The sequence below is a fragment of the Haliotis rubra genome, unplaced genomic scaffold, assembly GCF_003918875.1.
Source record: "Haliotis rubra isolate DU_JTF1 unplaced genomic scaffold, ASM391887v1 Scf2238, whole genome shotgun sequence".
NCBI lineage: Eukaryota > Metazoa > Mollusca > Gastropoda > Lepetellida > Haliotidae > Haliotis > Haliotis rubra.
Genome location: NW_025766268.1, coordinates 1 through 52744, shown reverse-complemented (window position 1 = coordinate 52744; position 52744 = coordinate 1). Strand labels below are relative to the sequence as shown.

The following is a 52744-nucleotide window of genomic DNA, read 5'->3' as shown; positions in this document are numbered from 1 at the left end:
CGCTTTCAGTTGTTATAAATCAATTTAGTTTTGTTATACGTTTTATGAAATACCTGATTCTAATGATCGTTGCCTTATCTTGAGCATTATGGTAACAAGGTTCATATTATACATACATAACAGCCATGGTTATTTCAGCCATCAGTGGATGGCGTTTATTTGAGCAGCGTCGTTTACCGAATTAAAGGTTCGATGGTGCAGCCTGGTCGGTTAAAGCAACTTCGTCACATCGAAGATCAATTCCGTGTAGCTTCTTTATCGTGATGTGATTGAAATATTATAAAAAACGACGCAAAGTTATCATCACTAACACTTTAAATCACTGTTATTGTAACGGGCGCGTGTCCGGCGCGTGTTGAAATTGACCATCATGTTTTCTCGGACAATCGCAAGCAATTATATGGGTAGTCTGGCCCACGGGAGCCTGGTTTGATTTTATCATTGTTCCTTGTAACAAAGGTTTGCTCTTGGGTCCACGCTTGTGTCTGTACTCTAAAGGTAATCACTACATACAACGGTTACACGTAAACAGCCAAACATGAACATATGTGTGTGTTTGTATGATTGCGTTGTTATATATTGTTTGCTACATATGACACAACAGCCTGAAGGTTTGGCTGTGGGAGTAATGTCCTAATATTTTAAGATTTAGTGAGTGATTGGGTGAGTGAGTATGGCTTTACGTCGTTTTTACCAATATTTCAATCACATCACGATAAGGGACACCAGAAATGGGCTTCACACATTGTACCAATGTTGGGAATTGAACCCAGATCTTCGGTGTGACGAGAGAACGCTTTAACCGTTAGGCTATACCATCGAACCTTTAGATTCAGTAAACGACAACATAAAATAAACGCCATCCACCTGATGAGGGAGCAACGAATAGCCATGAAACGATGTGTATGTATAATATAGACCTTGTTACCATAATGCTCCAAGATATAAGGCAACAGTCATTGTTAGAATTTTATCAGGTATTTCATAAAACGTATAACAAAACTAAATTGATTTATAACGCTGAAATGTATCGAAAAGGCTAACTCAGTAGTAACTGTAAAGGTTTTCGGAAGCTATTGTGAAATATGTGAACAAGACGTGTAATGTATAGTTATAATTCATAAAGCTATATCTCCCTTTCCTTCATGTTGAAGTAAACCACACTGTCTTAGTTGTGAAGTATATACAAGATTCTCTCTCACTCATCATTCCGTGAAGGTCCGGGGAGAGAATGTACCTTCAGTAACCCATGCTTGTCGTAAGAGGCGACTAACGGGATCGGGCGGTCAGGCTTGCTGACTTGGTTGACACATGTCATCGGTTCCCAATTGCGCAGATCGATGCTCATGCTGTTGATCACTGGATTGTCTGGTCCAGACTCGATAATTTACATACCGCCGCCATATAGCTGGAATATTGCTGAGTGCGGCGTAAAACTAAACTCAATCACTCACTCATCATCCAGACAAGCTACATTCTCTCAGGGCCATCAGAGGTTTCCCTTTCAACATCATCAGTCGTCGTCAATAGTGCTTATATTCATTCTGTACTGAGGTCTACAATCACCATTACATAAAATGTAAACACATGCATATACTTCTCTTTGATGAAATATATGTCAGCGCTACCCATGACAATGAAATAACATCCCAACGAAGTACAGAATAGTACCTGTTGTAAACTACAGAGAGCGAAGACGTTTCCTAATTTGCTGGCAGTTTTTACTGGTCAACAGATCATTCTTTGGAACGTTGTACATTCAACAGACCACGTCGGTATCACTGGGTCCTCCGTAATAATAAAAATCCTAATTTGCCGAAGATCTTACTTCGCAAAAATACTCCGTTTTAACAAATAGTGACCTGTCACTTGTATTTTTTTGTTAATATCGTACATTCTAGACGTGAACATAAGCGTATCACCTCGACTAAGGAATGTCTACGCGATGTGCTCAACAAACGATTTTGTAAACAGAAACGACAAAACCGTTAACATCCCAAAGAAACTTTTGCTGAAAGAAGAGTCTATTTACAACCCTGACGATATCTTGAGTGTATGTGTTTGTTTGACGCCGCGTTCACCAGCATCACACCAGTACCACTGTAAGCAATCGAGTCTGGACTGGACAATCGTTTTAAACATCTTACATCTTACAAATATACTAACTAAACTGATGTGTTTTAGACATGATTCTTCGTTGCACTGTAGGCATGGGATCGGGTCTGCTGAAATATATGTGACTAACTTAGTTTTCTGAACACCCACATCTAAACCAAACATAAATGATCATAATTTTGCAACTTACACTACGAGGTTTGTTCAAGGTCCCAAGACCTCCTACTGCCCACGTGATCTGAGTGACAATTAAGCTAATAAACCCGGTGAAGGTGTGATGTGTTTCACAACGTCACACCCCTCCCGTGGGACGCTCATGTAGATGGGGTAATCACCTCGCTTGTGTTGACAGCCACTTGTGTACAATAATATCCCAGCGCGACAAACTACAAACATATATTGTTAGTTGTCGGCAGATGTAATCATGCTGATATTAACAGATGTACATGTGTCCGTGCAACTGGTTTAAATGTTAAAGGTGACAAAGTGAGACTGACTGCGAAATGGTAGCGGTACACCCTGGGGGAATTTAACACCCGGCATTTAGAAATGTAATGGAATGTTTTTTAGCTCTCGAGTGTTTAGACAAAAACATTTGAATAACTGTGAACATAATACTTCGACCGCTGTGGCGCAATACACAACAGTTTTGTTCAACCATATGGTGTCGACAACTTTTTATCCATCCTGATTCAATCATACGTTCCTTAAACATAAATAATGACCAGCCATTTACCATTTCTATATTGCTGCTCGCTTACAATATTTATTTGATTTCTGTGAAAGAAGAAACAGGTTTTTTTCAAATCTTGTTCCAGCGATCAATGTTCTTGTAAATCAAAGTCAAAATGATTTTGGTGACAAATGAAGAAGAAACGGTGTGGATATGGCGTTTCAGATACCCGTAACTTAAGCAAATAACACCTCGAGTATTAAACAATGACAAGAAGTAAAACATGTGTGTAGTCAGTTTCATAATCGGATTGACGCACCTGGCGTCTGTTTAGAACTAAGGGAGATAATCAGCGATCTTGTGAGGTGATCGTCTAAACGCAGCCAGTTGGCCTGAAGGGGTTTCTGTCAATCGGTTTTCCCTTCGCTTGACTGCCTGCAACATATGGCTGTTACCTAACAGTCTCATCGGGTACGATGTAAGTCAGTACAGTCTATGACCGCTCATGACAATGCAATAGAATAATGAACTGAAAAAAAGCAATGCTTCTGTGGCCAAAAAAATAAAATAATGGAGAACAATATATGGACTAACAACTTCTTTATTACAGTGAGAGTGATTTGCTTGATAACGGTTTCAGAACTCTCAAACATGTCAAAAGAAAACAAGCCATGTCTTTTACGTTTGAATTACTAAAAACAACTTAATGAACGTAGGAACAGTTGAAAGCAATGTGGCCCATTCTTCTATAATTCATTTAAACAGAGACGGAGTCACAAGTGTCTGGCATTTGCAAGTTGCAAGAATCAACGTTTAAGCGTGTTCACTCTTCAACTCAACAACTCTAATCATCATCTGACAATGATGAGCATGAGACATCCTCACCACACTAGACTCCGCATGATGCAGGCTGGCACAATACAGCACTACATCGGACTGTACGAGATTCTGTCTGGCACAACACCATACGACGCTAGACTGGACTGTCATGATTCTGTCTGGAACAACACCATACGGTACTAGACTGGACTGTCATGATTCTGTCTGGAACAACTCTATACGACACTAGACTGGACTGTCATGATTCTGTCTGGACAACTCCATACGACACTAGACTGGACTGTCGTGATTCTGTCTGGAACAACACCATACGACGCTAGACTGGACTGTCGTGATTCTGTCTGGCACAACACCATACGACGCTAGACTGGACTGTCATGATTCTGTCTGGCACAACACCATACGACGCTAGACTGGACTGTCATGATTCTGTCTGGAACAACACCATACGACGCTAGACTGGACTGTCATGATTCTGTCTGGAACAACACCATACGACGCTAGACTGGACTGTCATGATTCTGTCTGGAACAACACCATACGACGCTAGACTGGACTGTCATGATTCTGTCTGGCACAACACCATACGACACTAGACTGGACTGTCATGATTCTGTCTGGAACAACACCATACGACGCTAGACTGGACTGTCATGATTCTGTCTGGCACAACACCATACGACGCTAGACTGGACTGTCATGATTCCGTCTGGCACAACACCATACGACGCTAGACTGGACTGTCGTGATTCTGTCTGGAACAACACCATACGACGCTAGACTGGACTGTCGTGATTCTGTCTGGCACAACACCATACGACACTAGACTGGACTGTCATGATTCTGTCTGGCACAACACCATACGACGCTAGACTGGACTGTCATGATTCTGTCTGGCACAACACCATACGACACTAGACTGGACTGTCATGATTCTGTCTGGCACAACACGACACCAGACTGGACTGTCACGATTCTGTCTGGAACAACACCATACGACACTAGACTGGACTGTCATGATTCTGTCTGGCACAACACCATACGACACTAGACTGGACTGTCATGATTCTGTCTGGCACAACACCATACGACGCTAGACTGGACTGTCATGATTCTGTCTGGAACAACACCATACGACGCTAGACTGGACTGTCATGATTCTGTCTGGAACAACACCATACGACGCTAGACTGGACTGTCATGATTCTGTCTGGCACAACACCATACGACGCTAGACTGGACTGTCATGATTCCGTCTGGAACAACACCATACGACGCTAGACTGGACTGTCGTGATTCTGTCTGGCACAACACCATACGACGCTAGACTGGACTGTCATGATTCTGTCTGGAACAACACCATACGACGCTAGACTGGACTGTCATGATTCTGTCTGGCACAACACCATACGACGCTAGACTGGACTGTCGTGATTCTGTCTGGAACAACACCATACGACGCTAGACTGGACTGTCATGATTCTGTCTGGCACAACACCATACGACGCTAGACTGGACTGTCGTGATTCTGTCTGGAACAACACCATACGACGCTAGACTGGACTGTCATGATTCTGTCTGGCACAACACCATACGACACTAGACTGGACTGTTGTGATTCTGTCTGGAACAACACCATACGACGCTTGACTGGACTGTCGTGATTCTGTCTGGCACAACACCATACGACGCTAGACTGGACTGTCATGATTCTGTCTGGCACAACACCATACGACGCTAGACTGGACTGTCGTGATTCTGTCTGGCACAACACCATACGGCACTAGACTGGACTGTCATGATTCTGTCTGGCACAACACCATACGACGCTAGACTGGACTGTCGTGATTCTGTCTGGCACAACACCATACGACACCAGACTGGACTGTCATGATTCTGTCAGGAACAACACCATACGACACCAGACTGGACTGTCGTGATTCTGTCTGGCACAACACCACACCACACTGGACTGTCATGATTCTGGCTGTCACGTTGCTACACTGTGTCCATACATCACATGATGCTGAGTGCTGACAGAACAGACCTTTGTTACACTCATCAGCAACATATTGGCTCATAGATGATATAAATACACACACAGACGGTTTTTAACATGAATCAGATGCAAGAAATCGAACGCATTGATATAAACAAGTTGGGTGTGGTTAAAAAAATATTCCGTGTTTGGCTCAGAATTATTGAAACTATATGTGCGTTGAACAGGTTGCAGATTTTAAGCAGACTTGTTTTTTCAAAGAGCTGGATGAAGGATACTGGCGTGTTTCTGTTCAAATACTGAACGCATAAAAAGATATTGAAATCCATCTCCAATGTCTCTCTTTGTTATAAAGGTTATACATTCTATTGAGGTGCATTTACCTCCTCCCTGTTATCATGGATAGGAAGATGGTGGTTAAGGCATGAATTTTAATAAAAGCACACATTTCTTTACAGAGAAAATTCTAGAACTAAACTGTCTTTAATAAAGTATGTGGTGATCCTTTGGAGTCAGTTGGTTTAGGTAGCCCCGTTTGTTGATTACTGCGAGGTATTGGTAAGGTGCTGCTTTTGAAAGACTGGCTTTCCTGATATAACAGAGAACCACAGCGACACTTGACTAGACTGTAAAGGTAATCTAGCCTCGCAAGCCGCTGTTCCACGTAAGCTTACACCAACTTAGGTTAAACAACCGTGTTCGGCGGAGCTAATCTCGTGAACATTCGGATTTCGGGAAACAACTGGATCTGTCAGGATTAGGGATTATCGCTTATAAAAATCTCACCTAGAAGGCGTATGGCGCTAATCTTTGATCATTTAGGATCATCTGTGATTGGTTACACTAACGTGGTAATACTTAAGGAATGATGCACATAGTTCACCAGTATCAGGTGGCTGTAAGTCGCTGTAGTATGGGTAGGGAGGAACACTTATATTAGGCCCCTGTATTGCCGAAGGGCCCACTGATACTTCAGAACTGTATTGTTGTCCTGGCGGACTATAATGATAATCACAATATCGAACACCCGATTCTGTATAAACTGCCGGGCAGGAAAAAACACGCCTGAATGTTTGATTGGTCTCAAACATTACTAATGTTATCAAAACGTTACCAGGATGAAACAGACGCCAAAACGCTGCAAAACATACGGCCTGAAACGACGTAAACTTAAGGCCCGAAACGCTGTAAACTGAAGGTCCGAAACGCTGTAAACTTAAGGTCCGAAACACCGTAAACTTAAGGTCCAAAACACTGTAAACTTAAGGTCCGAAACACTGTAAACTTAAGGTCCGAAACACTGTAAACTTAAGGTCCGAAACACTGTAAACTTAAGGTCCGAAACGCTGTAAACTTAAGGTCCGAAACGTTGTAAACTTAAGGTCCGAAACGCTGTAAACTTAAGGTCCGAAACACTGTAAACTTAAGGTCCGAAACACTGTAAACTTAAGGTCCGAAACGCTGCAAATATAAGGTCCGAAACGCTGTAAACTTAAGGTCCGAAACACTGTTAACCTAAGGTCCGAAACGCTGTAAACTTAAGGTCCATATCCAAAACATGAAGATCGAATGACCATTCTGGTTTTGTTTCACCTTTAGCCAGCAGAACACCTGGGTCCATACTTTCTTTTACCAGGCATGTTAGCCAAATTAGCCATATGAAATTATATGGATATCCCTAACATTATGTTGGAACATAGGTTTACTCTGTACATTATTCGGGAGCCTGTCATTCCGCACAGTTTCGGTGAGTGAGTGAGTGACTATTGATGTTTCGGACACACCTGGCGAACAGTGATCGATGTCAGTGTAAACTGGCAACCGACCGCGATACCTGCTACATGGCTGGTCATAGCTTGTTACGATGCATGTAAGATGCAAACAGTGTCATATGCTATACTTTCCCCAACAAATGAGTTTGGGACATAGTTAAAACCAATACTGTAAGTGTCAATGAAAGCTATCATTAGCATTACATGAGGTGACACGCTTAGCCTAATCATCTTAGAAATTCGCCCTGCAGAGTTCCGTCCCTTAGGCATGCGGGAGTTGTGGTGGCGGGTTCGAATCCCGTCTTTTTTGGTTGATATTGTTTTCAGGTTTGTCAGCATTATACCCTGGCTCCAAGTCTACAGTTATACGTGTAACACCTGCATCATTTGGACCTTTTATCGCTCATATTATCACAGAAATATTGGTCAAAGTTAAAACAACGAATCCATCTGGAGAAGTTTACTGAACCATCACCAACATACGTCAGTTGTCAGTTATATGATCTGTATACATACACTGAATATTATTTGGTATTAAGATCATCTTAATCCAGCGCCAACCCTTTGTTAATCAATGTGTTTAATCCCATCCTTTCCTAATAGGAATTAATCCACGCTATTGTTGAATCTGTCGAGTTTTGTTACTTACACAGAACATATGGTTTTACGGAAAGTATGTTTGCTTCAGTGCCCTGATATACTTACAAACAACGACAGTATTCGCTATGATAATCTGGCTTTAAAACATAGGGTATTTTGCCTCGAGGTCTGTGCGCGTTCAGCTACCGTCTGACACAGTATGCTGATGTATTTGTTACCAATAGTGTCTCCGCTAATAAGATTTGCCAGTTTTAAATTAATCTGCATCAACTTGTGACACGAATTTGGGTCCCTGATTTCAATAAAGCACGGTTTGGGTGTTATCTTATGCAAAATGCCAGTTAAAGTTAGCATTACCAGTTGAGCGCGTAATCCAGCGCTCACTTAAGATGGAGTTATCAGTCGAGTTGTTGTGCCGATAGCGATTGAAGTATAGTATCTTTTAATTCGTATCGATGTATACACTTACGAAACTATTTTTATAAACATGCAAATGCAGAAAAGTAAATGTAATCACTGAATTATTAAAAATACAGCTAAAATGGTATCTTTTATTCAAACACAGCCAAATTTTGTTCTTAAAGTAAATATCAATTTCAGTTATAACAAAGAAACTTAAAAGACAATATTTTTCATAATCGTTAACATGTTATTATTATTCCAAATATTTTACTTCTTATAACTCTAAGGAGTGCCTGAATTTCTTTTAATTTGAGCGATATGCGTGGTTGTTTTTGTACACCTTGGCGGCACGAAACAGCTTTGTGATGAACTAATTATTGTAGTCTTTCCCAATGGTATAAGGGAGTAGGATGTAGGTGTCAGTGACTACTACTACTACTACTACGACTACTACTACTACTACTGTTGCTGCTGCTGCTGCTTCTACTACTACTAAGCATAGAAACTACTAATAATTAGAAGAAGAATAAGCTTAGGAAGGAGTTCATGTCCGTGCTTTTAAAAAATCATTTACACCTAATTTATACATCGTATTTAATACATAATTTACAAGTACAATTCATCTTGCCATGTGAGGCCTCAAAGACACCATTCTTCATTTCATACCTTCAAATATTGAATTGTTTCATGCGCAGATATCTACTAACAGGTCTTTTTTCAAAGTCGGTTAGTGGGGAAGCACCAGAAAGATAATATAAATTACAAGAATAAAATACAGCTGAAACAAATATTAATGTTATTTTCCCTACCAAGCATAACTTTATTCAAACAAAGACGGGCTAAAATATACGGAGGCATCAGTAGATCCGTGCTCATCAACCAATCAAATCATTCGGTTTCCTGATGGGCAGCGGTTCACGGGTGTCCATCGCCGTTAAAAGGAGCAACGCTGAATTTGATTGGTCACGGTCTCGCCTCTCATTGGCCGAGCCTCAACACCCGCCGTTCTGTAGTGAGAATAAGGTAGATACTTTGGATTAGGGGTTGCAGATTTAGGTGAGCGGTTTAACTGTACACAACACATCACAGCTAATCCGATATGCCCAAATCATTCCTAATGAGCGGCAAGAGAAAGAAACTACTGGAGGTTTTGTACAAGGAACAAGAAGGTAAGAATATGCCCCTTTTACATATTTGTATTTTGAAAATACACAATTCTACACTTCAATAATGGTAAAAGTTCCCTTTCGACAGTTAGGAGAGAGTCCGATGTTCTGATTGGATCGACATCAAATGGTCGCACTTTCCGTGAGATCTGAACGTCAGTCTGCTCAAAACCGGTATTGGAGTTGTGCGGCATCCTGTCCATATCGACATCAGTATATTCAGACGCTTGGATACAAACGGAAACAACTGTCCCGCATATACCTGTACCCCCGGACACCCGACTTTTGTTTCATATATCTCCCATGTATCTTTCGGAAATGGCGCCAATATATGACATTGATCTAACTTTGCTTGCCCCCTATGGTGGCTAAAACTGAATGATATCCCACGATACAAAGAAGAAGACCGAAAAATTGAAAGGGTAGTAAGAAGCTACGGAGACGGAGGAGCTACAAAATACATAACTCGATAATCCATTTGTGTAATTCCGGTTTGTGTAATTTCAATATTGGCCTGTCCCATTGAGAAGAATTATTTTTATATAGATTTGAAAGGTATACAATTTTCATGAATAACTACTTTGTATGTAAATGTTATTGCTTATCATTGTTCCAGGCGTGTGTACGCATTGTGGTTAAAATAAAGCTCTGAGTGGGGCGAAGTCTGTTAAACGGATATGATTGATGCGATGTAACCACTTCTCTGAACACTAACGTTACACGATTATGATGATTTCCGATCTCTCGGCTGTGTATCACACAGAGGGCTTTGGTATTGTTTCAGTCATAGAGTGAGAGCTTCATTTAGGAGAAAACATTGTCCTAAACACCAATTACAATCGGTACTTCACAAATAAAGCCCCTGTTCTTTCTTCTAGTACCAGAGGACGAATCAGAGACGTCTTCCGTCGACTCCTGTGGCGACAGCGGCGTCGCCGACAGCATGGCATGTTCTGACACATCTACGTCACCTGAACATCAACGCGACGACAAGGTGTCATCACCTCTGAACCTGTCCGAGAGGTCAGCATTCGAGAGCCGATTCTAAGATATAACACGACCTCCACGCACAGTAAGCTAACACCGGAAGTAGCTTACGGCCAGATGTACCCCCATCCAATGTTCAGAACCCTTCAGAAGACAGACGCTCATTCGACTCCACCTCTTCAGATGTACCCATCACCAGCATTCGCAATCTCTTCTTCTCCCTTACCCACTGTCTGTGTTAAAGGAGTCCCTAGTGATCCGACATGTCCTTGGACAACTGTTGACACCAGCATTCCATTTACAACATACCTCATGAACCTTTCAAAGCTTCTTCAGAAATCGCCCAGAAATGAAGACAACTCTGAATCTGATGACTGCAAATCTGAAATAGACTGTACACCTCAAAGAAATGACAATAAAAGTAAACATGACTATGACGTTCAGAAACTCAGACAACCGGACACCGAAGTAATGAGTGCCCACATGCCCGGGGTAGCTTCAGTGATGAAGCGTGATCTGACTCCAGAGCAGCACACCCCTTACGGAAGGCTGTACCCAAAGTCTCATCGACATTTCCCTTTGGGCGGGTGACACATGGGGTGGGTGGACTGCACCCGGCGTTCTTACAGTTGGAGGGACTGCACCATCGGCGGACCCACACAGACAAGCCCCCACCGGTCAAGAAGTACAAATGTGACACGTGCGGCAAGTCGTTCTCAAGGAGCAACACACTCGTCACTCACAAGGTACGTACATGTAGTTACTTTTGCAGAAACATTACACGCATTTAGACGCCGCACTTAGCAATATTCCAGCTATATGGCAGCGGTTTGTAAATAATCGAGTCTGGATCACACACTCCAGTGATCAACAACATGAGCATCGATCTACGCAACTGAGATACGGTAACATGTGTCAACCAAGTCTGCGAGCCTGACCACCCGATCCCGTTTGTAGCCTCTTTACGACAAGCATGGGTTACTGAAGATCAATTCTAACCCGGATCTTGACTGGTCTGTCAGTTAGTGGTTTGTAACACCATGTATATACAGATCATTCCATGAAACTAGGTCCCAGTATGTCAACTGTGCATTTTCAAAGTAAGCAGTTTAACGAAGAAAGAAAACCAGAATCGGTGAATGAGTGATACATTAAATTTGATGATAACAAATTCAAACATGTCAACGTCATGGTTATACGATGTGCTTATCATAGGTTGATTCAGATGTTGTCGAATTCATTGAACACGGGACTATTTGTTTTCAGCGCATTCACACAGGTGACAAACCCTTCAAATGTGAGCAGTGTGGTCGAGCGTTCCGCCAGCCAGGCAATCTGACACGCCATCGTTTGACCCATACGACCTTCAAGCCGTACGTGTGCGCCACGTGCAACAAGGCCTTCAACAGAGCCTCCAACCTTCACACGCACATGCGCACTCACACTAACTACAAGCCCTTCCTGTGCCCGTACTGCGGGAAGGGATTCCACCAGAAGATCGACATGAAGATACACTGTTACACACATACAGGTAAAACAGGCCACAGGCCATAGTGAAAACCTATTGTAAAGTGAGTGAGGAGTGAGTTTAGGTTTACGCCGCTCTCAGCAATATTCCAGCTATATGGCGGCGGTCTGTAAATTATGGAGTCTGGACCAGACAATTCCAGTGATCAACAGCATGAGCATCGATCTGCGCAATTGGGAACCAATGACATGTGTCAATCAAGTCAGCGAGCCTGGCCACCCGATCCCGTTAGTCGCCTCTTACGACAAGCATGGGTTACTGAAGATCAAATATTCTAACCCGGACCTTCTCGGGTTATGTATTGTAAAGGAATGATTGCATTGCTCCCCGTATTTATCGTTAATGTATTTAGTCACAGCACATTCTCTATATTTCCTGGGCTTGCCTTTGGTAAACTCTACACTTACCCTGGTTCGACTTCCTTGGTTCTTGCAATCGAGAATTACCCGCGCTTCAGTTTCATTAACACCTTGCTGACCAATCAAACGTCGACATGAGGGAAGGGCACGGCAGGTAACTCTTACTGCATAGACGCCACCTCCGCCAGTTTTAACGAACCTAAAGACATCCATTTCAGGATAAAACGATTTATGAGGGTTTCTTCTGCGTGTTTGTCAGATTTTCATCGGTGAATTTCTCTCAATTTCGATCATAATCATAAAGGACCGTGAGCCGTGTGGTTGACATTGAAAGTGAGTTGTAATTCGCATTCTCATTGCCACCTTAGACCTAGTTGCGTAGCCAGATTTATGCTGGCAAAATGGTAATCAAGGGCAAGTAATTTGAGAATGCCAGAACCAATTCGAATGGACCCAGGACCTGTATTTTCGAAGCTCTCCTAGTGCCATACATAAACATTAACATACGACTATCTTAGCTCTAAGGGTGCTTCGAAAATCTAGGCCCAAGAGTTTAGTCTGCTGTACCGAAATGCGAGGCCCAGACAAACCAGTGTTCTTTTGTTACCTTCCTTTTCCGTGGCTCAGTGTTTTTTTCGTTCAAACATTACAGAATTTTCTTCCTTATTGTTGATTTATCCTAAGTTTGTATATTCGATTCATCTCGTGATTTTCGATTTCCCAAAACCGTTTTGTACTTCATGTGACGCTGTATTGTTGGTTTGTTTAGGTGAACGGCCTCACAAGTGTGACATCTGCGGTAAAGGGTTCACTCTGGCCAGTACCCCGACTGCTCATCGACGCTCGCACGTGCTGGAGAACACACGTGGAAATACGCATGCGCGGGAACAAACAGTCATGTGTCAGTTGTGTGGAGCAGGTTTTCTGCACCAATCGGAGTTGACAACTCACATTATGACGTCACACCAGAATCACATCCCAGTTCCAGTGTGAGATGTGGGTTACCAAGACCAACGAAGAGTAACCACTAATGCTATATGTTCTCAGATTCATGCTTTTGGCGGAATGGTGTTTCTACTAGAAAAACGAATATTTAAGAAAATCATTGCAGAAAATCATGTTTGAATGTCTGTGCATGTGAAGTATTTATTGCCTGTGCTATTAACCTGCAACTGTTCATATGTACGGGGTTTGTGTTATATACGGATACTAATTCCCTTGTAGAACTGTTAGTAATTTATTTTCATCTATCCATCAATAAACATTCTTTCTTCCTGTTCCTGGTCGCCATTATTGTGTTTCAAAGTCTGTTAGGCCATGCCCGCGCTCCTTGTTTTCATCAAACTGGTATACGTTGGAGGTGAGCATCCCTTCCCCATTGCGATCACACGAAACGCAGTTCAAAGCATCCTATATAGCTCCAAGCATTTCGGTAAACCTACACAAACTCCTTGATCCATTCCCGTGGCTCTCAATGTCCAGTTACGCATCCTTGATTTCCATTTGCCAACTTCACTGGCTACGCTACTTGGTCTAATGTGCCAATGACAATGCACGTTTCAAACCTGGCTCAAAGTTGGGTTGGTAATATGTAGCTGACAGTCCCACTGACTATGATCGACTTTGCGAGAAATTTAATATTGAAAAACCGCCAATTTGATGATAAGGATGTCTTCTTGATGCCATTAAAACTTCGTTTCTTCGTAATACGAGTTACCTCCCCTACCATTTCAAAGAGTCGACGTTTGATTGGTCGCAAAAGTGTTAATAAGGCAGAAAGGCGGGTAATTTGCGAAGACGGATAGGCCAATGGTTCAGTGTACGTTTACGAAAAATGCGAGCTGTGGAGACTCAGGATTTGTTCACAAGGTTAAAGCTCAGACACAGTCCTCCAGGTGTTTGCATGGCCCAAAGCCTTTTGGTCGTTTAGAAAACAGCCCATTCCTTCCATAACCTCTTGTCATGTTTCCCATTCCGAAGACCCGGGTCGATTCCTCACATGGGTGAAATGTGTAGCCCATTTCTGGTGTCCCCCGCCGTGATATTGCTGTAATATTGCTAAAAGCGGCGTATTATCAAACTCACTCACGCTTGATCATGATCTTCGGTGGTAAGAATATTACCAAGGCGTAAATATGCATGGAAAATATTATAGTTTATAGTTTAATGTAATCTGATGTTAGCAATATCTTATGTTAGTAATATGGAAACACGTGGCTAAAATGTCTATAACTGAAGCAAAGAACAACTATATATTTTAAACAAAAAGTTTTACATATTCTGGGGTTTTCAGTTCTCAACTGCAGCTGTTTTTTCCGAATTCGCCGCGTTATTTTAAAGAAACAAAACTAACAGTAGTGTGAATGTCTCTCGCTTATGTTCCAGTGGCACAAGCCTGGCGTTCAAATCCTAGCCTTTATCTTATCGTGATACGCAGATATTAAATCTTGTATGGAATGACGAATGTGTTTCGAGGGGCGTATTGTGACAGTTCGCCTATCGTGAGAGTAACGCCCTTTGAAACCTCGCCTGTACATAAGTAATCCATTCCACATCGATCTTGCAGAATGACATTGTCAATCAACTGTTAGGTCAAATGACCACAGGAGAAGATGGATGGCTCTTTTCTTGTGTTTGCACGTGGTAGATTTGCACGGACGACACAGACAACCGTTAGGGACTCACAGACACCGCACGACATTTTGTCGAAGGATGATAGGACTTTGCTATTGGTAATTCAACCTCGATGGTGATTGAAATTTGTTCATGATCACCGGCTTCGAATCCGGTTTTTAAAAATATGTTGACGTTGGAAACCAAATGGAAATATTTACTCACAGTGATATGTTCGTTTGCTGTTAGACGCCGCACGCTTCAGTGTTCAAGCTATATGATGGCGGTCTGTATATGATCGAGTCTGGACCAAATGATCCAATGATTGACATCACATATTTCAGGGGCGTTGACGAGCGCGGTTATCTAGACTCTTCCGAAGACGTATTTCGAAACCATTGTTACAAAGATTTTGTATGCTGGTTCTGTGATAAAAAGCCGCTCTGTTATGAGTGAGAGTTATGCTTATATTGTTTATTGTGTGAGAGTTCAGGAGAATAACATTCAGCTTATTGTTTCCAGGCATAGGTGATTAGTGCAGTTGTATGATTGCATGCGACTGCAATTGCATAGACTAATGAGTGATATTGATATAGACAAAGGCTGATTTTATAGAAAGGATATTGCATATTTCATTAAAATATATTGAAGTACAATATTATCTAATATATCCTGTCTGAATATTTTCCTGCTTTATGACATACTGTCACATATACATTGTTAGGATTTCCCTGCTTTAAGGCGAATCGTGCAATATGAAACCTGCTTTCTGGCCCCCATGTAGCTCACCATATATTGCTGAGTGTGGCGTTAAACAACAAACAAACAAGTAGAAATGTTGAACCAGTAGAAGGAAGGATGACCCAACCGAATCCCTTTAGGCCAGGCTTGAATTAGCACATGGTCTAAAAAGACCTCCTTGGCTCAGTTAACAGCGAGGTTTGGATATTTGTTCTCTACTGCAGATTACGGGTTCAGTCCCCCAGGTCTGTGTACACTGACTTGGTTGCCAAGGTTTCTGTCAAACGCACAAAGGTCTTAAGTGCACAGAAATCATAAATAAACATGAGTGGGCGGAGCTTATGTGACCACGTCATACGTGTTTCGTACGCACTTCTTCTCTCTTGAACACGGAAGTATCTTTACTTCTGTTGAGTCGTGTAAAGTTGAATAGCGTGTAATGAGGGTGCATTTTCCCCTACAACATAACAAAAACAGCATTTCCTTCCATACTACCATTTATAAATATGAAAGAAAATATAGCAATACTCAAATGTTTGTTAAAAGTTCGATCGAAAATTTGCAAGGGACCGTTCATAATGTATAGCTGGGCTGGGATCGAGTGATGATAATTTTTATGGAGAAGCACATACAATGTGAATAACAGTCCCACCCCACCCCTCTTCCTTCATGAAAACACACCAAGTGCATGTATACAAAATTGATGACACCCCTCCCCCTCTCTCTCTCTCTCTCTGTTATGTATCATTGTCTCAAAGAGTTTGACAGAGGAAGGGATTGTTATGTGTCACCCACATTCTAGATGATTGTTGATCAATCTGTTAAGTCATAATTGCACTTTACTTTAATCAATCAGTACATTGATAAACTGTAGAATAAATATATAATACATCTTCCTCATGACAGAGCCTGTTTTGTTACCACTATGCACACAGGATGAGTGTGTAACTTTAGAAAATTTGAGAGAGTGTGAATTCTACTCTTTTAGGTGGGGTCGGGGTAGCCTAGTGGTTAAAGTGTTCTCTCATCATGCCAAAGGCCCAGGTTCGATTCCCCACATCGGTACAATGTTTCAAGTCCATTTCTGGTGTCTTCTTCCATAATATTGGAATATTGCTAAAAGTGGTGTAAACCCATACTCAGTCTTTTAGCAGGGTGGAGGGTTGTCTGCAGGTCTTCCCTGTTGGAACTGAATTTGGTGTTTGGTAATCAATTCTTGGGTTATGTGCCATGTTCTTTATCAATAAGGCCAGACCAATGTATTTCTTGTTTTACATATTTTTGTCCATTTTTGACCAATAAAAACATTAGGATTTTATTTTTTGAGTGGGAAAAATTCACTTTTATTTCTTTTCGTATTCTTGAAAAAATACAACTGGAGGATACATAAAACAAGAAATAGAATTGGTCTGGTCTAAACTTGAAATATAGGTGTGCTTATACAGTATGCATGAGAAGCAATGTACAAGGACACCTTTAGCACAGTTTACTAAAGGTAAAAGATGCAAATGTGTTATGTGATTTTTAAGTTTAAACATTTGGGACATCTTTGAAATAGTGTGAAATGAGAGATAGTTGGTTATGATGCCTCTATCAGTATCATACCAGTCACATCCCAATCAAGGGCATCAACTTTATATATTTGCATTGGGGTAGGGAGTCAAACCAATGCCTGTGGCGTCACATAAGTTTATGCAGCTGAACATAGACAAGCATGTGCAAGGTGAACATGTCACAGTGGACTTTTTCTGTCCAAGTATAGACATCCATCAAAACATGCATGGTGTTAGTTGTTTGTGTATTCAGAAATGTTGTAGAGCATCAGCTGACCAGATAAAAACTGACCATTGTCAGATTTCCCCATAAAATGACAAAAAGAAATGAGTTTTGTTAAAGATGTTTTATTACTAAAATACAGAGCAGCCTGTCTTGAAATGGGACAGGCTAGAAGAATACTATGAAATGTAATTATATGTAGTACCGAACTCATTAAGTTGGTTCACACACATATCTTTATGTCTATTGAAAAGACTCTTACAAACAATTGAAGTAATGCCATTGGCTCACCAACATGAAATGTGTAAATACGTGGAGGTTACATGTATATGGCATTGAACATTACACCCATCATATTTGTTAAAATATAAACTAGTAAACAAACCAAGGTAGCTATTTGAAAATACTTTCATAAAGAGAAGCATCCCCCTACATCCCATTCCTTAAAGTATTTTCAAGTGTTACAAGAATAATTTAAAACCATACAACTGATTAAAATCCAACAATAACCAAGTCTATGATATAAATACAAGTATTACAGTCACATTTCACAATCATCTCGGGGGAGGGTGGGGTGTGGGGTGTGTGGTTTTTTAGCCTATAGCTAGTGGTTAAAATGTTCGCTCATCACCCAGAAGACCCTGTTTTGATTCCCCACATGGGTACAGCCCATTTCTGGTGTCCCCCGTTGTGATATTGCTGGAATATTGCTAAAAGTGGTGTAAAACCATACTCACTCACAATCACCTCAAATGTCACCTTGAATGTTGACATAGCACTAACATTAAACATGGCAGTAATTATAACCAGACATGAAAATAAGGAATACCTTGCATCATATATGAGTAAAAATAAGTGAAACATGTTTTACAGCTACATGAACACTGACATCAACTTTAATGATCATGACCAAAACCTTCAAAGAACAGGGTATCCATTCGAAAGGAGAAGGCACATGTCATGTTTAATTATGCATGTGTGAATTCCTTCTTAGAACCTGTGTTGTCTTTTACCAAAACAATTCCCCAGGACTAATGAAGAATAATCTCATTAATCTTTGTGTTGTAGTCATTACGGAAACAACACTGTTTCAGTGGGCTGCACATCTTGTTTATAAATTATTACCTTTATCAAATGATTTGGTATGAACTCATGATAGGTAACTACATTTAACATAATGTCCTCCAGAAACAAAATCTGGCAAAATCTGGAGCAACAAAAACTGACAAAGCTGAATATTTCAAGATGGGGGAATTTTCTTTTTTCTAAGACTAACAGCATACACATTAAATATTTAGATGTAACATCACATGTCATACATTATTCACATATCATGAATTACACATATAAAACTTCCTTCGTTCTGGCAAAGGGCAACAGTTTTACATGCCTTCCATGGCAGACATGCAGAGACTTAGTTGCCAGTATGTCCAGCCTTAATTAAGTACTAACTATCACAAAAGTAATATAACAGCCAGTATCATGAAATACAAGAAATATGGCATAACTTTACTATTCCATTGTTTACTACATGCCACATATACTAATATCAAACCATCAAACTATATCAAATCATACTTATAAATCACATTGTCATGCAGTGTAAAAAAAAATGTCACTGAAAAGGTGGTCCAATTGTTCAGCAGGACAATAAGCACAAATGGGGAACAGAAAAGCACAAAATGTTTGTGTGGGAAAATTAATGGAAACTTCTGTTCTGCTGGCAAAATAAATAAAAATTCTTGTTGAGACTATTTTACTGCTTCAAAACAGAAGTTCCTTAATTTGTCTCCATTATGGAGGTGTTACTCAGCTGACATCAGAATGCCAGAACAATTATCAAAATACATCAAACAAATCAGTAAACTGCATAATGAATGCACTTGAATCATTCCTGTAGTCCATCAAGATAACTGTCATCACTTGTCATCTACAGTGATGGGGACACCTCTTCCTGGTACTTGGTCAGCATCATATTCTGTTGATTTGCATTCCGGTTAACCTCTTGAGGTAATATGTGGCTGCTCTGAAGTACAAAAAGATAGAAGTGTTTATATTTATATTGAACAATTTTTATGGATAACAACTTCTTTTATTTTATAAGTATGACGTTTTGATAAGATTCTTGTACCATTGTGAACGAATGCTTGGACAAGGTGAACTACCATACATGTATATCATGTACCTGCATCACAATATTTGGTCATATTTGGGAAACTGTGTTATACATCAACCGAGATACATTAACTCAGTTAATGTTTTATGCTTGTTAAAAAATAGCAACAGTCAGTTTCAATGAGATAATAATAGCATTAGCAAGCTAATTTTCTTTTGGCAGTACAACCTTAAGTCCAACAAAAATCACAAGGGGGAGGAGGGAGAGGAGTTTGATGATTTTTATGGAGAAGCATGTACAATCTGAGTAACTTAAAATTTATGTACAATGGAAGTGACCCCCCTCCCATGTACAAATACAATTATGCCCCCTCCCCTCCCTCGCCTTCACATTAATTTGTATATTTATAATTTAAATATAATTATGTACAAAATTGCTGCCCTGCCTGAGTACATGTGTACAAAATGCACGACTACCCCTACCTCCCAGAAGAAAATGGGTGACCCCTCCCCTTAAAATCATCACCACCCCCACCCCTCAAAATCAATCAATCAATCAATCAATCAATCAATCAATCAATCAATCAATCAATCAATCAATCAATCAATCAATCAATCAATCAATCAATCAATCAATCAATCAATAAATAAATAAAATAAATAAATAAATAAATAAATAAATAAATAAACATCTGTGCATAAAACAAGCATCACCCTCTATTTCTACCAATTAATTTCGTCTGAAATAAAATTCTCAACTCTTTCGAAAAAATAACCTTTATGATTTGATAGAGCAAGCATTTAACATTTCAAAGCGAAAACATCATTGAATTTTGATTAGGATAATTGCCCATATTAAAAACAGGTGTTTTGAAAAGTGAAAGTAATAATTGATTGTTGTGTGGCCTATACATTCGTTATTTATTGTGAATGGATGAAAGTTTGTAAACTAAGATTTAGAAAAAGTTACAGTCAAACTAAAAAAAAGGCAAATTTTAAAATGCAGTAAAAGTTGCTTTACAAACAAAACAAACAGATTTTAGCTGTAATTATCAGTATCCGGCAAGGGGAAGTGTTTATTCATTACAATAAACTCAAAATCATAAAACATTTATTCCAAAATCTTATTAATGTGGCCTTTTTCAGTTTTGTCAATTAGCAATCTGAATTGTTGGAAAGATGTCTGAATCTTTGACATTCGGATTCTTCCTGATTATGCGTAATTAAAGCTTACTTGATGTGTAAATGTCATCTTGGTATATAACTGAATTGTTATTCTTAGTCAAAACGTAATTCAATTGTGTAGTTTGAGCAGGAGAGGAATAATTATTTTGGATAAAATTTCAGTCCAATCACATTTTAATCAACATATTCTTTCATAATTGATGGCTATACCCTAACTTAAATAAGCATCAATCTTATTTTCAAAATAAATAAATAAATAAATAAATAAATAAATAAATAAATAAATAAATAAATAAATAAATAAATAAATAAATGAAATAAATAAATAAATAAATAAATAAATAAATAAATAAATAAATAAATAAATAAATAAATAAAATGTAACAAAAGCCATAAATAATGAACGTTCCCTTAAATGGACATTACATTACCCTAATTTTTCTGAAGCATCACAATGAATAAATAAATAAATAAATAAAAAAATAAATAAATAAATAAATGATAAAAAAATAAAATGTAACAAAAGCCATAAATAATGAACGTTCCCTTAAATGGACATTACATTACCCTACCTTTTCTGAAGCACAATGAATAAATAAACAGACAAACAGACAGACAGACAGACACACACACACAGACACACACACCCAGACAGAGACAGGCACACACAGACAGAGGCAGACACACACATACAGACACACACACACACACACACACACACACACACACACACACAGACACACACACAGACAGACAGACACACACAGACAGAGGCAGACACACACACACACAGAGACAGACACAAACAAACAAAGAAACACACACAAACACACACACACACAAACAAACACACACACAAACAAACAAACACACAAAACAAACAAACAAACAAACACACAAATAAATAAATAAATAAATAAAATAAAGCAATGTAACAAAAGCCATAAATAATGAACGTTCCCTTAAATGGACATTACATATCCACTTTTTTCTATTCTGCACCAAGATGTAACATGTTGCATCATGTTTCTTTTACAAATGTTTCCAAACTGATCTCATTTTGGTGGTTTTGAGACAGTGCAATAGATATGCAGTTAGCTGCCCTTCTTGTTCCAAATTTCAACATCACAAAATGAGGCCTATAGCTCCAGTTCTTTTACAGTTTGTACCTTCTAGTATCCCCCCCCCACATACACATTTTCATGAGTATCACAAATATTCTTCAATGTATGTACAAATGTAGCATTTATCAACTGAGACAATAAACCATTTCAGAAAAATGAATGATGTGACAAAATGCCATATCTGAAGCCAAATGAGAAACTGACACAACCTCATACTTAGCATTTACATACCAAATTATGATTCATCTTGAGTTTATTAGTCCCATATACTATACCCATCAGCTAATACCTTTCTTGGTGTCATCACATCTACTCTTGTTTGGAGTCTGTTCTCCCCTTCCTGAAAAGTAAAATTATTTATCACCAAGTGCAAACATGTTCCTTTAGCATAAAGCAATGCTTACCATTATAATATTTCTTAAAAGTGTCTCAAATTGTAATAACCTTTTTTGTCATGGGTTTCTCCTTCTTTTGCATCTGACAATGAGTCTGTTAGGACAATACATGTGAAAAAATATGATATTTTACCTACTTTGGTACAAATCCAGGCATCAGCAATGTTTTCATTTCAGGGTACATATAAGAGTGAGTAGGTGAGTTAAGTTTTACGCCACACTCAGCACTATTCCAGCTATATGGCAGCGGTCTCTGAATAATCGAGTCTGTACAAGACAACCCAGTGATCAACAGCATGAGCATCGATCTACCCAATTGGGATAAGATGACGTGTCAACCAAGTCAGCAAACCTGACCACCTGATCCTGTTAGTCGCCTCTTACGACAAGCATGGGTTACTGAAGATCAATTCTAACCTGTATCTTCATGGGTTCATATAAGAGTGGATCATTGTAAATGGTTAAATATGTACTGTTTCTTTGTTGGCTCTAGAAATTGCAAAATATCAACAAATGCTTCATCACACACAAATTACCTCTTGCATTTAGGCACTATATACCATCCATACCTGTGCTGACCATGAACTTGTTTAAACAGTGATGATTTTATTTACCACTAAGTTACCATCAACCAATGTTCATCCAGTGACATAAAAATCAGTCGAGTGCAATTTTTTGTTATTAGAAATTTACCTATGAGAGAGAGAGAGAGAGAGAGAGAGAGAGAGAGAGAGAGAGAGAGAGAGAGAGAGAGAGAGAGAGAGAGAGAGAGAGAGAGAGAGAGAGAGAGAGAGAGAGAGAGAGATTCCTATTTGAAATCGATGGCAATAACACATTCTTTAAATAAAACAACTATTTGACACAATCCAGCTTGATCATATAACCTCGGGAACATTGATAAGAAAGGTTACTGTCATAAAAACATTAGCCCTCTCAAAAGTAGTACATATTTTAAGCTCATTGCCTAATCCTCCAGATCGCTTTAGCAAGTTTCTTGAAAAGATACTTTTCAAATTCATTTGGAATGGTAATAATGATAAAATAAAAAGAATCACAATGAAAAGATTAAAGGCTGAAGGGGGACTGGGTATGGTTGATATAAAAACATTTATTGAAGCTCTAAAATTATCCACTCTTAGACAATAATTACTGTAAAAAATAATCCAACAATAATCCTTTTAATATACCTTATAATGATATCTTCAAGTATGGAGCAAATATTCACAAAATACTTAACATTGAAAACCCTTATTGGAAAGATGTTTAAAAGCATGGAACAATTATTGCAAAAAGGTTAATGGTGATTCTGACAATACTGATCACATTCTTGCACAACCATTATGGCTCAATCATAATCATAAAAACACTTATATTAGACACTGGGCGGATAAGGGTTTATTGACAGTAAAAGATGTATGTGATGAGCATGGATTTATGCCTTTTGATAAGTTAAAGATACAATACAAAATAAGAGGGACACAATTAGACTATAACTATCTACTTCAAATCTGACCTGATATTTGGAAAAATGTTATTAAAAATACAGTTATCATTCCTTCCTACAATTCATACATCAATGTTTACCAAAGAATTGAAAATTTTATAATAAATTGTATATTTATATACTTATCCTATCTCACGGTATGCACCATCTCTCTCTTCTACGACCATGTGTGGAAACGTGCTGTCAGCTAAGTTGAGTCAAATCTAACTGGCCTCTGACCCGCCTTGACCTCTGCCTTCACCCCGACATCAATGCCTGTCAATCATCCATCAAAGCGTGCGGCTCGCCTAAACGATCACATGACCACCTCTACTTGTCATTCTCGTCTTGGAGCTTCCAGTAATCTGTGATGTGGGGCAGGTCGGGTGGGTCCTAACGCGTGTGATAGGACAAGTATATAAATATACAATTTATAATAAAATTTTCAAATTTTTAAACTTATCCTATCTCACGGTATGCATACTCCCACGGTTGGTAGGCGGGTTGCAGATTACCCGGTTACTACTACCACCGGGAAAACTCATAACTCAAGGAGGCCATGAGAAAGCAACCAACTCCCGATATGCAAACTCCAAACTTGAGATGGTTTTTTTGTTGTTTTTTTGTTGTGTTTTTTTTCAGGTAACCCCTTGGCTTACACAGCACAAAAACTCTAAGGAGTGGGCGCTCCCGAGTTAATGTGGTTTTCAGCCGCAACTTTTGACAAGCAAAAGGACGCAGTTTGGCAAGTAGGCCCCACCACCCCGCGATTTATCAGGTGACCCCAGTGAATTAAAGTCCAGGACCTTAATCTGGACAGTCCCTGCTTCGAAACTATCCCCCACAGACACACGCTGGAAGGCGGTGAAAGAAGGAATAGCCCGGTTGCTCAACTAGTTTAACGTTCAGTACCAATCTCCCTAACTTACCAAAGGTGAGAAAGGACTTAGGAGCAGAACGCTTTGAAAACCATACAGGTAATCGGGATCAACACTTCACTGACGTGATTGCTCAAAGAGTAGAGGTCAGTAAGCGGAATGTCAACCTTCTCTACATGTAGTACAGGACTTGCCTCATAGTCTTCTCGCCATGGTGTGACAGTACCAACACGTCCTAGTTCTCTAGGTGAGAAGGGTCTAGACCCAGGTCAAAAAGTACCAAGATAAGGATAACATCGATATCATTTATTATGTACAGAGCAGAACCGACCGAAGAAGGATTGCTTTATCTGCGAGCACGGGCCGAAGACAGTTGCTGTGCCAGAACCAAGGGGCCGAATTGATGTAGTCCTTCCACATCTGTCAGTGAGAGGTCCCGTAGGTAGTGTGAGGAGAACACAGTATCCGATCTCCAAAAAAACAGCCCTCCATGATGGACTGAAGGGAACAATTCCTGTGAAGAGCCATGGTTGACGCAAGAGCTTGGGTCTCATGAGGCTTGGCCATTGCTGGCGGAGGTAGGTTAGCAAAGGTATAGGCACGCAGGATCGTAGTTCTCATCCCAAAAGCCAAGGTAGTACGGGAGACTTCCAAAGTCGAGGCAGTAGATATTGGGATGAACAGTCTCTTACGTAGTCTTCGACGATCCTGCGAGGCAGCTAGATAAATCCTTTAAGTTTCCTGGAGGTCCGGAGATGTTGAAGATATTCTGCCACCATCTGCGGGGATACCAGTAGGAGACAAGATGCCCTTCTTCCTGCAATAAGCTTCAAAACTTTTCCACTTGTCATCGTAGAGTGACCTGGTAGAAGAACGATGAGCTGTAGTGATGGCAGTGGCAACACGTAAAGAATAACCCATAGCCGTTAATGATTGATGTAGATGCGTCAGCAGAGTCCAATGGAGTTGATCGGAGTGTGGATGAACCAATAGATCGGGTCGATTGGGGAGCGGCACGGGATCTGGTTCGGCTAAGTCTTGAAGATTTATGAACCAACTTTTGGCCGGCCAGTAGGGCGCAACCAAAAGCAGAGTTATCCTTCGAGTTGCATGCAATTTCACCAGAATGCGAGGAAGAAGGGCCACTGGCGGAAACGCGTAAGCGTTCAGATCTTCCCACGGAATGGCCAGAGCATCCAGGTCCCAAGCTAGAAGATCCGGTATTGGTGACACAAACCGAGGTAGCTGATGATTGAACCTCGTGGCAAAGAGATCTACTGTTGGAAAGTCATTGGAAGGCAAAGAGTCTGAAACACCTGGGGATGTAATTTCCATTCCGTTGGAGAGGGACGACTTGGTTGAGACAGAGCATCTGCGATGACATTTTTCACCCCAAGAATGTGGTTGGCCCGCACCAAGATTTTGAGAGAATCCACCAGGTTGAAGAATCGTTGTGTCCACTGTAGAAGCCGTGGAGACCCTGTTGACTCCATTCTGTTGATATGCTACACCACCGCTGCGTTGTCCGATCTGACCATGAGAGAGGTTGATTGTAGAGCATTCTGCCAGTGACTGATTGCTAGAATCACTGCCATGAACTCCAGAATATTGATGTGAGAAGCGTGATCTTCGGAAGATGGGCTACTTCCCTAATCGCCCCGTTGAACAGAGAATTGCCCGACCAGGGTGGGCGAAACAGGTCCGTTCTGAATCTGTCTTCCCAGGATGAAAATTGTAACGGTCCTCTACCCCTCATAGCCGTGACATAGGAGAAGAAATGAGCCAAGAGATCTAGGATGGTTTGGAATTGTTCCTGCAATAACACCATAGCTGCTCGGATGTATGCTTGCTGATGGGTTGTAGCATGTACGACAGACATGACCACCGCTTCAGTAGTTGTCAACATTAAGTTCAATGGAGCCATAATCTTCCTTATGGACGCATCTTAATGTATCAGTTCATGGTCTTCGACCAGAAAGGGCGAATAATCTGTCTGTTTCGTCCCCAACAGCGTGATATCATCATCTACTGGAGGAGAGGCAATCATAGATGACAATCCATGTACATGAGCCGATGCCAAGTTGAAGCGAGGCGCAGCAAAACCATCTTTAATCTTCCTCAAACTAGCAAAAGCCTCATCCAGGGACGCAGTCAGCTGAGTGATGCATGGTCGGGGAGGGAACATGACAGAAGCAAAGTCTCCAGTCTTCAGATCAAAACTGGATAAAATGTCATCCTTTGAAGTACTACGCTGTAACTTGAGGTTATCAGCAATCCAGATAAGTAGCTGAGGTGAGTCAACAGCATCCACACTCACATCCGAAGGAGACATACTTCCTGAAGACATAGACGGCGTTGTTGAACGTAGAATCTCTTGCACAGGCACCGCTGGCGTAGTCGAAATCCCTGATGACTGAGTAACAGGAGATGACACTGGCTCCTGATGCTGTAGCTGATGCTACCACCAACACAAAGGCATCAAAGTCCATAGGTTGAGACGTTGCCCCCTCAGACACTGGATTCCAGGAAACCAGCAAAACAGATCTCGCCGTCGAAACTGTAGCAGAAGGAACTGATGAAATTGTAGCAGCCCCAGAGGGAAGATGAGGTATGTCACGCAGCGAGGATGAACATACAGCTGATTGAGTCACGCCCACATGAGATGATGGCACTTGTGTGGTAAACGCTGAAACCTGAGGAAGCGTTGAACCATGAACCACTCCAGCAGCTTGAGACCGTACCGCACCAGGAACACCATAAGTAAGCGTTGAGCCAGGTGGCCCATAAGTGAAACTCGCAATAGGAATCCCTGGAGTGAGCGTTGATCCAATAACGCTATGAGTAAGCGTCGAACCAGGACGGCCGTGAGCGAGCGCTGAATTAAAAGCAGCATGATGAAGCGTCGAACTAGTAGGGAGCGTCAAACCGGAAACGCCAGGAGCAAATGCCGAACCAGGAGGAAGCGTCGAACCCTGAACACCGGGAGCAAGCGTCGAACCGGGTGGAAGCGCCGAACCAGGATGAAGCGCTGGACCGGGAGTGAGTGCCGCACCAGGAGTCCTAGGAAGGGGGTGCCAAACCGTGAATACCATGAGCAAGCGCCGAGCCAAGACCAACATTAGTGAGTGCCAAACCGGGAATCCTGGGAGGAAGCGCCGAACTAGGAACACCATAAGGAAGCGTCGAACCAGATGCAAGCGTCAAACCAGGACCACTGGGAGGAAACGCAAAACCATGAAGCGCCGAACCGGAGTAAACACTGAACCAGGAATACCAGGGTTAAGCGCCGAACCAGGAGGAAGCGCCGAACCAGGAAAACAAGGGTTAAGCGCCGAACCAGGAGGAAAACAGGAGGAAGCGCCCGAACCGGGAAAGTTAAGCGCGAACCAGGAGGAAGCGCCGAACCGGAAAACAAGGGTTAAGCGCCGAACCAGGAGGAAGCGCCGAACCGGGAAAACAAGGGTTAAGCGCCGAACCAGGAGGAAGCGCCGAACCGGGGAAAACAAGGGTTAAGCGCCGAACCAGGAGGAAGCGCCAAAACCGGGAAACAAGGGTTAAGGGTTAAAGCGCCCAGGAGGAAGCGCGAACCAGGAGGAAGCGCCGAACCAGGAGGAACAAAAGGGTTAAGCGCCGAACCAGGAGGAAGCGCCAAACCGGGAAACAAAGGGTTAAGCGCCGAACCAGGAGGAAGCCGCCGAACCGGGAATACCAAGGGTTAAGCGCCAGCCGAACCAGGAGGCCGAACCGGGGAAAACAAGGGTTAAGCGCCGAACCAGGAGGAAGCGCCGAACCGGGAAAACAAGGGTTAAGCGCCGAACCAGGAGGAAGCGCCAAACCGGGAAAACAAGGGTTAAGCGCCGAACCAGGAGGAAGCGCCAAACCGGAAAACAAGGGTTAAGCGCCGAACCAGGAGGAAGCGCCGAACCGGAAAACAAGGGTTAAAAAACAAGGGTTAAGCGCCGAACCAGGAGGAAGCGCCCGAACCGGGAAAACAAGGGTTAAGCGCCGAACCAGGAGGAAGCGCCAAACCGGGAAACAAGGGTTAAGCGCCGAACCAGGAGGAAGCGCCGAACTGGGAATACCAGGGGTAAGCGTCGCACCGGGAGGAAGTGCCGAACCGGGGAAACAAGGATTAAGCGCCGAACCAGGAGGAAGCGCCAAACCGGGGAAACAAGGGTTAAGCGCCGAACCAGGAGGAAGCGCCGAACCGGGAAAACAAGGGTTAAGCGCCGAACCAGGAGGAAGCGCCGAACCGGGAAAACAAGGGTTAAGTGCCGAACCAGGAGGAAGCGCCGAACCGAGAAAACAAGGGTTAAGGCGCCGAACCAGGAGGAAGCGCCGAACCGGGGAAACAAGGGTTAAGCGCCGAACCAGGAGGAAGCGCCAAACCGGGGAAACAAGGGTTTAGGGCCGAACCAGGAGGAAGCGCCGAACTGGGAATACCAGGGGTAAGCGTCGCACCGGGAGGAAGCGCCGAACTGGTAGTAAGCGCCGAATCCTTCCAAAGCGCCACACTGGAAGAGAGCGGTGCTCTGAGTAGCCACGTGGGATCCGTGACAAGTGGCGCTCTGCCCGTATATAACTGTCTTAATGAGAGTGCCATTCCCGAGGTAAGCGCCGCTCTGGTTGAAAGCGCCACACTGCCTGTAACCGTCACTTGTGATGTAATAGTATGAGTAGTCGCCACCTCCGACCCATTAGGGCGTTGAGTCACATTTACCAACAAGGATGGCCGAGGTTGTATGTCAGATGTAGACAAAACAACAATACGTGGAGGTGACGAATCTTCCAAAGTAATAGAACTAGACGAATGGGGTCAGAACAGTTGAAGCACAGAAAATCTTCTTTAGGAGATTTGGATTTAGAACGTATTGCAGATTTTATTTGGTGATCTAATTTAGAACACTTCAGCTCCAATGGACCTTCCGATGGATTCCTCGGATCTCTATCTGCCTTGCGCCTGCTAGCTACCCGACGATACTCTGAGAATGCATCGTCGTCCAGGTTAGCACATAAACTACAACGTTTTGACCAATCGCATCGTTCATGGCAATCCACGCAAGAGTTATGAGGGTCTGCTGCCGAATTGTTACTATTGCATCTATCACAATGTTTGCGTTTCTTTGAAGTGTGACGATTTGCTTTCCCCATAGTAGAAAACACAAACAAAAAACTCTCTTAAACAGCGTGGCGACAAGAAAGAGAAAGACAAGTAGAGGTGGTCATGTGATCGTTTAGGCGAGCCGCACGCTTTGATGGATGATTGACAGGCATTGATGTCGGGGTGAAGGCAGAGGTCAGGGCGGGTCAGAGGCCAGTTAGATTTGACTTAACTTAGCTGACAGCACGTTTCCACACATGGTCGTAGAAGAGAGAGATGGTGCATACCGTGAGAGATATATTAAAGCCCTCAAAGGGTTCAAGATTACTTAATGACAAGTGTATTTCTAAAAAATGACAAACTTGAGATTTGTACTAAATGGGAAATGATATTCAATGATTGTGAATTTTCAATACACATTTCTGCAAATAGTTATTTATACTAAAATATAATTATTCAAAATGAACCTGACTGACAATGATTTGTCTACCGTTAGTTTGCAATGATGTTTCTGAGAGCAATTGTTGTGCTTGTTAGGACTGTTGTGAAACCATAAAATTCTGGAATGATCTCGAAATCAATTAATGACTATTTACCATGAAAAATAAACATTACAAAATATTTGATTTGGTTTGGTACATTACATAATGATGTATTACTAAATCAAATCATTATCTCTGCCAAAAAAAATATCAATTTATGTAAATTTAAAAAAATCAATTCCAAAATTCATTAAATATAAAATGGCATCAAAAGAGATATTTTCTATTCAAAACTTTATTTTCAAGGGAAACAATGAAATTGATAAATTCAGTCTTAAGTCTCAAATGGAATTCACTCATGCCAATATTCAGCAACAAATTATAATCACATCTTTACACCTTTTCTGTGTTTGTTGTTACTGTATACCTTTGACTATGGGAACAAATAAAAAAAATATATAAAACAACATGGGAATGTTAAGATACAATATGAATACACTTTGTCAAACTGATTTTAAATCATAGCTTTTGTGCAAAGAGTAACAAGAGGGCACAGAAATCTACATCCTTTTCCCTTTCAATGGTGCATAAAATCACCAGAAGTGTAAACATAAGAGAACATACCATTAATCCTAAAGCATTAATGAGCACAAGTTACATAATAATGACTACACCGAAATCTTTCACTCACTCCCTACTCTTAAAGCTTTCAATACCTTGTAATGCCATGAATCAGAAATGGTACCCTGGTACTTTTCAGTGACTGAGTTTTGCATTTTACAGCAAAGACTGAAGTCATAAATTCATAATAATAATAATCATAATAATGTAGCATTCATCAGTCCTTTAATGTTTGTATGACGCTGTACCTTTCTTTTTAATTGACTCTGCATTATAATTAACATCCCAGACTACTCCAGCTGTACCATAAACTAGTTTACCAAGACTGACTACCTCCTGGTCACCTGACTCAACATAGGGATTTTTTCCTGGGGATCTATTTTCACCTATATAGATACAGCACTGTTGTATGACATGGGATAACAGATGTGCCCACTTGCCTTATTAAATGCTAAATCTAAAAATTCAACAGTGCCCCTGCATACAGTTCAGATTGCTCCTCTTCACAGCAAGAATAGGCATCAACTGAATTCCAAGCTTTTCCTCAACAAACTGTTGATCTGGACTGGGGGGCAACCCAACATGGGATGGGATGGTGAACAACCTGTAAACATATGAAGTTATTTATACACACAAACATTTGTTTTTAATGCCATAATATAAATAATAACTGCATCCAGGTGCTGATGTTTTCTGAGTAACCATGAAGGGATGCACAAAATAGACACAGATGTTGAGATTTAACTTAAAAATGCCTTATGTGACAATTGAGGTTAAAATGTAACATCAAAACAGAAAAGTCTAACTACAGTATATAACATTGCCAAAAAGGAGCATACCTGTTAAGGTGTCATGACAGAAAGATGTGAACTGTCAAATACATTGATTCACTCAATGGAAAAATAACAAATACATCTTCAGCCATGCATGTGCAAATGAAACTAGCAAAATATCTCTATAATCCTAACAAAAGTGGGGTCAATTGTCTGATTGTGACTATGGCATACAGTGTTCATGAATTACTACCAGTTTGTGGTGGTACCAACGGTTCACAAAAAAGCTGAGCCTATATTGCCTGACCAGTGAGTGGGAACCTGCAAGTCCAATACATCTGTTCTGTGTTTGTGGCTCTGCCCTAACGTTGATATGTTCCAACTTACACCAACAATAATTTCCTTCATATCAAGCATCAGGAAGATGCCTTTACATCTGTGACCTTAACCATGGACATGACCTTTATAGATTACATATCATATTTCAGATCCCATATATATTATTTGTTATTTATCTCCTACTCTTCCCTGATATTAGGGATGGTGAGTTAAGACTTATGACAATTATTGTTCCCATCTCAGTGCATAATTAGTAGTGTTGGGAATTGGTTAAAATTGATCATTGGTCCATTAAAACCGATCAATCATCGAAAATAATTGGTTAGGATCATTTATCAAATGTTCCTGTTACCTTTGTTAATGCACAAAATAATTTACAAAAAAAAACATGTAGTTCTTTGGGTTTGGGGGTAAATTGCACAAAATGCATTTTCATACTTCACATATTTAAAGGATGGTTAGTATGTGAGGAACATAAATTTCCAGGAGTCTTTAAGATAAATTCAATCATGACTTGGAACAAGCTTGTAGTGCTTATGAAATGTAAATAAAATGACTCAGACAAACCAACCTTGTGAAAAAATATTGTTAATGCAAACAAGTGTTCCAAAACTGCTTGTGTTCGATTATGAGAAAACATTTTCGATTGCTTGGTCATTTAGTCACTGCGACCAATCTTCGATTATTTCAATTAATCAGACCACCACTAATAATTGGTTGACTGCTCACTTAAACTCAGAGCCTTGGTCACATTGTGGTATTCTTGGATTTCCCCATCCATACTCAAGGTAGATCCTATGTAGTTGATCCACAAAGTCAATGGTATGTTGCCCCACTGGTGTTTTCTATATCAGGTTTCAAATTTGCTTCATTAGGAAATTTGGGATAACAATTGCCTGTCACCCTGCTGATCAATAAACTCCTGTACGGATTGCTAAGAATTTTTCAGCATAATACCGGTTTATCAATGTTCTGATATTTTCGGAATTTCGGATCCTGAACCCAACAAACGCTGTGTAAATTTGTGGATATGACATTATGAAGTCCAGACTGAGGAATCACTATTTTCCTGTCCCCATCAATAATTTCCAGTCTGTATTTTCCATGGACAGGGTTGTGGATTTCTTTCAAAGGTAAATCAAACTTGTTCATTTTCTTACAAAAATGATAAAACTTGACAATCTTACTTTTCTGGGGAATGTCACCTCCTTCAAGTTTTAATCTAAGGCAGTCGTGATGTCATTTGAAATAACACCAATGCTTCTATTTCTTGAAGGTTGAGCCTGAAATGCATCAAAATCCATCATTAGGTTCAATTGTACCTCATATGTTTGTTTCTATTTTATCTCACATTATGTGATTAATGTTAATAATGTTATATAATTTATTGAGTCATCTTACAAAAGTTATTAACAAATGTATACAATACAAAAGGTACACACAAGGACCCTCTTTATTCTATATGGAGTGTTATTCCACACAAAAAAATGAAAAGAATAAGACAAACCAAACTGAGGTAAAACATATTTTAATGTGGTTGCCTCATCAGCATTAAGATTACTCTTTAGAGTTTATTTGGGTAAACATACTGACAGTATGGTACAATGAACATATCACTGCACAATAGATTATAACATAATAAACACATATGAAACACATAAACAGTCACTGAACACTATATTAATGCACACCATTATTAACATACCATATCAAGATGTAATCACACCCAAATAGTTCAGCTGCTGCCTATACTTAATATGTGGCTGATTATGAATTAGGGCAAATGAGACACTAACATGACTAACAATTATCTTCAAACTAAGAAACAAAGGCTAGGTTCTGTACGTACTGTTAGGATGGATTACTTGTTGAAGTGGTAGTACATCTCAGTGATGTATTAATGGTAATCATAATAATTATAAAGCCTTTTAAAATGGAAAAGAAACATATATTATCCGAGTCCTTCAAATCCATTAAATCCTTTCTTCAATATACATAATAATTGTCAAAACATATCACATTTATAAAAGTTGTACACATGAAACCATGTTATATGCAAGATTACACTTTCTCAGTAAAATACACATTCTAGACATGTTTGGGGTTCAGTCCCATCCAGGATTTGAACCGACTCTCTCCACCAAATCGCCAACATACAAAGTCAGTGATCTAGCCAACTCAGCTGTGAACATAATTATATTGTCAGACTTTCACCACACCTAGTCAAATACATCCAAAATGGCCTTTGGTCCAAAATGTGTTTTACATGCTCTCACATTGAACAGAGTAAATGACATGGCAACTAAATAATATTTCACATATGGTAGTCTCCAAAGCAGTTTGCAAAAGAAAATTATTTAAGTGATAAACAGCTGGTGTTTCCTTTTCATATATTTTGCTGTAATCTTCAGGTTATTATAAATATGAAATATGAAATGGATACTTACATGCACTTACATGTTGCATGAAATATCACTAAACTACATAAGTCAATAATGCCTTGTCTTCCTATGTGATGTTTATATGTGTACTTATGACCCTTCTGCAGCTGCCCTTAAACGTACAGAAAGGTCTTAATGTTGAAAAAAATGGAGACATCTACACTAGGCAAATCTGTGATTTATGTACTGTATGTGTACATGTGAGTGAGAGAGTGAATTTAGTTTTATGCCGCATTTAGCAATATTCCAGCAATATCACGGCAGGGGACACCAGAAATGGGCTTCATCCATTTGGGGAATCGAACCTGGGAAGCAAACTTAAACCAGTGGGCTACCCCATGCCCTGTATATGTGTACATGTCACTTAAAAAAATTTAAAAAGAATTGGATGAAGCTTCAATACTTTTCCCTGTCCAACATGTCAATATGGCACAAGATACAGAGAGATTTGTTACACTGAAAGACCTGTAAGAGGTAAATTATGTCTATTTCATTAATGTTTTGCAAATTGTATTTCTGCATTAATAAAGAATGTTTTATAATCATACAGATACCATGGGAGTTTATTCATTTGTCACAAAAAAAGAGTGTCATGGGATAATTTCACGCAACATCATATTTCGAATGACAGAAAATCTTTAAACCTCAAAACTAGTAACTATGCAACTTCCTGTTCATTAATGGTCAGTTGTTTGCCTTCCTCTGCTGACATCATCAAATCATAGCAGAGTCTGCTACATTAATAGAATATGGTTTTGATATTCATGACCTGATGTGATTGAGATAGTTTAAAACTGTTTCAACACACACTCCTGCATTGCTTATTATGTAAACAAACAACTGTCCAGGTTTGATAAACCATTTATGAGAGGGCTAACACCAGTGTCTGATCTTTAATTTATCCCCAAAGTCATTTGTGTAAGCATCTTTGATGTAGGCTGGTGATCTAAGTGGAGAGGAATCAGAAACATTGTTCAAAGTTAGAAAGCACAGAATTCAGGCCAGAAATTGGCCAGGGTCACATGAAACAGCTTTAAAGTCCTGACATATGTAAGGCTGAATAATGAATTTTGCCAGAAAGTATAAAGTAAGGGGTTGGAATATGCCTAGCAATGTGAAACACTGACCAAAGAACCCTAATGCCTGTTAAAGCCAGGAAATTGAAATTTAAACAGATGAAAGCTCTTTGAGACAACAGCATGAAACGAAATTACACATGAGTCTATCAATTCATCAAGCTAAGACTTTGAAATACTTCCATGAAATAAAACAAATTCACTGTTTGCTGTTTTGAGAATGCTAGACTTGCCAATTTCATATATGAAAAACAAAATGAAAAAAATCCAGATAACTTATGAAGTTTATTAGTTACCCTGCCCAAAAGTGATTATTATTCATCAGAAATATCTAATAGATGAGGTTGAGAGAGTTATGGAATTTGAGATAGAGCCTTCACTGGACTGGGGCACTTAAATGTACTGTATGTATCTACATGTTCAAGTACCACAACTTGTTCAAGGTGGTAGAGGATATCAAGGTGAAAGGAGGGTGCACACACTGCCAACATCAGACCGACTTGTTGAAACACAACATTGGATGTGAAGGCTTCTGATTCTGCTGTATGTGCAAAGATACACCTCCCCAGTCACCATCAGTCATTCTCCAAGCTGAAAATAGTGTCAAGATCATATTAAATGTTCAATCATAAAGACCATAACAGCCATGAGACAGTTTTTGAGAAACTAAATAATTGTTTGAAAGTCATGAGAGAAAAAAGTTTATTCATATGCAAAAAGGGTGTAACAGAAAGAATGGATCATATGCAACACTGTTTACTTAAAATAAGAGGGTTTTGTGACATATTGTGCCATCAGCAGTGAACACATTTAATACTCACAATACTCATATCATATGACTTTACACACAGACACCCAAATTGTGTCAGTGGTGACTTTATCCTAATTTGTTGTCAATTCATCGGTTTCAACAAATTTAGAAGCCAGGTAACCATTACCATGTGGGCTCTTGTCACTGTTAGACCACAAATCGAGGCTACATTCAAATCAAGGCCACTAAAACAATCCATTCAACTCAAGAAGCCCTAGCTTCACTCCCTTAAATTAGTCTCTATAACAATGCCAACTTGTATCCATGGTGAAACATAAATAGGAAAGCATATACATGTAATGTATGAATTACTAAAATGTGCACTCACCTTTACATGTTGCACAAAATCAAATGTTTTCCCATTAACTTCCAAAGCAACATTAAAAACAACCAGGCTGTTAACGGCCAATACATGTAGTACATATAGCCTCAGACCACTTTACTATCTACAGTGACATGCCATGGCCAGAGCACCATAATTAATATCTGTCCTAGGCTGTCCTGGGGCATGCTGACCAACCTATTACTTCTCACTTACCCAGCAAAATATCGGTCTGGATCGAGCATTTCAATTTTGCTGTATCCACTGTCAACAACGGTCACCGGAATTTTTGAGCTGAAATACACTAAACAGCCTTGAACTTGGGGTCAAATCATGAAAGGCTGGAGTCAATAGCATGTGCAGATTGAGGACAAAAACAAATGGCAATAAAGTAAAATGTCTGATCTTTCATTTAAGCTGTCACAAGTCACCCTGAATAAATTAGCACAGACAAATCAGTGCATTTAAACAAGGCACTACATTCTCCTATTTTCCTTCCGGGTCATGGTAAAACTTAGAGGAGTAATACAGGAGTGTGAGAAGCGCCGACCCCAGTTTCGCACCAAAATGTAACCTACTTGAAAATATCTCTGCACACATTCTGCAGAAGCCATCAGGTTAAAAAGAAGCAACTACACATTGAAAAAATATGGTTAGTTTTAATTACTGGATGAATGCACATTTAAACAACATAAAATCATCCAATCACTGCTGTCATTTGATTCAGTCAGCACTGAAGGCTCTCTACGATGCTTTAAAATAAACAGGCACAGCAAAAACAACATGCATTTCATTTCCTACCAGTCCCCTGGGGTGCTTGGGGCTGGATGAAGCTCTCCTGGGCAGCTGGCAGAACCTCTGTGGTGCACACTGACTGTCCGCCTTGACGCGCCGAGGAAGTGGCCCAGCTTGGCTGAAATGGGAGAGAGATTGAATGAAATTTTCAGTCTAGAGGGGGTTGTACATGGTCAAAGGGATCAGGTGGGGCCTCTGCACCAGCCAAAAACAGCCAAGAGGGTCCAGGGAGGGGCCAAGACATCATTGTGCATTTAAGGTTTTCTGTGCACTTAAGGACTGCTATAGGAAACCTTAAGTGCACAGAAAACCTTAAATGCACAATGGACCTTTTTAAAAAAGGCACAGCAAAAACAACATGCATTTCATTTCCTACCAGTCCCCTGGGGTGCTTGGGGCTGGATGAAGCTCTCCTGGGCAGCTGGCAGAACCTCTGTGGTGCACACTGACTGTCCGCCTTGACGCGCCGAGGAAGCGGCCCAGCTTAGCTGAAATGGGAGAGAGAGTGAATGAAATTTTCAGTCTAGAGGGGTTGTACATGGTCAAAGGGATCAGGTGGGGCCTCTGCACCAGCCAAAACAGCCAAGAGGGTCCAGGGAGGGGCCAAGACATCATTGTGCATTTAAGGTTTTTCTGTGCACTTAAGGACTGCTATAGGAAACCTTAAGTGCACAGAAAACCTTAAATGCACAATGGACCTTTTAAAAAAAGGCACAGCAAAAACAACATGCATTTCATTTCCTACCAGTCCCCTGGGGTGCTTGGGGCTGGATGAAGCTCTCCTGGGCAGCTGGCAGAACCTCTGTGGTGCACACTGACTGTCCTGGCCTTGACGCCGAGGAGAGTGGCCCAGCTAGGCTGAAATGGGAGAGAGTGAATGAAATTTTCAGTCTAGAGGGGGTTGTACATGGTCAAAGGGATCAGGTGGGGCCTCTGCACCAGCCAAAAACAGCCAAGAGGGTCCAGGGAGGGGCCAAGACATCATTGTGCATTTAAGGTTTTCTGTGCACTTAAGGACTGCTATAGGAAACCTTAAGTGCACAGAAAACCTTAAATGCACAATGGACCTTTTAAAAAGGCACAGCAAAAACAACATGCATTTCATTTCCTACCAGTCCCCTGGGGTGCTTGGGGCTGGATGAAGCTCTCCTGGGCAGCTGGCAGAACCTCTGTGGTGCACACTGACTGTCCGCCTTGACGCGCCGAGGAAGTGGCCCAGCTTGGCTGAAATGGGAGAGAGAGTGAATGAAATTTTCAGTCTAGAGGGGTTGTACATGGTCAAAGGGATCAGGTGGGGCCTCTGCACCAGCCAAAACAGCCAAGAGGGTCCAGGGAGGGGCCAAGACATCATTGTGCATTTAAGGTTTTCTGTGCACTTAAGGACTGCTATAGGAAACCTTAAGTGCACAGAAAACCTAAATGCACAATGGACCTTTTAAAAGGCACAGCAAAAAACAACATGCATTTCATTTCCTACCAGTCCCCTGGGGTGCTTGGGGCTGGATGAAGCTCTCCTGGGCAGCTGGCAGAACCTCTGTGGTGCACACTGACTGTCCGCCTTGACGCCGAGGAAGCTGCCCAGCTTGGCTGAAATGGGAGAGAGAGAGTGAATGAAATTTTTCAGTCTAGAGGGGTTGTACATGGTCAAAGGGATCAGGTGGGGCCTCTGCACCAGCCAAAAAACAGCCAAGAGGGTCCAGGGAGGGGCCAAGACATCATTGTGCATTTAAGGTTTTCTGCACTTAAGGACTGCTATAGGAAACCTTAAGTGCACAGAAAACCTTAAATGCACAATGGACCTTTTTCAAAAAGGCACAGCAAAAACAACATGCATTTCATTTCCTACCAGTCCCCTGGGGTGCTTGGGGCTGGATGAAGCTCTCCTGGGCAGCTGGCAGAACCTCTGTGGTGCACACTGACTGTCCGCCTTGACGCCGAGGAAGTGGCCCAGCTTGGCTGAAATGGGAGAGAGAGTGAATGAAATTTTCAGTCTAGAGGGGGTTGTACATGGTCAAAGGGATCAGGTGGGGCCTCTGCACCAGCCAAAAACAGCCAAGAGGGTGCAGGGAGGGGCCAAGACATCATTAGTGCATTTAAGGGTTTCTGTGCACTTAAGGACTGCTATAGGAAACCTTAAGTGCACAGAAAACTAAATAAATGCACAATGGACCTTTTTAAAAAGGCACAGCAAAACAACATGCATTTCATTTCCTACCAGTCCCCTGGGGTGCTTGGGGCTGGATGAAGCTCTCCTGGGCAGCTGGCAGAACCTCTGTGGTGCACACTGACTGTCCGCCTTGACGCCGAGGAAAGTGGCCCAGCTTGGCTGAAATGGGAGAGAGAGATGAATGAAATTTTCAGTCTAGAGGGGGTTGTACATGGTCAAAGGGATCAGGTGGGGCCTCTGCACCAGCCAAAAAGCCAAGAGGGTCCAGGGAGGGGCCAAGACATCATTGTGCATTTAAGGTTTTCTGTGCACTTAAGGACTGCTATAGGAAACCTTAAGTGCACAGAAACCTTAAATGCACAATGGACCTTTTTAAAAAGGCACAGCAAAAACAACATGCATTTCATTTCCTACCAGTCCCCTGGGGTGCTTGGGGCTGGATGAAGCTCTCCTGGGCAGCTGGCAGAACCTCTGTGGTGCACACTGACTGTCCGGCCTTGACGCGCCGAGGAAGTGGCCCAGCTAGGCTGAAATGGGAGAGAGAGTGAATGAAATTTTCAGTCTAGAGGGGTTGTACATGGTCAAAGGGATCAGGTGGGGCCTCTGCACCAGCCAAAAACAGCCAAGAGGGTCCAGGGAGGGGCCAAGACATCATTGTGCATTTAAGGTTTTTTCTGTGCACTTAAGGACTGCTATAGAAACCTTAAGTGCACAGAAAACCTTAAATGCACAATGGACCTTTTAAAAGGCACAGCAAAACAACATGCATTTCATTTCCTACCAGTCCCTGGGGTGCTTGGGGCTGGATGAAGCTCTCCTGGGCAGCTGGCAGAACCTCTGTGGTGCACACTGACTGTCCGCCTTGACGTGCGCCGAGAAGTGGCCCAGCTAGGCTGAAATGGGAGAGAGAGTGAATGAAATTTTCAGTCTAGAGGGGGTTGTACATGGTCAAAGGGATCAGGTGGGGCCTCTGCACCAGCCAAAAAACAGCCAAGAGGGTCCAGGGAGGGGCCAAGACATCATTGTGCATTTAAGGTTTTCTGTGCACTTAAGGACTGCTATAGGAAACCTTAAGTGCACAGAAAAAACCTTAAATGCACAATGGACCTTTTTAAAAGGCACAGCAAAACAACATGCATTTCATTTCCTACCAGTCCCCTGGGGTGCTTGGGGCTGGATGAAGCTCTCCTGGGCAGCTGGCAGAACCTCTGTGGTGCACACTGACTGTCCGCCTTGACGCCTTGACGCCGAGGAAGCGCCCAGCTAGGCTGAAATGGGAGAGAGAGTGAATGAAATTTTCAGTCTAGAGGGTTGTACATGGTCAAAGGGATCAGGTGGGCCTCTGCACCAGCCAAAAACAGCCAAGAGGGTCCAGGAGGGGTTAAGACATCATTAGTTGCATTTAAGGTTTTCTGTGCACTTAAGGACTGCTATAGGAAACCTTAAGTGCACAGAAAACCTTAAATGCACAATGGACCTTTTAAAAAGGCACAGCAAAAACAACATGCATTTCATTTCCTACCAGTCCCTGGGGTGCTTGGGGCTGGATGAAGCTCTCCTGGGCAGCTGGCAGAACCTCTGTGGTGCACACTGACTGTCCGCTTTGACGCGCCCGAGGAAGTGCCCAGCTTAGGCTGAAATGGGAGAGAGAGTGAATGAAATTTTCAGTCTAGAGGGGGTTGTACATGGTCAAAGGGATCAGGTGGGGCCTCTGCACCAGCCAAAAAACAGCCAAGAGGGTCCAGGGAGGGGCCAAGACATCATTGTGCATTTAAGGTTTTCTGTGCACTTAAGGACTGCTATAGGAAACCTTAAGTGCACAGAAAAAACCTAAATGCACAATGGACCTTTTAAAAAAGGCACAGCAAAAACAACATGCATTTCATTTCCTACCAGTCCCCTGGGGTGCTTGGGGCTGGATGAAGCTCTCCTGGGCAGCTGGCAGAACCTCTGTGGTGCACACTGACTGTCCGCCTTGACGCTGCCGAGGAAGTGGCCCAGCTAGGCTGAAATGGGAGAGAGATTGAATGAAATTTTCAGTCTAGAGGGGTTGTACATGGTCAAAGGGATCAGGTGGAGCCTCTGCACCAGCCAAAACAGCCAAGAGGGTCCAGGGAGGGGGCCAAGACATCATTGTGCATTTATTGGTTTTCTGTGCACTTAAGGACTGCTATAGGAAACCTTAAGTGCACAGAAAACCTTAAATGCACAATGGACCTTTTTAAAAAAGGCACAGCAAAAACAACATGCATTTCATTTCCTACCAGTCCCCTGGGGTGCTTGGGGCTGGATGAAGCTCTCCTGGGCAGCTAGCAGAACCTCTGTGGTGCACACTGACTGTCCGCCTTGACGCGCGGAGGAAGCGGCCCAGCTAGGCTGAAATGGGAGAGAGAGTGAATGAAATTTTCAGTCTAGAGGGGTTGTACATGGTCAAAGGGATCAGGTGGAGCCTCTGCACCAGCCAAAAACAGCCAAGAGGGTCCAGGGAGGGGCCAAGACATCATTGTGCATTTAAGGTTTTCTGTGCACTTAAGGACTGCTATAGGAAACCTTAAGTGCACAGAAAACCTTAAATGCACAATGGACCTTTTTAAAAAAGGCACAGCAAAAACAACATGCATTTCATTTCCCTACCAGTCCCCTGGGGTGCTTGGGGCTGGATGAAGCTCTCCTGGGCAGCTGGCAGAACCTCTGTGGTGCACACTGACTGTCCGCCTTGACGCCTGGAGGAAGCGGCCCAGCTTAGGCTGAAATGGGAGAGAGATTGAATGTAATTTTCAGTCTAGAGGGTTTGTACATGGTCAAAGGGATCAGGTGGGGCCTCTGCACCAGCCAAAACAGCCAAGAGGGTCCATGGGGCCAAGACATCATTGTGCATTTAAGGTTTTCTGTGCACTTAAGGACTGCTATAGGAAACCTTAAGTGCACAGAAAACCTTAAATGCACAATGGACCTTTTTAAAAAGGCACAGCAAAACAACATGCATTTCATTTCCTACCAGTCCCCTGGGTGCTTGGGGCTGGATGAAGCTCTCCTGGGCAGCTGGCAGAACCTCTGTGGTGCACACTGACTGTCCGCCTGACACACCGAGAAGTGGCCCAGCTAGGCTGAAATGGGAGAGAGAGAGTGAATGAAATTTTCAGTCTAGAGGGGTTGTACATGGTCAAAGGGATCAGTTGAAAGGGGTGTTGAAAATGCCATGAAAATGATTTTATATTAATTACTTTAGAGGAAGTTGTTGGAAATAATTGAAAGTGATTTTAACTGGCAATAAGTAAACTCAGTAAGACTTGCCAAAGTACCAAAACACCCTGGCAGTATGGTATCTTTGAGGATATACTTTGCCAGACATTTAAACTTCGTCAAGAGGTGTTGACATGGTGTTTGTTTGTTTTTATCCTAATATATTTATCTGCACCTTCACACCAGAAACTAGTAATTTTACCATTTTGAGGGATTCCTCAGGTATCTTCAGATACACTTCACCCAAATTCCCGAAATATTTGTTGCCATGATAGGTTACCCCTGGGATATATATCTCAAATATTTGTTTCAACTCTTTTGTAGTGCCCTGATAGCCATGGAAAGGTAGCTTTGGGTACTTTGGCCTGCCTGGGTAACCTTTCCTTCCCTTCATAAGACGCCCTATTAGAGCTGACGCTATTGAAATACGTGGAGTTTAATTAGATCTGGCAATATGTACGTACATGAACATATGTATTGTATAAGTATCTAGTTGGTTGACAAGGGATGTTATTGTGTTTGGTTGGAAAGTTATGATAAGTCAGGACTGAGCAATGACAATATTGACATGTCAATGTTTCCATCGCAACGCTAGGTACCGTGGTTGTTCTCGAGGAGGCTTTCTCGCTTGAACTCCTTCACCGTGGGAAGTTGCGTCGCAAAACTTCAATACAGCACATTATATTGAATAAACAGCACGTATACTTCATGTTTACATATATCTCATATGCATATTGTAGCTGTCACATTGTATAAGGCAATAACAGACGAAGCAGCATAGGTCAACTCCCTCTACTAGTTCCGCGGAAGATACTGTGCCGTGTAAGTGACGTAGTGACATAAGCTCCGCCCACTCATGAATATTCATGATTTCTGTGCACTTAAGACTATTGTGCGTTTAAGGGCACAACACACGTGTTTGTATAATCCTTGGATATTCCAACTAAAGATACTACACGAGCCATGGCCTAATCCTCATTTGTCTCGGTAAGTTGTTGATCGCGTGATTCTACTTGGAGTGCTCTCCCCTTCACTTCCGTTGTCAGATGTAAACAGAGAGGCGTGGCTTTCTGTTTGAGTGTGTGCTCCGTTTGAATTATGAGATCGTTGGTTTCCACCCGAAATACACACATTCTTATTATTTTCTCTGTCATGAATGAACACTTTCCCATCGACGAGTAACTTATCATGTCGGATCTTTGGTTTCAATCCCGCTTTGAGAGCAGCTGAATACAATGGTGCAAGCGATCGGCGAGCTTCTCGTACACGCTGTGTGAGATCCTCTGTAACACGTCTCGGGGTTTCCCGGTCTCGTAGTTTCCTTCTGGATGTAGACAGAATATTATTCTTGTCGCTTGTGAGGACAAAGTTGACGATGATCGGTGGATTTTGTTTTCCATTCCGTAGACGATGGGCTCATGTGATAAGAATATCGTCCGCTTCAGCTATATCCAGATTGTCTCTGATAAAAGCCCTGACTTTATTTTCAGATTTGTCCCAAGTCTCACCCTTCTCTTCTTCAATTCCCGGGGAATAGCAAGTTATTTCTCCTTTCTCATAATCATCAAGTCATTTAGCTGCTTTATCTGGTCACACATGAGTTTATTATCAGAACGGAGCTGGGTAATTTCTTCCCTCTGCTCGCTTGCCTGTGCCGCCATTTTGTCAACTTTCGTATCCAATGCTGCTACATGATCATTAATAGTCTTTAGGTCAGATTTCAAGTCCATTATAGCAATCATTAAATCATCGTTAGTGTATTTGGCCTTACTAATACCTACAGCACCTCTATCTTCTAGCGAGAGCGTCGACTGCCTGTAAGACTTAGGGCCGGGGTTAGTCTCAACGTCACCTCACTCGGTAAGCAACAAAGACATGATCAAAACTAGTCTCAAAGTCATCGAAACATACTTTTTTCCGATTGATATGCCATGCACAGTCGATCTTGACTTGTGGGGTTGACAGAAGGGCCCTATTTTCATTCGGTATTGTTCTAGACTAATACCCATCTCGGGAGCTTCGTCGACATGTGTACACTCTCACAATACCCAGCATGCCCCAATATATGCATTATTAATCAATACATAAAGACAGTTTGAAAACCTGTCGTCAATGGACAGAACTATGAATGTGTCAAGAATAAATCGAGTGGCATTAGCTGTACTTCTCATGATAGGAAAGTGTTTATACATTAAATTGTTACATACTAGATGTCAATTTGCTGGTCAAACTGTCGTCAGCAAAAATTATCTACATGACAAATACATATTTGTATGCGTGCACGATCATCAATATGTCAGTGATTTTGGGTTTAACGCGGTTTATTCTAGTTCAGCTTCAGAAGGAATGAAAACACGAATTAATGCACGCTTTGACGTTTATCACTGTTCCTGAAACCTACGGTATGGTGCTGTCAAACGAAGAAACATAAGTATTTTCTTCTGATATCAAGACCAGAACATCCTTCAAGGAATCAAAATTATCTGGGTTAGAATTGATCTTCAGCAACCGCCTGTCGTAAGAGGCTACAAACGGGATGGGGTGGCTCAGGCTCATTGACTCTGATTGACACATGTCATCGTACCTAAATTGCGTAGAACAATGTTCACGCTGATAATCACTGGACTTTCTGTTCCAGACTGTTCTAATCAGACCTAATTATTTTTCTAAAAATTGAGTTGAATTTAGGTCGCATCGGCATTATTTCCACGAGACCAAGTCTGCATACATACACACCTTTACGTACAAAGTTCAAATGTGCTTCTCAAAATACATACTTATTCATTACCTTATTACTTACAGGCCAAAGTTAATGCACAGCACCAACTTTAAAAACGAGAAAAGGCGAGAAAAAAAAAGATCTTCTCCTGATTTATTGCTTTATACTGGTCAAGAGCAGTATGAGCGAGTGAGTGAGTTTGGTTTACGCCGCCTCTTGCAATATTCCAGCAATATCACGGCGGGGACACCACAAATAGGCTTCACACATTGTGCCCATGTGGGGAATCGAATCCAGGTCTTCAGCGTGACGAGCGAACGCTTTAAGCACTAGGCTACCCCCGGCTTACCCCACCGCTCCAAGGGCAATATGAAGCTCTTCCCCATATCTGATATGAAATTAATAGGTATATTTTCTTGCTGTGTTTGATATTTTGGAATTCAGATACATAATTAGATGAAGAAGAATGTTTGGCCAACATCCTCACCAAGTGTATTTGTAATATCTGATTTATTCGTCAATAATATGTTTCCATATTTCAGATGGTGAATGCTAGATTTAGAACCCGTACCTAATACAGTTTCGCCAGGAATGGCGTTTACTTTGTTTCTAAGTGCGGCGTGCTTTAGCGTTTAAAATTTTAGATTTGTAACACTACTTGTTTTGACTGTAGGTTTGAAGAACAATGGATATGGTGGCTCAGTTAAAGAGGGAACTATTTATGTAACATAGGAAATTCAGGAAGTGGTGAATGTTGCTAGATTTTACAGACGCTTCCTTCAGCTATCTCACCACTGACAATATGCGAAAACATTTTGGAAGCGTCTGTAAAATCTAGCAACAATCACCACTTCCTGGTTTTCCAAATGCCCAAGGAAATAGTTCCCTTTTAACAGGCCGTAGCTCCGTTCTTGTTTGTGAAGTTATTACGGCGTAATTATTGACTTTTACATGACAATAATGTGAAGCAAAAATGTTCTCCATTCAAATATCTACGGTTTGGTACCTTGAACAGTTTTTGTAGAGTTGTGCCATATTTATGAACACTATAAAAATGCGTTTTGCCAAAATTGACCAACTTCCAAGGGCAATAACTCCGACACTATTCAAGATATCGACATCCCTTGAACAAACTAAGTAGTCCAGAGTGTGGGCTTTAAAACGATATGTAGAACACTAGTGTAGAACTACTATTTGCCGTTCAGGAGAAGACGATTGTTAAACACAGGCACCGTCAAAACGTGCGGAAATGTGAAAAATCTCGAAGTTTGTGTTTGTGTTGTAATGGTGACGTTATTATTGATTTTTACATAACTATAACGTGAAGCAAAACTGTTTCCTATGCAATTGTCTACAGATTGGTACTTTGTGTTTTTGCAGAGTTCTGACTTTGAAAATGCGTCTTAGAAAAATCCACCAACTTCCAAGGGCGAAAACTCAAAAGCATTCTTCAAGATATCGATATTCCTTGTGCAAATTTCGTAGTCGGGAGTGTGGGCTTTCCAACGGCATATCGAACATGATTGTACTATTTACCGTTCTGGAGAAGAAGATTTTCAAACACAGGCACCGTGAAAATCGGCAAAAAATCAGTTTTTACAAAATTGCGGACATTCTTTTCTGCTGCACGACTTATTTTATGCGTTGAATCAATAGAGGATGATGATGTCTACATCGAGTGAAAATGTGGTTAATTTAACCTTTTCTAGTTTTAGAGATATTGGGATTCAAAGATTTTGACGTTTTGGGTTATCTGCCCTTACTGGAAGCCGGAAAACGAAATGTTTTCGACTCTGTATCAATTTTAGCATACAGGCTACAATCCCTGAAGGTTTCATGAAAATCGACCCAGAGGTTAGGTCAGGAGAGCTGGTACAAAAAACGTACAAATAAGAAGAAGAAAAAGAAGAAGAATATTCGGATAAGAACAGTAGGTCTTCCAAACATTCGTCTGAAGACCTAACTAGTGTGGCGAGTTTAAACTGTTAGCACTATTTGGACAATACAATATAAAAACAAGCTATAGATCGCCAACACCAGAAGGTAGATCACCATACCAGGGACCATGGGGACTAACAGTACATTTGCTACCTGCATGGACCCTAGTTGGATTTACACCATCCATTCAGCTGCTGGCGATTGTAAGAAATGTTAGCCAAAATGAAAATAACAAGAATGGTACGTTTAAAAATCCTCAGGAGGACAATAATTTTACAATACTTCAACCACTAACAATCTAAGGTATTAATTTAAACGTCCAATCATCAAATATTTATATATTTACAAATTAGTTAATAAACATCCACTTTTAATAGAAAATATTGAGTTGTATAGTGATCTTGTTATTGGCCAATGCGACATCGTCTTTGTTGGTTACCAAGCCATGTTGGCATTGCTGGAAACTCAATGGCCGCCTTTTGCTGCTAAGGCAGCTCTCAACAAATCTGTGACACCCCTTCTTATTCCATTCCTCTGATTACAAAACTAGCATTAGAACCTACATCCGTGATCTGAGGCAGAAGAAGTGGGACGCCCAAGTTGGTATTTCAATAAATTGCATTCTCGTGTTTTGATGCATAGCACTTTTTGTCAAAAGTTTACAACGCGAGAATGCGACATTTGTACACGCTGTCAAATCTCGCAATCTCGACTTGTCACATAAGGCCATAAAACACGAGAACACGATATTTCATTTTCTCACGTTCTCGCGTCTTAGACGCTGTCCTTGCGCATGCGTAATATCATAAGGTCAAGACGCATGCGCATGTTAGTACAGCTGTGGTCATGCATCTTCATGCTTTTCATTTCCTAAGTAATATTTAACCAAATTATGACATAGCTGGAAAATGTTATGTAATTTACATACACGAAGTGTAGTGTATATAGGTCCGCCCCGTTGATACAATTTCCCGTCTACTTAAATATCCTCAACATGCACAATATATTTAAACAAACGAAATTGTGAACATGAATGTCCAATAAAAGTGAAAACATTAAAGTGTCCGGAAGCTGGAAAAAATATTTACGTTAGTGAGTGATAAAATATTGCTTAAAAGCCGCATCAATTTGTAACTATTCGCAGCTACGCCGTCAGTTAAAGAAATAATCACAGAACACTGAGTTTCTCCATTATGTAATATCATATACGGCTAGCATATTCATTCAAACAAAATTCTAACAGACCAGTTTGTAGCAGTCGGCTAAAGTGGAGTGTGTCTGATGTTTTACTCGAAACCATATTCGCTACTTTAGGCCATAAAATATTAATTAATTAGCCAAGTCAGTGAGAGTGACCACCTGATCCTGTTAGTCGCCTTGGTTACCATGGGATACTGGAAGATCAATTCTAACCCGGATCTTCGCGGATCTGTAAATGAGGATCCTCGCGTATTATTAAAACGTCACATCGGCAATATTTCAGCCATATTGTGACGACAAAAAGTTATGTACTAAGAATAAACATATGTATACTTTGTTAACAACCTGCCACCGAAGGACAGTATAACGACTAGAATATCACAAATCGATTAAAAGTAGTTTGAGTTCAGTGTAAAATGTTAAATTATTTCAAAACGACACAATATATAATCGGGCCATACATCGCCAACAACTTAAAGTAGATCAACCTATATACTAGGGACCATGGGGACTTACGTGGCGTATTAACATTGAAATCAAACTGAACTTCACATTATTCATGGTAAAATATCGCAAGGTTGGTGAAATGGTGAAGCTTGTTTCACATTTTTTATAATTCTTCTTTATGTAAAAATGACCGAATAATGCCATGCTTCTCTCAAAGTGAGGGAGATAATTTATATAGTGTTAAATTAGATTTTTCTTTTTCGTCCGAACAATTCACAAATTACGTATGTCGTGTGTGCGCGAGTGTGTATGCACTCATATATATAATCTCAACTGAGAATTATCAAAAATCGAGCCGTTTGTAAACATTATGACTATAACACTTGTAGAACGAAAATGATTTCACTCTTCAAAATGAACTGGAACATTTTTCATGTTATCATGTGAGCTTCAAAACACTGAATGAAATAAAATGTTGTATGATGAAATGGATCAGAGAAAATTATAATGGTATAAATGACGCTTTTCTATTCTTTTTGCATCAAATTTGTGTGGACAGAAACCAACCTAAACTGAGGGGCAAAAGAAACGTCCCCAAAGTAAAATTGTAAAAAACATTTCTTCTGTTTTCGTTATGACGGAAATTTATTTAGGAACACATCTCCCGAACGCATCCCCACGTCTCACAGAAAGGAAATCCACGTGGAGTTTTTTGTAAGCATGAAAATTGCTTTTATTCACGTTTTTTGCATGCTTCTGTGGAAACATACCCGTATGAAAGTACAGTATAAAAATTATGCTCGACTGTTCGAATTCATCACTTCAATACGTTGGACACAAAGAACATGCCTCGACTCACGGCAGAACAGAGAGAACGAGCTATTGGGATGTTGCAGCTGGGTGCTTCTCACAGTCACGTTGCAAGAATCATGGGTTGCAGCAAGAAAACCATCACCAGACTGATGACACGCTTCAGAACAACAGGTCGGACTGCAGACAGACCTAGGACAGGGAGACCACCCGTAACCACCCCTCAGGAAGACCGCCATTTACGGATGCTTCACTTGCGCAACAGATTCCTGACTGTGACGTCATCAGCAACAACCAGCCTTTACCCATCCAGTCAGTAGAAGGACCATATCCAGACGACTCCGCCGATTCGGTATCAGAGCCTACAGACCATTCCGGGCGTGACGTTAACGCGTGAACATCGACGTCGTCGATTGGCTTGGGCACGTAGAGTTCGGCAGTGGCAGCCGCGGAACTGGCGCCGGGTACTCTTCAGTGACGAGAGCCGCTTCCAGTTGAACAAAGCTGATGGTCGGGTACGAGTCTACAGACGTCGGAACGAACGCACAGCACGTTGTTGCGTTCAGGAAGTTGAGACGTTTGGCGGCGGTAGTGTGATGGTGTGGGGAAATTTGTGGCGAGAGGAAGACTGACTTGTTGGTGATAGAGGGAAACCTGAATGCCCGTCGATACATTGATGTTGTTTTACGACCTGTCGTGTTACCCTTCCTCCAGCAGAATCGAGGCGTGTTGTTTCAGCAGGATAACGCTACTCCCCACACTGCTGTTGTTACCCGGACTTCCTGAACAACAACAACGTAAACGTCATTCCTTGGCCAGCAAGATCCCCCGATTTATCACCTATTGAGCACCTATGGGATCATCTCGGCCGTCAGGTTAAGCAACGTCAACATCCCCCACAGACAAGAAACGCTTTGGCTCAAGCTCTACAGGAAGAATGGCGTCGCATCCCAGATCACGTGATCAGACGTCTTGTGCACTCTGCACGACGTCGTGTGGCAGCATGTATCGCTGCAAGAGGTGGACACACTCGCTACTGAGGAGTTGGACACTCAAAGACACTCTGTCAGTACTGATGTGCATGTGTTGTCATGATCGAAAACCGGACATTTGAACCTCCTGTGAAAAACGTCACAAAAACTCTACTTACAGCAAATTGTTTCAATTGTTCTGTAATGACAGTCTGCATAATATGTTCAAAAATTATATCAAACATTTCAACATTGAATTGCACGTGTTTGTATCATTTTATGATAAAAAAATGATCGGGGACGTTTCTTTTGCCCCTCAGTTTATGATCAAAGGTGATTTTAACATTCACTTTGATGTAACAACCAAAAGTGATACATAACAGATGCTCAGCCTGCTAGAAGCTCACAACTGCCATCAAATCATAGGCTTGTCAACTCATAAATCAGGCCACATTTTGGACTGGGTGAAATGAGCTCGATCACTGCGGTCAGAAAACAAGCTCCTGTTGCAAGTTCCATCAGTGAAATCTGTGAACTATGGACAACGTTCCTTTGCTTTCAGTGCAGCAAGGGAATGGAACAATCTCCTGCTCAGTCTCAGACAGTCTTCAACTCTTTGCTCTTCCAGTCTCAGCTAAATATCTACTTATTTAAAACTGCCTTTCTAGAATGACTCTTAATACCCACGTATTGAGCATGGATTAATGCACTATATAAATTCACTATATTATTATTATTATTATTATTATTAATATGTAAAGATTGAGCATTTCTTAGCTTCTGAGGGGCTTACAAGAAATTGGAATATGATTTTTAATCTGAGATCTATTTGTTAGATAGCAGTTTACTATCATGAACTTAACCCAAATTCAAAAGATTGCTAATTCGCAAACTGGAACAGATTCAGATGTATTATCGAATGTTGCGCTCTACGCAATACACAGTGATTCTGTTATCACTTAAGTGGTATGTTTCTTGTTATACCGTTAAAATCAACGGTTTGAGATACGTAACGAAACATTCCACTTAAGTGATAACTCCCCTGTTTATTGCATAGAGCGGCATTTCGATGTACATCGTCCAGGAAAACAATCCGATTGGATGATGATTGAATCGTTGATTAAGTCCATCACTTGGACGATGGAGGGATTTCGACTTTGTCATACTGGCATTTTAATACCACTAATATAGATACTTATACTATTTGCCAAGTTTTATAATGTTCATTCTGGTGAAATCTGTTACCAACAATGTGATGAGTCGCCGAACCAGCTTCTCATTTCTTCTGGAAGCTATGGATTTGGTTTTGATGATGGAGGTGGAAGTAACTAAATTACTTTAGGGACCGTTCATAATTTATGGTAAGGGGGATGATGATGCTGTTTATGGAGAAGCATCTGAAATGTGAATGACTCCCCGGAAATTTATGTACAAAATAAGTGACCCCCTACACGTAATGTACAAAATCAATGACCCTCCACTTCCCATAATTTCCAACCGTCATTTTAAAACATATTTTATGTACAAAATTGCTGACCCCTAGCCCCCAAGACCAAACTGGTGACACCACCCCACCCCACCCCCATCCCTCATCACCCCCACCCCCAGCCATAAATTATGAACGGTCCCTTACTACCGGTAATTCTAAACGCGAAATACCAAAGACGTTAAAATATGGTACTTGTTGGTCCCTGCCTGGCGCTCGGCATTTATGGGGACAACAAGGACTGGTCGGCT

At 41.3% G+C, this 52744-nt stretch overlaps 1 protein-coding gene and 1 long non-coding RNA gene across 3 annotated transcripts; one reads left to right on the top strand and one right to left on the bottom strand.

The window, feature by feature from the left end:
* Positions 1-9500: 9500 nt before the first annotated feature.
* LOC124277580 (zinc finger protein 239-like) lies at positions 9501-12108 on the top strand. The gene is made up of 4 exons (XM_046713298.1): positions 9501-9570; positions 10446-10590; positions 11081-11300; positions 11821-12108. Exons 1-4 carry the CDS (start codon positions 9501-9503, stop codon positions 12106-12108), a joined length of 723 nt encoding a protein of 240 aa, XP_046569254.1.
* Positions 12109-19068: 6960 nt separating this feature from the next.
* LOC124277581 lies at positions 19069-37233 on the bottom strand. Of its 2 annotated transcripts, none has more exons than XR_006898865.1 (6): positions 36934-37233; positions 36001-36175; positions 33255-33350; positions 31441-31559; positions 22285-22335; positions 19069-19597 (listed from the first exon to the last, which is right to left on the bottom strand). It is a non-coding gene; the product is annotated as an uncharacterized LOC124277581 (long non-coding RNA). The 2 variants fall into 2 exon arrangements; XR_006898864.1 differs by lacking the exon at positions 36934-37233 and adding an exon at positions 36724-36891.
* Positions 37234-52744: the final 15511 nt, after the last annotated feature.

What these genes read in the sequence shown, in the direction of transcription:
- LOC124277580 (XM_046713298.1), top strand. Translation starts at nt 9,501, where the DNA reads ATGCCCAAATCATTCCTAATGAGCGGCAAGAGAAAGAAACTACTGGAG. An exon ending in CCTCTGAACCTGTCCGAGAG is followed by an intron (nt 10,591 to 11,080) that starts GTCAGCATTCGA and finishes ATCTGACTCCAG; the next exon opens with AGCAGCACACCCCTTACGGA. An exon ending in ACACACTCGTCACTCACAAG is followed by an intron (nt 11,301 to 11,820) that starts GTACGTACATGT and finishes ATTTGTTTTCAG; the next exon opens with CGCATTCACACAGGTGACAA.